Source organism: Cryptomeria japonica, chromosome 5, assembly GCF_030272615.1.
Source record: "Cryptomeria japonica chromosome 5, Sugi_1.0, whole genome shotgun sequence".
NCBI lineage: Eukaryota > Viridiplantae > Streptophyta > Pinopsida > Cupressales > Cupressaceae > Cryptomeria > Cryptomeria japonica.
In genome coordinates, this window is record NC_081409.1 from 927,975,414 (window position 1) to 928,047,502 (window position 72,089).

Genomic DNA, 72,089 nt, shown 5'->3' on the forward strand with positions numbered 1-72,089 from the left:
CAGTAAAAATCTGAAGATTTTGGTTAGGAGGAGCTACAGATGTATTGCCTTTATCATTCACTCCAGAAACAGAGATAGTATTATTATCAATCAAATCTTGAATTTTACCCTTTAAAGCAAAACATTTTTCAGTATCATGCCCAGGTTGATGATGAAATTGACAAAAAGATTTGTTATCAAAATAGGGTGAATTAATCTTTGCAGGATCTATTTGCCTTATAGGAGGAAGAGTAAGCACATTTTGTTCCAATAACTTATTCATAATACTATGCAATGATTCATTCAAAGGAGTAAACTTTCTTTCCTTCTTAAAAAACTTAGAAATAGGAGGCACACCTGATGCTGCATTCACATTGTTGTTGATGATGTTTTCATTGAATTTAATGGACTCTCTGTTCGGTTTAAACTTCCCAAATGGTTGTTGACTACTATCACCCTTATCACTCGGAGCCATAGGATGTGATTGTTCCATTTGACTCACAGTCAGTTGATAATTGTGAAGAGTTGCACACAACTGTTGGAAAGAAGTAAACTCAGAAAACAAAAGTTTATCTCGAATATCTTTTTGTAAATTAGAAATAAAGATTCTTTGAATATCATTGTCAGGCACTGGAAAAGAAATTTGAGCATACAAATGCTTATATCTACCAATGAAATCAGTCACTTTTTCTTTAACACCTTGTTTACAATGCATTAAATCAATCAAAGTAACCTTAGGACTTATATTGTTTTGAAATTGTTGAATAAAAGCATTTGCAAGTTGTTCGAAAGAAGTAATAGAATAGGAAGGCAACGAGCAATACCATTGTAGGGCTTTATCTCTTAATGTTCTAGTAAACAATTTTGCAAGCAACCTTTGGTCATAAGCAAAATCGGTACATATTGTTTGAAAGGTCTTAACATGTGTTAGAGGATCACCCTTACCATTATAAAGCTCCAAATGCGGAATTTCAACATGTTTAGGGGGAATAGCTCGAACAATGTCAAGAGAAAGTGGGCTCGCAACATCAAATGTGGGCACACTAAACTTAGATTGATTCATAGAGGCAATTTGTTGCTGTAAAGAAGAGACAGTTTGTGCAAGATTGTTAATGGTCGCTTCAGTTGAAGAGTTCATATTAGACGTGTTAGATTGTGATGGAGGTGTTATGTTATTGAAAGAAGGTAGAGAGTAAGGTGGTGGGACACTATAATAGTTAGTCATAGGAGATGATTGGACAGGAGGAACACTACAAGGAGGAATGGAAAACGAATTGCCCCCTTGTGTCATGTTCATTTGTGGTGATATAATAGGAACACTTATTGAAGGAATGAATGAAGAAGTCGGATTGAATGAAGGAAGAGGGTTGATTGAAGAAGAGGGATTGCCCCCATGACTAGTGATCATAGGAGGAATGTCTTGTATTGAAGTAGTCATTATGTTTGATGTAAAAGTAGGTATACTAGCAATAGAAGTCGTCAAAGGAATATAATGATTAACTTGAGTAGGAGGTTGTGTATAACCCAAAGTTTCAGCGCAACTCTTCATAGGCATCACATTTGAATCCACAATGTGTGCAATACCACGCAAAATATCAATTCCATTCTTATCACTTTGAAGCATACGTTTTAGACCCTCAATTAAAGGAAGAGCTTGACTATCAGGGTATTCTTGAGACATCCATTGTCGAAAATCATCAAATTGGTTATCCAATTTTGAAAGTTGTTCTACAGAAACCTCATGGAGAGCTTCTTCATCATTAAGAGGATTAGAGGAATTACCCATGTCCTCATTAAAAAGGTCATTCAAATTAGGTTCCATCTCCTCGGTAATTACACCTTGGAAGGACTTAATTCTAAGGCTTCGTCTAATGGGAATAGTGTAAGTAGGGCTTATTGTTGTAAAACTCATGCACTAAAGAAAGAGAGAAGATTTTGAATTTTAGAGGTAGCAAATTTCAGTAAAATCAGCCAATCTTCTAGATTTAAGCTGTTAAATACAATCAGGACAATCTCCCGAAATTTCGGAAAAAATGTCCGGGACCGTGGGGCTCAGGGTGCACACGGTCCTCACAACTTTTTTCGAAATTTGCAGGGATGAAAGTTATGATGATTTTACAGCTAACCTAAAAAAATTGAGTGATTTTACGATCTGTAGATAGGCCAAATTAAAGTTGCAATCTCAAAATTGAACCCTACCTAGATTGTCGAAAAATGCAAAATTTGAATTTTGAAAAAGAGAGGGAAACTGAAACTTTGAATTTTATGATTTTAGAGGGAATGCTGAAAGCAATGCAAGTTTTGAAAATTAACAATTGACTCAATTTCACGCAAAATTCAATTTTGAAAGCGGAAATCAAAGTTCTTGTAATTAAGCACTTAATTTCAAAAGTCACAAATTGCAAAAATTTGAATAAATCACTGAAATTTCGAATGAATGATAACACACTTTTCAGATTTAGGACTGTAAGAAACACAATTTTGACACAAATTTCAATTTCAACAATTTTTGAATGATTAGAAGCCTCAATCCAAGCAATCGCTAGACCAACTTTGACTGTAATTTGGAAGGTGTTAAAATTGATAAAATTAGCCAAAATTCTGGATTTTAGCAGAAAAATATAGTAAGATCTAGCTCCCGAAATTTCGGAAAAAATGTCGGGGACGATGGCGCTCGGGGTGCACACGGTCCTCGCAACTTTTTTCCAAATTTTCAGGGATGAAAGATATTGTGATTTTATTGCGGAATCCAAAGTTACAGCCAATTTGGAGGTGTTTTGATTAGTGAAATTATCAGTCAAAGGTTGAATCAAGAAGGTCTTAAAAATTAGGGTTTTGACATTTAACCACTTAATTTTAAGAATTAAAGCACAAATATGAATTGATAATTTATAATAGAAGGGCAGATCTGAAACAAGCATTAACAATTAAACATTTCACAAGCTCAATTACTAAAAAGAAAATTTAGGGTTTTTATGCAATTAACCTCTAAAATTTTGCAAAAGGTCAAACATGGAAATGTAATCAAGGCATCCAATTTTCAGATCTAACCATGAATAATCAGAAAGGATGTTCACATCGGGTTCACCAAAATGTAAAGCGGAAAAAATCGAACCCTAGTTGTTCTCCCCTCCCCAACTCCAAGGAGAGAGAAGGGAGAGTCACTCGGGTTGATGGTTTTCACTTAGGAGGGACTTTACATTCAAAAGAGGGGTTGAAACCCATAAGATCCAATCCCACGCAATGCAAGATTGGATTCTATATGAGTTTCAAGGGTTGTGATAGCAAGGATACCCTCTTTTGTAAAGAAATGTGGAAAGAATGATTGAACCAAGAATGCATGAAAAGTGAGAAAGATTCACTTATAAACAGAGATAGGAATATAGGATGAAGTTGCGGACCTGGAATTAGCAGTAAAATGTCGAGACGGTGTTGTTCTACAAATTTGAGCAAAAGTTGACGGGACGATGGCGCCCGGCGTGCACACGGTCCTCCGAAAAATCCGCGAAACGAAGGGGGATCTGTTCGTCTCTGCACAAGGATTCCAGATCTTCAATTTCAGCCGCGTACCTGCAACCTACACACAGAAAAGAGAGGACGATTGGGGGGTTAGGGATGAGGGGTGTAATGTAAAACAAGTACTAGTACCTTGTTGTAAGAATGTTTGTATTCTTACATGCAAAGGTGTAGATGTTGTTGTATGTTGTATGTTGTATGTTGTATGTTGTATGTGGTATGTGATCTCCTCTTCAATGGTTGAATCCTTGTCTTGAATGCAACACTTAGCCTTGAATGGAGACTTAGAATGATCAATTGCTTGAAGGAATGCTTGAATGCTTGAATGCTTGAATATCGTTTCCACGTCTTGTACACATATGTCCTTCCTCCTTTTTCATCTACCCCAAATGGGAGAGGAAAATGTAGTTTATATACTTGTCAATTAGGGCTGATAGACTGATTTTTCTGACCTTGGGCCGACCAGGAAGTGTTATTTTCCAATTTGCAAACTTAAAGACCCGAAGCCCCATAGGAGACCGGGCCCAAAATAGGGCCAGGGACCAGGGCGCTGGGCGCCATGGTCCCACCTCCAGGGACAGTAGGGTGCAAGGAGGATCAGGCCAGGGTGCTGAAAAATGCAGTTTTTGGTGTCATAAACAGGTTTCGGGGTCTCCATTCAGAATCCGTGTTGCATCGCCATCGTGAAGACCCAAATGCGATCGAAATTGCAAGTGTCGCAATTTTAGGACGCTACACTTAGACGTTGTTACACTGTCATTATGTTGTCCGCAATGCATCAGACATTTCTTGACCTTTCAACAATTATGACTTATCTTTCATTGTCTTATCCTTAGAAGACATAGCGTTGTTGTTATGTTGTCTGCGTTATCTTAGAAATCACTTAATCTACCAACATCAGGATCTATCTCTTTTATGATCTTGGTCTTCCAATATTGTTACATTGTCGTTATGTTGTCTGTATTGTGGTAAGAATCTTTGGATTATCAATAGTTGATATATTTATCTATGTGTTTCTCTGGTCCTAGATGTCCTTGGTCTAGGCGTTATGTTATCCACGAGTCTCTACATTCTAGTTCAATTAGTATCCTTTGGTTCTTGGCTTTGTGCAACGTTCAATCACGGTGTTCCTTTTGCGTCCAAATACTGTTGATTTTTTTGTTAGATCACTCTATGTCTCATATCTCCCAGCATCAGGATTATCGTCCATCATCATATCTTGTCTCCCAATTCGCATCATCATTTCCTTCTTCCTAGGTCATCAATCCGAATGTAAAACCTCCAGAATTGAACATCAAATTTCATCCTCTTTCCAACCTCTTCAAAGTCAATCCCCATCTCATCTCGGTCTTTGGTCTATCATCCATTATCACCTTTCATCTCTCCAACTCATCAACTAATCGTCATGTCGTAATTCTATTATGATGAGTTTGGTTGCCCTTCATTTTCGTCCACTTCACCCTATGTCGATGATGACGAGGGTATGGTTGATCAACCTAATGACACATATATCCAAGCCATCCCTCAATCCTACTATGATGAGTATTATCATTCCTCATTTTATTCCAGTTCACCCTATATCGATGATGATGAGGGTATGGTTGATCAACCCGATGAGACAGATTTCCAAGTCACTTTGCCATCTTATCTCACTTCTCCATCCAGTTCTAATCTTCCATCTTATCTTAATTCTCCATCCAATTCTAATCTCCCATCTTATCTCACTTTTTCCTTCCAGTACTAATCTTCCATCCTATTTAAATTCTCCATCCACTTCTAATCTTCCATCCTATCTGGTAAATCACCGGCAGACACCGGTACCGACACACACTTCACCGATAGTGACAATAATGTATACCAGCACCCCAACCAACAGGATTTTGTTTATTGTATTTAATTGTAAATACCTTTTGTAAAGTCGTCATGGCATATTGTAATAAGACTCATATATGTATGAGATCTTTTAAATCATTTTGATATAGGATGGACACATGGATAATGTATAAGTGATAAGTGAATATTAAGGCAGATTTTGTATAAGGGTTTATGGTTATAGTATGAGCTTAAACCGGTACTAAACCTGGCATAGCAGATGCTGAATTATAGCAGTACATTATATTGGATTCTCATAATCCATTTTGTAAGTCAGTGAGACTTCCATTTGTAATTGAGCAGTGAGCTCTAGGCAGTTGGCCTTCCAGAATGTGCAGGCCCCTCTTGTAAGTAATATCCATTCATTGGCCAGTGAGTGAATATTGTGGGTCACAAATCCCACCGAGGTTTTTCCCACGCTAGGTTTCCTCGTTAAAACATCTTGTGTTATGGTGTGTTTTCTATGCTGTCTTTATTGTTCCTATTTACTGCATTAATTCTCGTTTATCGGTACACTGTTTTGGAAAGCAAAATACTTAATAAGGTCAAATATTCTATAAACCGGTTAGATACTGATTCACCTTTTGGGACTATCATTAATCATAACACTAAATCCATTTTGGGTCCCTATATCCCAAAATCTACCCTCATATATACTCCACATGCTAAATCCATTTTGGGCCCTTATATCCCAAAATCTCATCCTCCATCTTTTCCTACTCATCCTTCCATACACAAATCCACTATCTCCATCACCCATCATGAACATCTTATTCCTTTCATTGCTATCCAGGATCGACAAAGGAACATGTCCTCACATTCCATCCAACATCATACCTCCATCACTTCACCAATATTCCCTCCATCTCCTCCTCGTTCACAAACTCCTTCCAATGCTACTCGCATAAATTTGGATGCCAAATAAAAAATGTATAAATCTAAACATCCACATCAATATAAAGGTGATCATGTCCACTCAAAAAGACATGTTTCAACAGTGCAATAGTTGATACAAAAATGCAATGAATGCCAATGGCCGCAAAGGCCCACCAAAGCAAAAGCAAAAGCAATGTGGATCCCAAAGCAAAAAGAAGCAATGCATCCAAAAGAAGAATCTCCAATGGCATCCAAAGTTGCTAGCTCACAAGCTAAAAATGCTTCCCCTCCATCTCCTAAATATATTTTGAGTCCTTATGTCCCAAAGCTACCTATCATAATTCTTCCATCATATCCACATGCTACATCCACCTCCCCTCCGCTCATCCTTTGCAACATGTGCCAATGTTGGTCCTAATAACATCTACCCATCATGCTTAGTTTCCCTCTTTCCATATGAACACTTGTCACCACCATCTCCTTTGCATTCCCCATCAAAATCATCTAATCCAAGCCTTGGCATAATCCACTCCTTCCTAATAAAGTTGTACCAACACCTAGTGATCACTCCAAATGTGCTCCTATTACCTTGATATGAAACTTTATGTTTGAGTCCTCCATCCATATATCCTCCAAGTCCACTTATCCTCATCTATCTCTATCCATCAATTTCCTCCAAAAAAAATTTAGAAAATTAAAAAAATCAAAACAAAAAAGAAAAAAGAAAACAAAAAAGTAAAGAGAAAAATCTGTCCACTGGTGAAAACTTGGCAAACAAGCGCCTTGGACAAGTAACATGATGAAAACCTGACAAACAAGGGTCATGCGTAACTCCCTTCATCCTTTTGCTCTCCATGCTTGGGGGCACGTTCTGCTAGACATCTAGCCATTTCATCCTCCATTCCCATCTGCCTACCATACCCATCATATCTTATTTAGTTCGCTTCCTCCATCCTCCTTGTATCTTGATGAAAAGAAATAAAAGGCCCCCATATATACATGCTCTAGACACCTCTTAGCCTCCATGTACCTATTACGTCAGTCATTCAGTTAGCCTTCCTATTCACTCATCCTTCCCGCCATCTGTATAATCCTTCCTCACACCTGCATGGTCCTTATCCATTCATCACCATATCTTCCATCCACATTCCTCAACTTCCTATCCTCCTATTAGTCATCTTATCATATCCTTTCATCCACCAATCCTTATCTCTTGGTTCCTCCATCCCTTCACTCATAACCTGATCCATCCACCAATCCTTATCTCCTAGTTCCTCCACATCTTATCTTGTTCATTCATCCACCCATCCTTGGACCTCCTAGTTCCTCCATCCCTTCATCTATAACATATTCCTCTCCCCATCATCCCTTCATCCCTCATCCTTTCATCTCCCAACCAATTCCATAGTGCTTTTGTCCCCATCTTTTTCATCCTATCCTTCATCCTTTCATCCCTCCTCTCATATCATTCCATCTACCTCTTTCATCCCTTGTCTTTGGTATCTAGCTCTCGACTACCTCTCATCTACATTTCCATCGCATCCACATCTTTTTAGTGCAGTATCTCATGGTACTTGCATTTTCCTTGATTCGTTTGCTCCTCGCAATCCGTCATCTCATACAAATCCTATCCATCTTCCTTCGGTTATCCAATACCATCCATCCTATCATCCAATCACATCTTTGGTCTTGTTCTCAAGCCTTGTTCGCAATCTCATCATCATCATCATCGAGTGTTGGCATATGTGCAAAATATGTTGACATGATGATATTGTGTTGTCATTGATGTCAATATGCTGAAAGAATGAACCGGTAATATGCTGAAAGAGTGAACCAGTAATATGCTGAAAGAGTGAACCGGTAATATGTTGAAGAGTGAACTGGTAATATGATGAAGAGTGAACAAGTTTATTGAAGTTAAGCAACTGGCAAAGTGAACTGGTATAATGATGAACCGGTATATTTGCAAAAGGTGAAATGGTATGTTTGTCCAAGTGAACCAGTATATGGAATGTTTTCTATCAAATTTTAATATGGTATGACTATCGGTTGGTAGTCTTAGCTTTAGGGTTTCCGGTTGAAGTGTTTCGAGCTTATGTGATTCAATCGATGGCATTGTCTAATGAGTTAGCACTGTAATGGAGATCAGATCATGTTGCCACATCAGCCTCGTGCAGGTGAAGGATCTTGCATGAAGGAGATTGATCCTATCTACCTCGGGAATGTGCGAAGTCTTTGCAATCGGTGGAAAACGCGTGATGGGTTATCGCCTCCAAGAAGCAGTGAAGAACGAACGATGGAGAATGTCTTGAGATCTGTTCAAGACCATTATATTCAAATGCAAAGTGTTCAATGGTCAGGATTGAACCGACTGAATTGCTCAACCTAAATGTTTAAGGTTTAGGTTTTATGTTGCCGACCTATCTGTTTCCTATAAGGTCGATGTTGTGTTTCATGTTGAAGTTGTTGGCAAATGTTGTGTGTGTATCTAAGTACAAAGATACGTGATTCTTGCCAGACCAGATAAGAGGGTTGATACCTACAGAGTGTGTATGCAGAAGAAAGGAACCAAAGCGGGTCTGCATTGACATTGAGTGCTATTACCAGATCATTGTAATACCTGTTGATCTCTAATCACTTCAATAGTTGGAAAATCCCTTAACAGGGTAGCTTTAACCAACTTGCTGTAAATCCTTTAACAGGGTGACTCAAAGCCATTGAGTTCATAAAATCCTCTAACAAGGTAACCCTTAACAGGGTTCAACCCTTAACCAGGTATTCTAGCCATCCCTTAACTGGGTGATCCCTAGAAGGATCGGTTCCTAACAGAACCTGTTGTAACAGTCTTTAACCGGACTAGGCTCCTAACATAGCGGACTTCTAAAGAGTTCAAAAATAGCTTGTGGGTATTCATCCCCACCGTGGTTTTTCCCAGTTGGGTTTCCACATGAAAAATATGCGTGTCATATGTGATATCTTTTTCATGTGATTCTTTGTTGTTTTCTGTCAAGCGGTGAATCATGTTGATCTAGCAAGTTATTATATTTATGATGATAGATTACTTGTCTATGCACAAGGATAATATGGAAATGAGGGTGTAGGTTGTGTGGTAAGATAAGTGTTTCCAGTTTATATCTTTCATAGTCTCATTGTGCTTAACCGGTAGTAATTTGGTTTATGACCGATGTTAGTGATTGCCAGTCAAGTTCATTGTTTGCAGTCAAACCGATTCAGGAAAAGTTTTTATACCTGTAATGATTCACCCCCCCCTCTCAGTACCGATTTGGTACTCACTGTTCATCATTGTGTTGTCATCGAGATGCATCCTTCCCAATCATCATCATCAGTCTCTCGTTGCTTTTCCTCTTTACTGGGACAACATCATGCATGTCCTTGGGTCTATCATCTCTCTCTTTCCCCGTGCGGTATCTCATGTTACCTGCATCCCATTTCATTGCATCCTCTCCATCTCCTTTAGGCGTAGTATCCCATGATACCTGCGTCTTCACTTGGCTCCACCTTCATCCCTTGTACCTAATCCTTGTAAGCATCCTATTTATGCTTGGTTCTTTGTGCATAATTGGTCTTTCATTGTTCATAGGTTGTCTTGTATATAGGTGTCGCTTTACATAGTCATCCATTGGTCCTGTCCTTCGAGATCATATCCTATCAGCTAGTCCTTCAATAATCATCTTAGAGCATCTTTGTCATCATGATCGTATCAGATACCTTTTGTCATGCCATCATAAATCTTTTATCTTGGTGTTGTTCTGAGATGTATCCTTCTCATTGACACCCATCATTTGTCTTATACAGAATGTATCCATCCTGAAACTAGACAACATTAAATCCTCATCAAATCCTTTGACAAAAGATATTTGATGCCCTCATGTTGGCTTTGATTCTTTTTGATATTTGTTTATCTTTTTAAGCTCCTGAGGTCTCTGTTTCCTCTTGGTTGCCACGATATTTTATATCATGGTGCGCTAGGAATAACAAGGTTCAGGATGTGATCTTGTTGCTTTTGGTATTTGTCAACGTATCTTTTGGATGCGTCCCTTGTTGTACCCTCACGAGGTCTCTATTATCTCATGTTACATTGGGGCATATCTTCTGCTTGGGGTTCTTCTAGCACTATTGCCTGCAGGGTCTATGTAACTTTGTGTGGTGCTAGATTAGCTTGTGTTTGTTTATACATGTCAGTCCATGCATTGGCTGTGAAATTCCACCCTGGTTCTTCATACATTGGTGACTCACAAACATTGCTAAATCAAAATAAGTGCTCACTACATAGCGTCCAGTTTTACGGGTGCTCACACTCCATGATCATTTCATCCATATCATCCATTGCATTTGCATTTTTATCCTCTTCCTGTTCCACCTCTTCCCTTCTATAATGTCCATTGGGGCAATGTTTATTTTGAGACGTCGTTCGATTCCTTTTTTCCCCATGCACCCTCTCGAGGGGGCATCCCTAACTATTCCTTTGTTCTCCTGGGGCATTTTTCGCTTCCTCGCTATCAAGTGTTTTATTTTTCTTTGCATCGACGCTATTTTAGCACCACCACGAAGAGGGGCAAAATGTAGACACCTAAATTTGGTTAATTAATTTAATCAAATTTAAATCCTATTCTTTCAATTAATTAATTCTTAATTAATTATTACCCCAATCCTATTCTTTTAATTAATTAATCTCCAATTTCTTTTCTTCTAATTAATTAACCTAGTTAATTAATCCCCTTTCTTCCAATTAATTAATTCTTAATTAATTAATCCCCCAATCCTATTCCTTTGATTAATTAATCTAATTAAGTATATCCCTTTTCCCCCTTTTGATTAATTACCTTTAATTAATTAAATGCCCCTTTCTTTCCCAATCCCATGAGTTAATTAAATCAATTAATTTAATTAATTCTCTATCCCATTTGAGCACATGGCTCGTAACCTTAACCCCCCCATCTAACCTAACCCTTGTCCTAACCAACCCTATCTATCCTAACCTTCCCCAACATAGTCACCCTCCAAACCTCCCAACAACCTAACCCTTGTCCTAACCAACCCTATCTATCCTAACCTCCCCCAACCTAGTCACTCTTGAAACCTCCCAACCAACCCTATCTTATTTTTCCTAACCTCCATATGTGCACATCCTAACCTCTTTTCCCCTTTTTTGGGGAAAATATCCTATTTTGGGTGGCCTTTTACAAAATGGACACGCGTCCTTAGGGACACATGTCACTCTTCCTATGTTTGGGTGGCTTTGCCCAAAATAGACATGTGTCCATGTCATTCCTTTTCTTTCTAGTTGAGCCACTTGTCCTTTTTGGAGGACAAGTGTCTCCTCTTCACACCCCCTCTCCTTCCCTTCATCTTCTATATAATCCCTCCATTTTTAGACCAAATCCTATTGAATCCACTATTCATTCAACGCATCGTTACTCTGCCAAAATTACTACTCACAGTCACACATCCATTTTCATTTTCATTATTATCATCATCAAATTATAGAGCACAATCGAGCATACGAATCGATGTCATGAGCACACATCCAATCACAAAATAATCAAATCAAAGCAAGGATTTGGGGTTTGCATAGTTTTTCTTTGTGTTTTTGCTTTGATTTTACCATTTCGATCTTGAAGTGTTGAGTTTAATGGCTTGTTATGGTTAATTAGTTTATCTGTTATCCTTTGTATTCGCACACACATTTTCCCTCACACAATCATAATTTAACTTCTAAAGGTCATCTTCTTGAAGTGGTCAAATATTTTATTAAATTTATCTCTATTCCCAAGAAATATTATAACAAGTGGTATTAAAATAGTGATTTGGGCCGAGATGTTTTTTCGCAATAACTTACAAACTAGTACCAATTTGACCATGATTGTTTTGGGTTTTGAGTACTATATTTGAGGAAACTACAATATTGTTTTTACCTAATTTTTATGATTAATTGTGCCATATAGGTAGGTAGAACCCTAACTTACAAAATCAAGGTACATTATAACCTTTTCAAGGTCCAAAATTAAACGTATTTGATATAGACATTTGTAAGTTTGATGGTTTGGATGTAACTACATGATTAAGTGTAATCAACAATATTTTAAGCTTCATAATATACCAAACAATGCAATGGTTTAAATAGCCTCATTACATTTAGAATTTAAACATTATCAATTGTACTAGTGAACGGTGAGGTGCAAACAAGGGCATGTACTAGTCCTTTAGGATGGAAAGAGAAAAATATGCCTAATCTTGTTGATAGAAATGGGGCCATTCTCTTTAACCCAGAGTCTATGTCCTTAATAGAAGACATATAAAAGAGAGAAAGGTATATGTTGACATTGTTAAAGAAAATGGTTTAGAGATCATAAGTGTGCTTATAATGAAGACTAGCAATTATTGAGAATAAATTTGAAGAAGAGGAAGAAGTGGCTACAAAAGAACCAAACATGGAACTTGAACATGAGAATTTAGAGGAGCAAAGTGTTTCTATCTATCTACATGCATTGAATGACACAAGAAAAACACAAGAACTCAAAGTGACTAGTTATATTAGAATGTGAAATGTGGCAATATTGGTTGATACAAGCAACATACAACTTTATTGATAGAAGATTGGCTAATGAGATCAATTGTTTTGTGTATCTAGTCTCTAATTTTTATTCTATGATAACTAATGAGGACCAAATATCTTGTAATGGTAAACACTATCATATAATTATTAGCTAGATTTGGAAATGTTTGCTTTCCAATTGGGGGTTAGATGTAGTCTTAGGCATGCAATGGTTTCAATAGTCTGGAACAATGTCTTTTAGTTTTCAAGGCTTACTCATGTTTTCCTATACAAATGAACAAATACTTAAAGGAAAAATCATGCTCACAAAAAGAGCCATTATCCTAAGTAAGAGAGATCCTTTTAAAGGCACATAAAAATATGTTAATACCATAATCAACATAAAGTTCATTCAAGAGACACTTGAGTTGTTCTGAAAAAAACAAACATAAAAAACTAATTTTAAGTTCCTATCTCATGTGGCATCCATTTAGTCAACAATTGGAGAGTGAAGTTGGTTAATTTGTTGTTTGTGAGGACCACTCATCAATTGAAATGCCATCATGGAGCATCAAAACCCATCCTATATCTATGCAACCTGTGTTAGAGTTGATGAGATTCTATGGAGTCAATTATCTCCTCATTTGCATCAGTGTTTGGATGACTTAAAACTTAGATCCTATAGTTGATTTATCATAAAAACACACATACATGCATGAAAACAAGAAAACATTTAAACATTCCAACAAATCTCTTCATGCAAGAATAAGCACTCCAAAACACATAATCTACTTATCCTTTCACTAGTTAAAAAGTTTAACAATGCATTAAATATACCATCATTTTGAAATGGGGAAAATGTAGTAACATTATACACGAATAAAATGGTATCAATATAGTTGATTAATTTGCCTAGTTGATAGCATTGCCCAAGGTTTAATTATGAAAGGCTTCATTATAGATTTGCAAAAGGTCTAGAATTGTGTAATACCGTGTAGCCTTGAAGAATTTATAGGAAAACCTACCCAAAATATGGGCCTTCTTATTTGACATCCACTTATGCACAAAATGAATCTCATTAAGCATGTTTAGAGCTTGTGAGAAGCTTAAGCAAATCAATCCAACTTGGAGGGAAGAACATCTAAACACTATTGCAAAGCTTAAACATGTTCCACAAAATCCTTTAAATGGTCTTGAAAGCCAACCTATATTGTCATAGAAAGGTTTTAGATATCTTTGGGAGGGACATGATTCATCTATGAGTGGATTTGAAGCCTTGGTTTGATCTCTAGTTTGCTCATGATGGATGAGATTTAAAGAACTACCAATTGATTTTGTCCCTAACTTTGAATAAACGAAGACAAGTTTGATATGACTGCCCTTTGCATTTTAGCATTGAATATGTTTAAGCTTGTGCTTGAATTGAGTAGTGAGAGTTTGAAGCTAGATATTAAAGGGGTTATTTTAAAGTTGAGCGGAAATCCTCCCAAACTCTTTGGTGGCAACAACTTAAGCTCATATATAGATTCTTGCCACTTATTTACCATTTAACACTACATAAAAAGTGACTGTGCAAGCTAGTGTGGCATTCCATAACACGATCCAACTCACAGTGAGTGATAAATATGGCTAAAGCTTCGACCCTTGTATAGTGAGCTAGATAGTCTCCTTATGTGAAAGAAACATGTTTAGGTAGAAAAATCCACTTGGGATTTTTTTAGGCCCATCATCCCATATAAACAAAGATACACTGATATTGATAAGAAAAACATAATGCAATCTAATCATTAAAAGATTCTATTTACAAGTACCAAAAAATTGGACCACATGAATCAAAAGTCGAACTTAACATGCCATTTCTAAAAATCTAAATCTAACAACTCTTGTCAATTTTTTAAATAGCACCGAACTTTACACTAGTGAACACAATAATATTAACAAAATCGTTTTCATATCCTCAAACAAGTCCTCAATATTAAAGTTGCCACAAATATTTCTTTTATATGTTTACTTGAAATCAATTTTTAAAAAATAAAACCAAATTTTACACTTAAACACAATCATATAAACAATATCCCTTCCATATCATCAAACAATTTTACAATAAGTGGCCACAAATATTCTCTTTACATATTTTACTATTCTCTTTACATATTTTACTTGAAATCGAAATCAAAATTTGAAGAAAAATTTATGTACCAACAAATTGTCTTTTCTTACCAATGCCATTAAAACTACCTTTATCCTCACCCTTTTAATTAAAAATCGAAATTAAATGGAAGTTTCTTGACGTTCTTGACAATACGGGGGTGAATTATAAGGGCAAACGTACAATGGAGCATACACAAGTGTTAAAAAAAAAACATTTTCCAAACGGGGCTAAAATAATAAATTAATGGCTACGCCGTAATTAACAAGAGAACAATTTACACTAATCATCAACAACAAACGATAAATTATTAGTAATAAAATAGAATAAACAAAGAGACCATGTATTTTGTTGAGAGTATTCAACGGCCATTTACCGTTACAAGTCAACAACGACAATATTATTTGTGAGGCGGTCATTTCTGTCTATTCATCGTCTGTTATGTGGGACCCACGTGGTTATTATATCACTTTGTCTCTTTGTGCATGCCAATTGTTCACCAGAGCAAAGGTCAGAAGTTCGAATCTCCTTACGGGAAAGCTGTCTGCTCCTATATAAATACTAGGTCCTGTGGTAGAACGAAAATTGTCATTTAAAAAAGCGAAAAGAAAAGTAAAACCTTTTCTCGTCCTAAAGACCAAAAGCTGACACTGTGCGTTGATCTCTAATCAGGTGTGCAGATTTGTTGTTTAGCTCTTGGATCTCGGTATATTTATTGCGTATACGTCGGGAAGTATATTTATTGTGTGTATTCGTAGTTCATAGATGTCGCTATGAATTGAAGTATATGTTGTAGATCTAGGGTTCGGAGAATGGGGCATTTGGCGATGTCGGAGCAGAAGTTTTCCGTGGAGATGGCGAAGGACGCCCATGGCCTCGACAAAGTTGTATTGAACGAGCCCCGTGGAGCTTCTGCGCAGGTTGAATAAGTTTTATCGTTCTTCAATTGTGTGTAATTTCCTGGAAGATTTTCAGAATCTTTAATTGTGCTTGGTATGAATCTTGAGGATTTGCTCTTCCGGTTGGTTTGGTAGGTAGAATCTATATTTAGGATTTTGTTATTTTGTTAGAATCTTAATTTGTTCTAATCATTTATGTAAAATTCTTCTTGATGCGTATTATTTTGGTAAAGAGTGTTTATTGTATTTGTAGGATCTATATTTGTGCTTATCATTTGGGTCAAATTATTCCCACTCGCATTACTTTATTGGAATCCTTTTTTGGGCATGTTTCTTTGGAAGAATCCTTATTCGTGCCAATTATTTGTAAAATCTTTAATTATGATTTTAAATTGCTAACATATTTGGTTGTGCTTTATATGTGTGTGGAAGATTTGCACTTCTGATTGGTTTGATAGGTAGAATGTTCTTCGTTTGCTCTGGATTCACAATGAGATACCACTTGTTTGTTTTAACATTTTAACATAAGTGTTTTCTCATATTTTGCCCACCGAGACTGTGTGTAAAGGATTTGTTCTGAAATTTAATCTGTGAAATCAATTTTTGTGCCAAAGATCTAGGTTTTGGTGTATTTTTTAGTCAAAATTTTACTTAGGTGGAAGTTCAGCAAGGCAAGAAATTCACAAAACAATTGACCTAACAAGCTTTTCGTTTGAGTGGATTCACAATGATAAACACTTTCTTTAACAGTTTAACATAATTCACGACCAAGTTCAGTGTTCTATTCTATTTGCTAGTGCCGAGACTTAGTTTGATATAATATATTCTTTCTTTCTCTTTGGAGCCGGCTGTTCCTTGCTAGCTCCAGGATAGAGTTTTTTTCAGTCAGTATTTTAATCGAAAGAAAAAGAGTATGGATAAAATTCACAAGATGATGTGGTGACTAGGTTTTGAAAGGAAACTCTGCTTGGTAGACTGATCGCTGTGGAACCATAATGAGAAGTATTTGTTTTTATAAATCAGCATTTTCATGGCCCAGCTTAATATTTTATTAGCTTTTGCGCTGAGGTTTAATTTGATAGAATCGAGTTTGAGATTTCAATTCTTGATTCTGTGTAAGAACTAGGCTAGTGTTTATTTACCTTGTAAATTTTCAAGTAAATGGAAATTGATCGGGAAAGAAGTTTGTAAAATCATTGAAGTGCAGTCTTTGAAGGAAGTTCTCGTTTGCAGAACAAATCAAAGGATCCTACCATTAGACATTTTGGTGTAGACTATGTCTAGGTAGGATTTGTACTTTTGACAATAATTGTGAAACAAGGAAAGCTAATGAGGCATTGAGCACAATGAAAGCGTAGTGAATGTGATATCAGAAGTGGGGGTGCAAGTTCCGTGAGACCTGTGGAATAATGTTGTAACAGCTTAGCAAGTTTGAATAAGTCACGACTTAGCCCAGTTGCAGATTATATCTAGGAGATTTGTATTTTTGACAATAATTGTGAGACAAGGGAAGCTAATAAGTCACTAAGAACAATAAAAGCATGAGTTGGGATGCAGCTGTGGAATAATTTTGCAACGACTTAACAAGCTTGAATAGATTTACAATCTAGCCAGAGATTTATTATCTTTGCTAGTTGTGAGTCTTTAATTTGGTATAATGTGGTAGTGAGATTTCTACACTCCATTAACTTTGCCATGCAAGATCTATGTCAGGGTTTGTTTTCTTGGTCAAATTTTCAACAGTACGAAAAATGTAGGGAAAAGAGATTTTGTTGAACGACTGAGCTACCAGGTTTTGCCCATCATCTTTTGAATGTTTTAAAACTGAAGACTAGAAGAGTAAATTGAGAAACTAATTAGTTAATTGAAATTTAAAAAATAATATTGTTAGTGATCTACACCATGGTTAGTTGGCACTTATTGTCAAATGTTTAGAAGTACTGGAATCAAACTACTAGATTTTTTTGCCATGCAAACGTTAAACAACAATAACAGATTCATCCTTTTCTTTGCCTTATCAACATAGACCATGGTATACTCTGTCTGCTGCTTCTTATTCTGTTTGTTTTCCTTCATATTTTCTCTGAAGATCCTGCACCCACTATTTACGTTTTCTTTTGAAGTGCCATTGTTTTCTACAATGCTAACAATATGCATTAGTAAAGATTTCATATTTTGATTTTCACAGTCAGACATAATATCATGTATTTGGTCACCTCTGTGTGATCCATAAACTAGAGATGGCTATGCCATACAACAACCATCACATACAGATTTTAAAGAAGAATTATGAATTGTTCTCTCTAGGCAAATAATAACTATGAACTTGAGAGGAAATTTAGAGCAAGCAACGGCCACAGAAATTAGACACAGATTTATTTAGGAGAATCTGAATTTCGAGATGACACTCTACCAAAAGTGAGGTGAAACATCCACTTATCCACCATCTTCAATAGTAAATACAATCTTATGGGCTTCTTGTGCACACAACTACCTCAAAACCAATCTAAATTTAGTCCCTAAGGTCAAATTTACAACTCCCTTACACACTCTTCGGCTCTTGTTTTGCCTAACACAATCTACATGTAATTTTCAAACTAATCTTGGAATTCACTTCAATCCTTACATTGACATACATATCTTGGATGTTTACAATAGCTTATTAAGCTTATGCAGAAAAATTAAATTGAAATCAGTGAAAGAATTGGAAGTTGAATGGGTAAGAAATTCAGAGCATTCTTGGGCATCACAGACATTTATAGATACAGGACGAAACAATTGTTTCATGCATTGAAGAAACTGTTATCGTGATTATGTAATTGCCACCTAGTGAGATTGGCGGTTTTGCTCAGCAGTGTGGAATACATTATTTTTCTTTTAATGCCTGCAGCCTGCATCATGTGCCTTCTGAACTGTGTTAAATTTCACCTATGAAGTCATCAGTCATGCGATTCTTTTATAGATCAGAGTGTAATGGTTTCGCTTTTAACATGTTTTAGGCTTCTTCAAGACTCCACTCTGGGGAAACTACAAGATCAAGAAAAATGTTATTAGCTTGATAAAAATGTACACTGAATCTGTAACTTTGCCGTTGTCTTACTCCACCTTTAACTTTGCTGTAAAATAATCTTCTGAAATATTTCATTGCCAAATTGTATCCATCAATTGGGGCAGCTATGCTGCACTTCAGTACATCAGTATATGGATTAAATTATTTAGTAGTCGACTAGCTCTTGGATAAACAAAAGCATGCACATGTATATTCAACTTACGGAAAGCACGTGGATACTAAAAATATGGAATAAACATAATCATGCACATGCACAATTGCAACACTGAAATACCTCTATAGAAAACCTCTAATGGAAATAAAACTCTAGGAAGACTGAGCTTCTGGTTAGTGTATGTTTTATTTTCTATAGTTGGATGTTATGTATTTTTGTTGTAAAAATAGAACACAGGATTTTTCTTTTAGGTAGTGAAGTGACTATTACAATGAGATATGTAGAGTTTGGGAGATGTAACCAACAAACATAAACGTGACATGTCTCCTAGATTCTAAATGCTAAAAATAGCAATACTAACAAACCATTTAAGTCATTATGATGACTTTATTATAAAGGTAAGCCTTATAGTCTAACACTTCCTCTTAAGGCTTACTGTAATAAAAAGTTTAAAACAAAACATGCTAACACAATGACTAAATACTAAAAAGGACTAAGAACCATATATTCTTTAGCAGCTTTTCTTTGAAAATAGTTCTTGGACCAAGTAGAATTCCATCAAGTTGCCTTGTAACTTTTGTAAAGGTGTAGCTTTTGAGTTGAATCCCAAGTTCTCGAATTACCACCTTAAAACTCTTGAATCATAGATCTCTTGAATTATTGAAAAACAATCCACACTTAGCTACATCCATATTGCTTTATCAAGTTGTCTCATGACCCTTGTAAGGGTATAATTCCCAAGATCCACGAACTCCCAAACCATCTGGGCAACTGTCCACATTGAGTTATCTACACTAGATCTCTTCCCATCTTCAAAAAAAAATAGGCTTCTTAAAAATGTATTATTTGTCAGTAAATTTTTCTTTTTGCTAGCATCTAGAGGACCTTCAACAATGGCTACATTAGCTTCATTTAGTTTTTCTGTGATCTTTCCCTTGATTGGCTCAAATTCTATAGTTTTAAGTTGTGTGACCTATTTACTTGTAATGATAACATTTAGTCGCTTTGTTGTCTTTATTTGATCATCTACGATTATTATTTGTGTATAATGCTATCTTAGTTTGAGAATCATCTTTAGTATTGTCTTTAATTGTTATCTTTTCTTTAGCTAGAAGAGCTAAAATCACATCTTCTAGAGTTTGAGAAGATAGTTGACTAAGATTTAAGATGGCATTGTTGAATATAGGAGGCAAATTGATTAACAAAACGACTTTGGCATCCTCATCATCCATTTTAGTATTTACTTCTGCTAGCTGTCAAGGAGAGATCTTTGATTGCTTATGTGGCTAGACATAGTGAGTTTGTCAGCCATCTTGAATCTGAAAATGTAAAGCTTTAGAGAAATTTTTTCATTAATCATTTTTACTTCAAACAATTTATTCAAATTATCCCAGAATTTCTTAGGCGATTTTGCCAAATCTATATGATACAATTAGAGAGAGTAAAACTAATAAAGGCTTTGGCTTTATCATCTCTGGTTTGCCAATCCAGTAATTTTTTGGCTTCTATAGGTGGTTACTCATTTCCATTTGCTATTCCACACAAGTTCTTATTCATCAATTACATTTTGATTTTTAAGTGTGATTAAAGATGGAAAAGAAGAAGAAACGTATGAAGTTTTTCTTGGGAAAGTCTTCTATAGGAATTTCAGTTCTTGTAAGAAGAGAAAGAGTATTCATGGCTGTGAAAAATAGTATGAAGAGTATGTTGGAGGATATGAGGATGATAAGGATAGCAATAGACCAACAAAAAGAAGGGAAGAAAATGGCTGAGGTTGAGTCCCATTGTTTTTCTAATGATGATTTATTTGTAGATGAATCTATGTGTGGTGGAAAAGACGAAGAAAATCTTTTTTTTTGATCAGTTAATGGGTCTCTTCTCGCTTTTGACTGGAGCTACTAACCAGTGGGGTCAGAGTGGGGGACCCCATCCTCGTGGTTACATCTTGTTTGACCTGCCGAGGCATTAACACCTCCCTAATATGTCAGGGCTGATTTCGGTCTCTACTCACCTTATCACTCCGTTCTTTTTCTTTCTTCTCCTTATCTCTCCATGGTTCTCCTCATTCCTCCAATCCTTATCACTCCACTTGGCTTGTCCGTGATGCCCTCTCCCGCTGCATGCCTCAGCGTCAAGCCCGTCGACCACCTTTGCTTTTTGTACTCCTTGTGCCTCAGTCTGTTCTCGCTGGTCTGCAAGTGCTATCATGAAGCTCCCACGTAGAACACAAGTGTTGAACCATGTGTGCTGCACCGTCCACACACGCCAACTCCTCCTTCGACTCCCGTCAAGCACTTGGGCGGAAGACCTGCAAACGATTCGAAAGTGGGACACCGCACGAATGTGGTTTTGCAACTTGCCGTTGCACTGTGGGATTAACCCCAAGACAAAGAAAATCTTGTGCAAGAGGACGAAGAAGAAAATAATGATATTGCAACAACATGACTTATTAAAGCCATGGAGGAAGTGGTGAAAGAAATTGTAGCTGAGAATGAAGAGTATAAATAAGATGTTGCAGAGATTTGTGAAGAAGTTGCAACAATAGTAGAAGAAAATGTGCAAACATAGGTAATGAATAATATTTTTCATTTTGATGAAGTTGATGATGTGTATGTGGATGAAGTGGTGAAAGTGGAAAAAGAGAAGTCCATAAAAGGTAAAATAGTTGATTGTGGATTTGTTCCATTTTGGTGGTGGTCAGATTATGATGGGTTGAACCATAAGAAAAACAGTAAAAAAGTAAAGATAAAGGGAGGAGGAGATGAAGTTCAATGTGGGGCAAGAAGAAGAGATCAATTGGACGAGGAAGATGGGTGGATCAAAAACAAGCATAGAGTTTTCAAATGTTCGTGAGTCTCCAACTCATGGAACATATCACTTACCTCGGGCGTCTGATGCAAGAGCATTTGGGGTGTAGGGGTGATCCTGCATCACCCAAAAGTATTTTTAATGTTTTTGTTAGTTCTGTTTATTTTTGGTGTTTGCAAGTGTAATGAACAAATTTTATAGTTAATGAGGAATCAAGAGTTACTGTTGCAATTACTGCTTGGGTAAATAAGATAATTTTTATTATTTTATTTTCCAACTCAAGTGGGGGTGTTAAAATAAGCGGAGCACCTTGGATTAATGTAGAGAATCTTGCATGTCTCCATTTATGGGGGTTGTGTAAGAGGATTCAACACATGGGTAGTGCATGTTGATTGCTATGACATTTCAGCTCATGGTTACATATTCCATCCATGCATGCAGGGAATAAAAATATTTTAAATATATTTTGACCAAAATAATAGGATATTCCAGAGCATTAGGTTGGACGCCTTGATGGAGTTATTCTTCCATTCACTTGCTAAAAATTATATAATTCCATCAATTGTTAAAGAAATTTGATTTGGGCAAGCTTGGAAGCTTGCAGGTAGGAGTGAAGATGTAGAAAAACACAGAAAGGAGTGATCAACAAGAAGAGGCATGTGGAACAACAATATTTGCAGATATGCAATGTGTTTGCAAGTTTATGAAGGTTCATGGTGAAGAAAATCAGATTCTACATGATCTTAAGAATTCAAGAATCATGGTTGTAGATTGCAGTGTTGCTGCATGGTTAGGTGATTGTTGTCCCAATCCAGATTTATATTATTGTAAGAGTGATATATGACAGCCTATGCTGCTGTAGATGAGTTCTTGAGACCCTTGTTTGACTGTAATTTCAGATTTGAAGTTGTTTGTTTAATAAAAGTTGAAGCAAAGTTTTTTGCATTTATTTTGCGTAGTTGTTAAGAATGCAGTTTTTGAGGGGGAGTTGAGTGCTATTGATTGCTGATTTGAATGATGTTTTGCAGCCTTTGCTACTGTAGTAGAAGTAGTAATCGGATATTGAAGAAATAATGAAAAAGTTTCATTCCAGTTTATGTGAAATTTGCATTTGTTGAGCATGTATGCTTTTCACTTTTTGAGGGGGAGTACCCTTGCATCATTTATATTAGAATAGTTAATTATATTTTAATCAGTTATATTCAGTTATTTATTAATGGTCATTTAGCTTCTTAGTTCTTTTAGACTTTTAAGTGCAACTATTGCTTTTATAAGAACACATAGTTTGCTTTTTAGTTTTTCGCGTTTTTTGCATTTTAAGCTTTTTAGCTTCTTGTTGAAGTTTTAGTTTTATGGTTCTTTCTTTTTAGAACACTGTTTTGTAATTCCTTTATATACGGTTGTATATTTGTAATTAATTTACTCAATTATTTTTCATGGTAATAGAGTATGGAATTCAAAAAATTTCGGAAGTTTTTTTTAAGTGAAAAAATTTCGAAGTTTTTTTGAAGAGATTTTTTAAAAATCTGTTTTGTTTTGAAAGAAAAATAGCAGTTTTTTTTTTCTCTTCTTTGGTTCTTTTTGCAGGTCTGGTTCAAGAGTTTTTTTTCAGGTCTGCAGATTTTCGTGGAATCTGGCTGAAATTTGCGTCTCTGTTTTGATTGTTTTTTTTAAAAAATAATGGCAGGAGGGTTTCTGGGTTGTGACTTGCAGGACGTGATTTTTGCATTCTTGCTACTCACTCGTGATTGTCACGTTTCTCTCACGAATTTTTGATGCTATTTTTTTCGGTGGATTTTCTAGTGTTTTCTGCGCTTTTTTCATGGCGTTCGTGATTGTTATTTCCACGATTTTTTCTTAGCGACAACACTGTTATTTTTCCACACGATATTTTTACCTTTTGACGCAGATTTTACGTTCTTCCGTGTTTTTTTCGGGTTGTTCAGTCGTTTGTGATTTTTTTGGGGTTGTTCAGTCGTTTGTGATTTTTTTGGGGTGGTTCAGTCATTTGTGATTTTTTTGGGGTTGTTCTATGTGACGCAATGTTTTTGCGATTTTCTTGTGTGATTTTTTGACTACTGGCTAGGGTTTGTTGGAACTTGTTTTTTTTTTTTAAGTTGTCTGGTTATTTCTGCAGACTTTTTGAGGATGCCGCTAGGGTTTTTGCGCCTACAGTAGGTTGTGGGCCAGTTCTGCTGACTTTGCCCTAATTATTTTTGACATTATTTTCTGCAGATTATTTTTTTTATTTTTTTCTAGTAAAAATCACGTTTTTTCTTGTAGAAATATACCTCAAAATCTGTGTTTTTTTGCTGATTTTTTTTTTGCGACCTAGAGTTTGTAGAATTTTTTTTGGGTTTTAATTTGTGCATTGGGATTCGTGCCTCAAATTCGGTTCCAGGGTTTCTCAGCATTCATATTCTTTGTGTAGCTGTTTCTATTATGATTTTTGATCAGATTCTTTTGTGTCGTTTACTGTGCCTTAACCAAGTTGACTTGTTCAACCTTGGTTTCTGTGATGGCATCTTTGACCAACATCATGTTGGAACATAGTTAGAAGTTCAATGGTTGCAACTATAACACCTGAAAAACAACGCATGTTGAGCTTATTTGAATATCGTTGCCTTGATCAAATTCTTCTAGGCAAGCTCACTCGTCCTACAACAACAGGTAAAGATCAGGACAAATTTGATGAGCAAAATCGAGAGGCTGCCATGCTTATCAAACTCTCAGTCATAGATGATTAGCTCCCTCAGGTGCCTTAAGGTAAAACATCTGCTAAAGAGATTTGGGATCTCTTGAAGGATCTTCATGAAACGTCCGACAAGAGCCGAGCTTTCTTTCTGAAGAATATTTTGTTTTCTATCATGATGGATGAGAAGACAACTATCCAGGCACATCTTACATAGATCAAGGACATTCGTGACCAGTTGGAGGCTATTGGTCGAACCATGGAGGAAGAGGATATGGTAGTGATCACGCTGAAGAGCCTTCCCAAATCCTACGAGCAGTTCATTGATACGCTCAATATCTCTTCTACTAGTGTTGATCTGAAGTTTCTTGATCTCTACAACAAGCTTCTACAATAGGATTGATGGAAGCAGCAGTTTGGAAGCAACACTAATTCGTCCACTGAACAAGCCTTCATAGCTAAAGCTTCAGATAAGATTAAGGGTAAAGCTCAGTCCTTCCAACAGAAAGGACAAGGTCAATCTCAACAGTCTTTGAAGAAGAAGAGTGTACAGCATAACTATTGTCATCAGTTTGGCCATTTGGTGAAAGATTGCAGGAAGTTGATAGCATCCCAATAGTCTAAACAGGGTCTAAGCAAAAGGCCAATTTTGCCGCGCATCCTGATCAGAAGGAATCTGCTCTATGCGTTCATGGCCCAACGCCCATCTGATGATATGAAATCATCAACCTAGTACATTGTCTCTGGTGCCTCTCGGCATTTCACACATCGTTGGGATTTTTTTTACAAAGTACGCGCCTTTCACTGATTCAGTGACTTTTGGAGGAGGCGAAGAGTATACTGTTGTCGGCAAGTGCAATGTTCAGATTTCATCTGGTGGAAGGGATTTGATCTTTCTCGTTGTATGCTTTGTACCAGGTATGGAGCTGAATCTACAGTTAGTCAGTTAGATTATGCATCATTCTCCACAACTGGATGTCGTCTTTGGTTTGCACAAGTGCAACATTGTTGACAGGGAGACTTGCACTGCAGTTGCTATTGGCGTTGAGGATCATGGTCTTTATAGACTTGTTGATTTTCAGGAGCATGCCTTGGCTGCCAAGAGTACTTCCATCAACAATCTCTGGCATCAGCAATATGGGCACCTGAATATTCATTATCTCTCTCAGTTGGTTTGGGAGGATTTAGTTGTAGGATTACCCTAGACTCACACTCAAAATCATGGAGTTTGCGGAGCTTGTCAGGCTGGAAAGCAACATAGGACCCTATTTTTAGATGGAGACGCTTGGAGAGCATCCAAGGTATTGCAACTAGTTCATGTGGATATTTGTGGTTCCATGAACACTCCATCAGTCATTGGATGTAGGTGTTTTCTACTGTTTGTTGATGATTTCAAAGACACATGTGGGTGTATTTTCTTAAGCAGAAATCGAAGGTGTTTAGCATGTTTCAGAATTTTAAGGCCTTAGTGGAAAAAGAGTCTGGCTGTCAGATAGTCACTCTTCAGTCCGACAATGGAGGGGACTTTTGTTAGTCTGGCTATGCACTGAGAATATGGTAGATTACAACACACAGCTAGGTACTGTATTTCAAGTACGAAACCGGAAAGCACTAGGGAGATGCACTCCAAAGCCTCAAAGTTCTGACACCAATCCGGCAGCATAACAATGCAAATTTTCAAGATAGCAAGAATGGGAGCCCAAGGCTCTTATTTATAACCTCACATCACCAAATTCAAATGCAAATGCTTCAAATTCTTCCCCATTTGCATTTCATTACATCTCACGTGGACCCCAAGGATGGCGCCATTCCACCAGTCAAACCTCACGCCAAATAGCATGGACCACGATTTTCACTTAGCAACCACTTGAGATGAAATAAAATAATATCTCCATTAATAATTTGACGTCCCCTTCTAGACATAAAATTCGCCTAGCACTTAGGAGATATTAGGCACTATTTCCAAAGTCAATAAATCAGTAGTAACTAATCAAATTAATTAAATATTAAATCTTAGGATAAGGAAATAATATTTAATTATGTCACTTATGACTCCAATACTGATTATTGTCGAAACCAGGATGAAGCTGAGCCAGGAAGACCATTGAATTGCTGCAGGATCAGGACCCTGTCCACTGCCCGAAATAGAAATATGCCATACTGCCACTTACTAAAAATAGTAAGTCATGAACTACTGCTCCGAAAAGCATGATCTTCGCGCCCAGTGACAGAGCATGGAGAGCTTAGTAGGACAGTATCACCAAAATGGCCAACCCCTGACTTACTAAAAATAGTAAGTTCTCGCCTCATCAATGCTGGACTCTCATTCTTCATTCCACCTAGCCTATGGGTCTCAGGGATAGGCTAATGGACCACTGGAAGGTCATCAACGAGAAGGGGACATTACAAAGAACACATAGTGAGGATGAACAAAGCAAGGGTGTAAACCTAAATTATTAGAACGCTAAGTCATAAGACATAGTACAAGCAGGCTAGTACAGATTTTTCAAAAAAGATAAGTCTTTCCTATTCAATCCTTCACACATTATGCAAAATTAACACATTATTATCTAAGAAATGAACATAGTGCCCTCTTTTTATTGTTCTCAATCCTTTTGTATATTTTGTCCTTTTTAACTTTTGATATTATAATATCCAACTGTATCATGTATGTGATAATGGCTGACTTTTTGTGCTTGTTTTCCCTTGCTTCTATTTTCAGTTCAATGTACCCCTCTTAACAAACAGATTAGATCTTCAACCATCTTGAGAGTTCAAGAATTTAAACTTCATCACATGTTTATTGCTGAAAGTATTCACAGTTGGTTATGAGGCTACAAGACCGTGATTGATCTTTATATAATTGCAGTTTTTTATTTCTATCAAGAATTTAAGATTATAAGGGGACACAATTAAAATAATAACTACTACTTATATGAGGCAAGCAATTTATGGTCATGAAAAATTTAAAAATCATTCAATATGTTCTGCAACACAAAGGTCCAATCAGTATCAGTAAAACACAAGATCCCTGGTAAGAACAATTAATATAAAGCACTGAATATCCATTTAAGCCCAAATTCTGTCTTCGCAATATTATGTAGATCACCTTGCTTGCATTTCAATTAAACTACAGGTATGAAAAACCCAATGTTCTATGTATACATGTCTCTAGGGGTCTTGGTGATTTATTCGATGTGGGACTCGGAGGGTATGTTCCTTCCTTTTTTGAAAGATTTGGTGATGTCTTCTCAAAGGGTAAATGTTCTGGGGAAGTTCCTTTTTTTTTGGTCTTTTTGTGGATTCCCTGGTGTATACCAAATCAAATACAGAAAATGGCCTATGATGTTTTGAATTCTGCACTTTTTGACTTCCTATTGGCCTTTCATCTTATGTTCTGGCTTGTAAAACCCTAAATACACATTGCAATGCATTTATAACATTATTTGGAGTGACAAGTGAATTCCAAGAAGATTAATGTGTTTGAGGTTAACAAGGAGACTATATTTTGACTGACAGAATTGAGAGAGAGTGTTAGAGAGCTGTTGTCAGTGATCTTAGGGACTGAACATTTTTTATATGATTTTTGATGAACAAGCTAAAGAGCTTGCAATTGATGGTTTGTAAGGCACAATCCTTGCTGAAGGTTTTGCAAATGGGGTAGCAAGCTAGGTAGGCTTGATCTCAGGGGAAGCTTCATGGTTGAGTGCACTTCAGTTGGAGTAGTACTGCGATGTGTGATCTGCTGGGAAGTCTTGATCAACCCTGTGACCATCACTTAGATGCAATGAGTGATAATTGGATCATTTATGCTCATGAGAGATGGGTTCTTGTGAATCTATACCCATGAAATATGGGTATTGACTCATAAACTACACATTGAATCCTGATAAAACATTACATAATGATTTTAAATGGTTATTTAAAAGATTTTTATGATAAATACACTTCTTAAGGTCACTGGCAGCAGCTTACATCTTAATAGTGAGACATGTTGTAACATGACTGTAGGTTTCCAAATTCAGGCACAAGATAATTACTGGGATCTCCAGAAAATTGAGAACTGTAGTTACCCATGGCCCATGTCCGTGCAAAATTTATCCCACAGAAGAAATGACACTAATGTTCCTGAGAGAATATTAGAAGCTGTGTGTTCTTAATTCATTGACCAGAAAAGTTGTACAATGTTAGAGCAGAATATTAAAACCCAAGCTAACTAATTTTGTTGCACCTATAATTGAGAGATATTGTATGTTTGAGTACACAACTCAATGTGCAAACATCCTAGCTTACATTTGATGGTAATATTTTGCATAAAACGATAAATACAAATTGAGGATTACTATTACTCTATCGGTGGCCATTTTCTAAATTTTAGTTATTATAATTTATTTGTCTTCCTTGCTTGCCCTTCTATGGCTCCTCAGATTTAAATAGATTTTGTAAATTTTGTTTTTTGGAGATATTGTGTAGAAGTAATAGCTTAGTTTTCTTGCGGGTGAGAAGTTCTCTTGAAGTCCTCGTAGGCTTGCAGGTACATCTTTTTGGAGGCCAAGTGACATCTTGGAAGAATGAAAGGAAAGAGGAACTGTTGTTCATGAGTAGTAAGGTATGCAATCTGTCCATGGAAGAAGTTCTTTGTTTTATCTAAGTGTTTTATTGGATGTCTCTGTGTATTGAAGTAGCCCATAAGTACTTATCATGACTAGTCAAAAGAGTTTTTTGGAATTGTGTTAGCTCATGCTTTCGTCAACAAGTCAAGTCTTGAAAATTTTATACTTTGTTTAGAACAATCTTGATTGTTTTGTGCTCTTCCTTATCATTTTCTTCATAGTCCAGAATACCAAGATTAATAAATCCTTTAGACATTGGAAATTTTGATGTCTTCCCAAGACTTCAGAGAAATATCAAATATGACTTGCAATCAGGTCTGTTTGTGCTCTTATGCTCTTTGTTTTTTTCAACCAGGCGAGTCCTGAAAGTTTTTACTTTATTAGGAACAATCTTGATGCTATTTTATGTTGTTTTATGCTCTTCTTTATCAGTCTATTCACAGTCCGGTCTATGAAGAATCATTGTACATTTTAATTTTGATGTCTTCTTAAGGCTTTAGAAAAATATACCTTATCATCAGGTCTGTTTCATCAATCACATGCCATGTCTTAGGCGCTTTTTCTGACAGGACACAAATTTATCTCAATTGATTGGTGCTAATACACACTCTTGCTCCAGGGCATGAACTTTAAAGAAATAAGCCTTACCATTGGGGCTGTTTCATGAATCATGTGCCGATCTTGTGCTTTATTCTTCAGAGGAACAAATCTATGTTGTGTTACAGGTTTTGATAGACATTATCTTTTAGGGGTGAATTTGCCACCACCATCATGCTTGTCTGGCGAAATTCAGTTCTGATCCTAATGATTCTTGCAATATTAGTTTGTTTTATTGGAAGCCTGGTTTACTGATTGCAGATTTTTTGATGACTATGTCCCAGATGTTTCCCTTCTATTCTGCATATTCTCTGCAGTAGGTCATAGCAGATGCCAATACGCACTTTTGATTGGAGTCACCCATGTTAGATAAACCTTAGCACTGGAGCTGCTTCAGCAATTGTGTGCCAGTCATGTGCTTTTTTCTTGACAGGACACATCTTAGTTGAATGATTGGTTTCGATATAAACTTTTTTTGGGTTGACTTTTGGCACCTTTGTTATACTTGTGTGGTAAAATTGTTTTCTGGTCCTAATAATTCTTGTTATTGCTTCATTTTCTTAGAACCTTGGCTTGCTGCATGCAGACTTTTTTTGATGATCCTCTACCTTGTTAGAGATTTGTCCTTTATTTTGCATTTTCTTAGCAATAGTTCATAGCAGAAGTGAGGTGAACCTTATCATTAATAATGCCTATTACATGTGGTTTACACAGGCCATATTCAAACCACCCAAAGCTATAAGAGGAGGGATTCCAATTTGCTTTCCCCAGGTACACCATTCTAAATATCTTGTTTATTGTTAGTTTGCAACTTTGTACATCCTGTAAGTATGTATCTCCTTAGTTTGTACATCTTGTGTGTAACAGTTTGGCAGCTGTGGGTCACTGGAGCAACATGGTTTTGCAAGGAATAGGGTCTGGAGTATTGACAACAACCCTCCACCTTTACCTGGAAGTTCTGTTGAGAACCGTGCTGTACTTGATCTAATTTTAAAGCCTACAGAGGAGGATTTGAAGATATGGCCGCACAGGTATCAGTCAGAATCTTTGATTATCACAGGTTTTTAAAGGATTAATCTGGTTTTGTAAATTATAAAGTGCAAATTTATTAATAAACGTTCATTAATCATTAATTGTTCAGTTTAAATATACTGCAGATTTTGTTTAATAAAGTCAGAATTAGTAAAAATTAAAATTATATGTTATTTGAAAACTTATTTACTTTTCTTGTCAAATCAATCAATATCCATATGCAGTTTCGAGTTCAGACTTCGTGTGACTTTGGCTCCTGGTGGAGACCTTACATTGATTTCTCGCATAAGGAATACTGACACCAAGCCTTTCACTTTCACATTTGCTTATCATACATACTTTTCTGTTTCTGACATAAGGTATGATTCATTTACTTCTGTTTTCTGATCTTAATTTTGCTATTTTGGATAGACTTGCATAAATTTAGATCTAATTTTGATAGGCAGTTTGTGTCAAATCTGAACTTGAACATATAATTGTCTTTACACATCGGTTATAAATTTGTACTCATTTATTGCCTCACTTTTGATGAAAACAAAGTCCATAAACTTTTAAGCTATCAAAGTTATCCTGAGGAATTATTATATTAAAATTATGTAGTTCAACTGTTCAAGCAACTAGTGTCCAGTGAGGCATGTTGTGTGCATGTTTTCTCTAGATAATATGAGGTAGAAAATTATGGAGTCTGAGATGCCATTTTTCAAGTCTGTTTACGAAGTGGAGGAAATGGATGCCTCGTCTTTTATACGATTACTTGGCAATATTTGATAAGATAATCTGTGACTAAGAAAAAAATGGAAGAATCCGTTAAGTATGTTTTTGGTACCAGAGATTTAAACATGGGTGTATAAGTACAATATAAAATCATTTTAATCTTGTCAATGCATATGTAACTTTTGAGTCTTTTATGGGCCTAGCTGCGCAACAATGTTTTACTGCCTCATTGATATGTATATTCTTTAGCTTTTGGGGAATTGTGTCTTATTTGAATGCAGAACCAAAGGGGACCTGAACATGAATACTGAATTTGGAAATGTAGGTTTCTAGACGAGGCAGCTAACAAAACACAAAGAGCATGATGATGGATCATGGAGCATGATCCAAAACGTTGAAAAAACTGACCACAGTCAAACCCAAAAACCATCAAGCTAATTTATCATGGACTGTGGAAATTTCATGCATTTAAAACACAAAGAGTTATAGCCTGTAAGCTTGTGATTCTTGCTTAACGTGTTTCTGTACGATGCTTCTGATGAAAGGGCTTTATTTATCAGTCACCTGTGGAAGTGTTGAATTCAGATGATTCATGACATTCATCTTGTCAATTAAGTTTGATGGCACTTGGTAGGGTGTAAATAACTATGAAAGTATTAATCCTAGATATAACTGGAATTACATAGTCAGCATTTTTCAATCATACTTTTGTCATATGTGTTACTCTCAATTATTTAATTCTTTCAACTATAATAAAAATATTAAGGTTCTTTTCTCTTATCCTATCTTGTTTCTTGGTCATCTTTCCTTGTTCTCCCCTTCTATTTAAAGAACTAAGTCTGCAATCCTTTCTCAAAGATTTTCCTCGTTCCTGATGTTGGATCATGGAGTGTAATCTGAAATGCTGATTCCAAAACTTTAGCATAGTTATTACCACATTTTCTTTTGTTCATTGTTATGTTTTGTGGAAATATCACGTCTTTAATAGAATTATAAAGTTTTTTACATGTGATCCAGATTTATTTTTCCATGGATAAAAAGGGGGCTCAGCATTAACCCCCTATGGCCTAAATAAAGACACCAACTTAAAGCTTGCCTTGGAAAATTAACCTTTTATTAAGTATATTTTTACATTTCAATTTTGTGCATTTATTCCCTATGTCAGCATACTTTTAATAATATAATCATTGACTTACATTTATAACCATTATATTAAACATTTTATCATTAAAATTATGGATAAACAAAATCACCATATGCATCAAAGTAAAATCGTCAAAGTCTTAAAGCCTAAGGCTCAAGGAGTCAAAGTCTTTTACAACATAAGAACTTAGTTTTGTATAGGGAAACTGAATCATTTGTGAACATAAATCAAGGTATTCAAATGTTGTTGTGAGAAATTTAGTTGCACAGTTTAGTTTGTTGACTTGGTGGTCAGCACCTCCTTGGGGACTTGTGTCATGGATTAATTGCCTCTCGTGGGTCGGGTTAAATTTCGTGTTTATATCGGGCGTTGATAGTTCGAGCTTTTGACGCAACAGCAAATGATTCCAACAATTGGTATCAGAGCCTTGGGTCATGGGTTTGAGTCTCCCTTTAGTGGGTGCTGAGGGGGAGATTGTTGACTTGGTGGTCAGCAGCTCCTTGGGGACTCAGGACATGGCTTAACCACCTCTCGTGGGTCGGCTTAAATCTGGTGTTTATATCAGGGGTTGATGGTTCAAGCTTTTGACGCAATGGCAAATGATTCCAACATAGTTGCCCTACAGATGTGACCTTATGCCATCAGGGGATGTCCTATTGTTTCGATTCCAGCTTCTACTCGGACAGGGGTTGCATCTCTTTGTCCAATGTTGTTGCATATAGAACCTTCATGAGCTCTACTTCTGTTTTGGTTGGACACTGATTTGTGTGGCTGTAAAGCTGCTCATCTGTCACTGTAGGGTAGAAGAGGACCTTGTCATTTCTTATGTAGGGGCAGAAAACGCTTGTCATTTTGGAGCAAAGTTTCAGAGGCCTGTTATGATGACCTACCAAGCAGCAAAATCATTTTTTATGCTTCCCGGTTTAGACCTCAATTTGTCTTCTTCTGTTTCAACCCTACTTCCAGATACAGATGCGTTTTTAGTTCCTGCTAGGAAAAGTATATACTGCAAAATTTCCTCAGCATCCCTCTCTCTAACCTTCATTCCGAGTTGTCACTAAAAATATTCACTAGTAGTCCATTTTATGTTTGATTCACAATCAGTACCATGGGATGTCTAGACTAAGTGTGAATTGTACACACTTTAGTGCTTTTAGAATTGGCAATGTTGAAAGCCATCTTCAATAAGCAATATGAAACAGCTCTCCCTTTGCCTAAGTCCTCCATGCCAGCCTTTTGGGAGGAGCTTGGAGCCATTGTTATCCGCTTTCAAATGAGTGTTCCAAGCAGTGCAATAAAGATCGCCAGTAAATTATAAATCAGGAAGAAGATAAATATAAATGCTTGACATCTTACCTTTGGTTCTCCCACCCTAGAAAATGATTACACCTAAGGTGTATGAGATCTAAATGCCATATGAAGTCATTTTCATATGACACACTTTATTGTTAAAATAAGACAAGTTATTTCATGGAAGTTAGGCTGTAGTGTGGCTGATAAGGGCAAAGTAAAAATTTTTACAGTGCCTTTGGTCTCATTAATGAGGTTCTCCAAACCACCTCAAGAACTAGGAGACATGCTAGACATGAAGCTTGCTTACCATGATTAGTGAGGCCCTAAACCATAAAACCTAAGCCTGAAACAATGTATTTGGGATATCTCTTGAAAGAGTTGTAGACTGCTTCTTTCACCAAGGATGTTGTCAGTTTTCCAATATGACTTTGTTTACTCTGACAATGATTCACAAGTCCGCATCAAACCATGAGCATACAAATACAAAAGAACATTGCTAGGTGAACACTTTGATCATGTTTAGTTTGTAAGACTCCACAAGTAGCCTTAATGAATCAGCTTTTCAAGAACTCCCAAACCACCTTAAGAACTAGGAGACATGCTAGATATGAACCTTGGTTACCTTGATGAGTGAGGCCCTAAGCCATAAAACCTAAAACTAAAACAATGTATCTGGGAGATCTCTTCAAAGTGTTGTGGATTGCTTCTTTCACCAAGGATGTTGTCAGTTTTCCAATTTGACCTTGTATAGCCCTGACAATTTTTTGCAAGTCTATCAAAACCATGAGCCTACAAATGCAGAGGAACATTGCTAGGTGCACACTTTGATCATGTTTAGTTGGTAAGACTCCACAAGTAGCATTATGAATCAACTTTTCAAGAAGGCAACAATATTGCCTTTGGATAAGGGTGGGCATTGAGAATATGTGGTCTCAGTCAAGTTTAGAGTAAGAACACATTGTTTGAGTTCAACAAAAATAATTGAAGTTCTAAATGCAAAACTTCACCAATGTATGTAGCATTAGTGGAGATTTAAAACATATAAACTCTTTAGGCAATTGTTCTATATTGTCGGGCAAAATAATATAATTGGTAAATCTAAAAACAACTTAGTACCAGTCAAAGATGCATTACATGCAAATCATGAATGAATTTGATCTAATAATGAGCTATATTACTTTGAGTTTTCGGGTTGGGACAGGAGGGAACGGGGGACACATTTGGAGGATGGGGATGGGAGGGAGCCATCTTTTGGGACATCTAGGGGATGTCTATTAAAAAAATAGGGAAAATTTAAAAACTATAGAAAATTCCACATCTGTTAAAATAATAGGGAAAATTTAAAAATTGTAGAAAATTCCAAATATTCATATTGATAGAATTGAGAAGGCAATCATCATATACATCATGGAAACTTAACACAACATTATAGTTCAATTGATATTTTTATTTCATAGAAAGTGACAGATGTGCATATATATTATATAAAAATTACAACAAAATGCCCCAAAGCTGCAAGTTTCAACCACAAAATGACAAAAATATAGAAATATGCACTACGCAGCTGTCCCCAATAAGCATTTCCTAACATTGCATCAAAATTGGAGTTAGAGTCATTGCTTCTATGAGAGGTTTTCTTATCATGATTCAATGGAATTCCATACAACACATCTTTTCCCTCTTCATCTTCTACATGTGTAGTGTTGTCGTGATCAACATCCTAATGTGTAGTAGGAGTTTGACAATACTTAGTAGTCTGTCGGTCTTGGAGTCGCAAGGCACTATGCACAACCACCTTTCTCCAATCATCTAGAGGTAAGCCTATTCCTCTTGACTGATTCGATGAAGCTTTATGAAGACCAATACCTCTCTGTAGTAGAGGAACTAGCAATGTGTGAAAGGAGTCGATGGCAAGTAGCCTCAACTCTGGTGCATCCTTACCATGCCATGTCCACCATCCGATGGGATCATTTTGAGCTAATGTAGTGCTTTCCATCCTTGCGTCTCATCTACTAAATATTGGGCCACAAAGATTCACAAAAGTTAGCCACTATGCTCTAAGTTTGCTAGGTTCCTCAATAGACATTTTCGCAAGGGCTTTCATGAAGCTTTCTATCATCCAATGGAGGCATTTGGTTGGTGGACACATGAATTCTACAAAATTGGAAGGAAAGGAGATGGAATATAGTTTTGACTGTCTTCAAGCTAGAACCTACCCTTGCCTAACAACCTACCCTTGCCCCTCTCCACTTTGCATGCAAGGCAAGCCCTATTGTGTTCTTACTTGGGACGAAGACTAGTTGGATATTTAGGAACACTAGTTGGCTACTTGGGTAGTGGGTTCCTCCTCTCGGGCTCCGGCCCAAAGAACCAACTTGGAAGGAGATGGAATACAGTTTTGACTGAAAGCTGGAAACAAACCAAAGGGATTAGTTTGCATACCATTTGGGATTTAGAGTGTAGGTTGTCATATGAAGTGGGGTGTTCATAGTGTTCCACTGTTCTGTCATAATAGGCCTAATTTGCTCCTTGTAAAATCCCAAATTGGTGTCTCCACTATGAACTGCATGCTTAATCTGTCCAAGCATGCTATCAAATGTCCCATAAATCTCTTTAAGGCTAGGAGAGTTAGTATCAACATATCTTATGATGCGCACAACAAGTGAGATGATGGAGCAAATATGATCTGCAAAGAATGAAAATACGTTAGTAAATTTACTAGTTCGAAACTTAGAAATTTTGAAACAACAAAAATTATAAAATCAGCAATGTACTAGCTAATAATAAAATCAGAAATTTAATACTAAAATCATGAATGCATTAAAATTTTAAAAAGAACAATTTCTTACTTCATCGTGAACCACCATTCATAGGTACCCATGTACAAATGCAATGCAATCTTTCACAAACAGAGAGGGAGAAAACCTAGTGGGAAAAAGAGATGAACACAAAAGAACTCTCAAAAAAGAATGAGGAGGACAAAACCTCAAGTGAGGAAAAAGTCCCCCCCATAAGAGAGAATAAGAGAGATGAAGTAGCCCCCCCTCGATGTAGAATGTGCACCAATGGTAGAAGCTTGAAACTGAATGAAGAAGCTACTCCACGATTGTTGAACAACGTTCCTCCCCTTAGGAAGAAACAAAACCAAAGGTGTATCCATGAAGTCTCCTTAATCCTGAAAGGAATATGTAGGAATAAAACTCAAGATGTATGGAGTCTCCGAAAGTTGCTTAAGTGTCCCCATGTCAATGCTGAAAGTTGCCCCTTCCTAATCAGGTGTACTAGTCCACACTGCTGAAAAAGACAATCCAAGATCTAGTGAAGATGAATGTAGAACATGAAGATGAATGTAGAACATGATCCAAAGACTCAAGTGTCTCCTCTAAAGATAAAGAGACCTCCTCCAAATGTTGTGCATAAGTATCCACAATCACATCAAACTCGAAAGAATGATCATGTAGAGAATGAACAAGAGGGTCAGAGTGCTCCCTCACAACAACTGAAGAAGGATCATCTCCATCAAAGAGAAGATGAATATCATCAATCATGTCTCCCAAATCTGCAATGTAGGCACTCCACAAACAAAGCTGCAATGTCCATCAAGTAGTCATCCCAAGGAACTGTATCTGGAAGACAAGGTATATCTTGCAGCACTGAATCACAAGGAGCCAAAATTGTAGCAACATAAGCATCATCAAGTGCAATAGTAGATGTGATATCAATAGGAGGAGATGAAATGCAAGGCTGACTGGATCACATGTGAGAACACCCAAGTTCAAGTAACCAAAGTTCTCCTCGATATCAGAATCCACACAATAAGTGTGATCATCATTTGAAGAATCAAACTCATCAATAGGAACAAAATCTGAAAAGGAGCACAACTGAGATGCATGATCCACCACACCAATAGCAATGATAGCTCTAGTTTCCAAGTCTCTAATGATAACTAAATCAGGTGTGAACTCCACAGTCTTCCTTGCTGCACCATGAGTGATTTGATAGATGGAAAGAAGATTATTTGTCAAGTGAGGTACATACAACACATCATTGAAGGTGCCATCCCCAATAGCAATAGATTATTTCCCAATCACATTCATATATGTATGATTGCCCATCAAAATCGGTGGCATGTTGCAAGGCTCAAATGAAGAGAACATAGATTGCGAAGATGCTATATGATGAGAAGAGCCTAAATCAAGAAGCCATCTCCCTGAATCATGACTTGCAGTAGCACAAAGAGCTTGTCCTTTACTTGTCACACAAGTGTGACGCTTTCCCTTATCGAATTCTATTTGTTTGGAAGAAGCAGCTGAAGTAGACATTCTAGAAGGCAATCTGATTCTATTCTTCTCAAGAAGATGCTTCAATTCATCGATATCCTTCTTGTAACAATGGTGTTCATCATGTCCTAACTTCTTGCAATAAGCACAAGAAGGCTTCTCTTTCTTATATGAATTTTCCTTCTTGGAATAAGGTGAAGAATTGCCTTGTTGTGGAGAGGATGATTGTGTTTTATCCTTTTGTGTCTTTGGCTTGGACTGATTCTGCTTCTTGCCTTTTCCTTGATTCCTTTGATTAGCCACCAAAGCTTTGGACTTTGAAGAATTGAGAATCCCCATGCTTATCAACTTCAATTGCTCTAATATCAACATTTCTATTAATGCATCAAATGATGGTATAGTGAAAGAACTACCCACTGTCAAGTGATGGGTTTGGAAGCTAGAAACAAATGTTGCATATTCTGATGGAAGCTTTTCCAACATTATTGTAGACCAACTGTGCATCCTTCTTGTCAATGCCATAATTCTTGAGTTGTGCTCTTAGCTTATTTGCTTTAGTGACATAGTCTTGGATTGTGCCAAAATTCTTGGGATCCAACATTGTGAGATCATTGTCAAGCTAATAGGCTCTAATCTCATCAACTTGGCCATATAATTTACCAAGGATGTCCCAAACATCAATATAATGAGTTAATTCATTTTCCATTAACTTACTCCAAGCATCAATTTTCCAAGAAGCATAGTTATGTGGAGTTAAAAGAAGAAACTTAGGAGAACCCATAACAAAAAAGAAGAAGATGATTTGGCACGTTATATTTAGTGCGTGTACAATGGGCCACTTGCAAACAAGGCAAAGTGGGCTTTTGATTTCAATGTTTACAATTTCTCAAAATAGGCTATATAAGACTCAAAATACTAATGCAAAAGACCAAATTGAGATCTAAGCATTACAATTGCCAAAATAGGCAAAAAAAAAAGGGCTGAAAGTGAATTTTTTTGTCACAGTTACTACAAATTGACCGCACCACTGTAAAATACAGAAAAAATCATGCACTTTCAAAAAAAATTGCACATGAAAAGGGATCCATATGAGTCCGAAGGATGCCTCAAAAGTTGTAAAAACAGGGTTTTCAAAATGTTTGAAAGATCCGTTTAGGAAAATCAGAAAACTCCTACACCATTGTGAAGAGCATGAAATTCTACCCTAAATAAAAGAAAATTGCTCAAAAAAAAGGAGTTCGGATGATTGAGATATCGCTGTTTGAAAATCGTCTGCGTAATTAAAATGCTTCAAATGGCTCTAAATTTGGCCTTTGAAGTTGGATTTGGATGAAACAAAAGGCAAATTTGACTTTATCAAACCTTGCGAATCCAATGGTAGCCTCAGATCTAACCCAACAAGCTCCAATTTTAACCCGCAACAAAAAGGCCACGAATACAAAACTCCAATTGCACCAAAATTCTCTCAAATGGCAAACCAATAGCACTCAAATGGCTCTGATACCATTTTAGAATTTGTCTATAACAACCCAAGATCTGGAGGCTATGGAAAGCACAAGAATAAGAGAGATATAGTATTTGACAAGAACAAACTGTATTCTCATCAAGATGCAAATAGTTGGATTAACATACAATGTACATAAGCCTGCTTATAAAGGCAAGGCAAAAAGAGAATAGAGCACACAAGGATGACATGTGGCTCAATGAGATGCAAGGGTAGGTAGGAGAAAATAATAGATAATTCCACTAAAGGTGGATCACCCACCAAAGGTGGAATTATCATCGCACTATAAGTGGATATGAAATTGTGATAACAAGATAACACCACCAAAGGTGGAATTTCTCTTACTACCATATTCCCTAGATATGCAATTCCGTAAGTGCCTCTTATGCAAAATAGGATGATATGCATTATCCTAAGTCAACTTAAGTAAAGTGTAATTACACGAGACATGAATTACACCAATGAAAGGTAAGTCAAGGGACACATAAGCACAAAAAAATGATCTTATTTCTAAGAACCTCACAATTTTTAGAAAAGTCCAATCAGACCAGACTAATAGCAAAAGTAGGAAATAATGGTTTTACCTTATCAAATAGCAGCCAGGTCGATACACAAACATAAGACGCTTATGCATGTATTCTGGCTGAGGAACGAATCCATGATGGCAGCGATTTGCTTGTTTATTAATTAGGATTAAGGAGGACTTCCTTAATGCAGCAGTTGCACATGATTACAACAGCGATTAGTTAAGTTGGACGAAAGTAGTTGATGGGACACCACCCTTAGTGTGGTTATAACCCGTTGGAAAGACATAACCTTACATCCCGTTGAGAAGATAAATATATATAGCACATCATCCATTCAAAGAGAGGATGGAAGAAAAGAGATAAGCATTGGATCAAGCAAAACCTGGCAGTCTCACCATTATTAAATTAAACAGCAGTCTATATACTGGTCAAAGCATGTTGGTATGCTGTATAATGCATGACATTCTGATTAGGCTGAACTGTTATTTGTCTTTCTTTTGATATAAAATAGGAATACTATATAGATAACACATATTGCTACTGTTATGTATATATTTATCTACATTGTTATTCTTGCTACTATGTTGTCCATGCATAATAGAATAGATATAACGATTCCTTTAAAGCTCTCATCCAATCTGCCATCCCATTATGGAGGGGATATGGTGCATACGAGGAACGCAAGTAGCTGGGAAGCCATTCCGGTAGAGACACCCAAGTGGGGCTGGGAGGCCAAATGATGGATTTCATTCTGTGCTCTTGGGCTGGATGTAACAGCTTGAGACACTTTGTATGATCTCCCAATTGGTGCTCCATAATGACCATGGGTTGTTAGGTAGAACCTGAAGGGAATCCCACATGCATATTATGTAATTTACAATAATGATTAAGATAATGTCCCTAACCCTAGTAGGAATGATTGATTTTATATCTAACATGATTGAGGGGTCTCAATCAAGATCTAATTGGTAAATGATATCTCTATTTCATTCCTTAGGATTGTGATTTTAGGGCAAAACTAGGGCATTGGAAAAGGGGACATTACAAGTAATGAATAAGACAAAAAAGAATACGAGAAAAGTGAATAAAACAAAAAAATAAATAAAGACAAAAAAGAGAGGAAGACAGTAATTCACACATTATAAAGCAGTACTTGTAATTAATATAAACAAACATTAGAAGGCAGTGATTATCATAAAGGGAAAAGATGTGATTTGTTTTTAATGGAGAGTTATGTTTATGAATGGAGAATGTCCCTAAAGGAATTGTCCTTCCTGGAAAAGATATATGATGTTCATTGTATGAGAGTTGAAATTGAGTGTACAAGTGTTGAGCGGAAAAGGTAAATAAAATACACCAGCAGATATATGAGCACGAACATATAGATTTAAAAAGGTTATATGCAGATCTGAAAGGGAAAAAAAATGAAGATATAAAGGACATTTGAAGAAGCGAAGTGTGGTGTGAAGATAAAAGAGAAATATCTACAGATCGTCAATGCAAATATGAGAAGAAGATCGTTGTAAAAGATATATGCAGATTTGAAGAAAATATATAAAAGAAGGATAATAAATATATGAAGACATATGAGTATGGAGAAAGTGTATGTGTGGAATAAAAAAGATTTTATGTACACCAACAGCCTTGTATGAGGAGAAGAATTAATATATGAACAAGGCAGATTTGTGAGTAAGATATATATACATTCAAGGTAGAATCGATAAAGAAATTATAGAAGAATTATTATCATTTGATAGAAGGCGGATTTGAAGAGAGGAGTACATGCTGATTTAAAGAAGGAAAGTAAATGAAAGAGATTGCATCAAATTTGGGAGAAAGGTATATATAATCATCATCCATTGAAAGAGAGATACAAGGGAGAGAAGAATATTATAAGCAAATTTATGAAAAAGTATGAGTTGAAAAGATTGAATTGTCCATCATCCGTTGAAGAAGCAACATTCAAGGTGGAACATTGCTTTGCAAGTTGGTGCTTCATAAAGGAGATATCGGTGTCTCTCTAGCAGGTTGGTGCCTTGAATTTGGTTGTGGAAGTTGGTGTTTCTTGTGGGTTGGTGCCTACAAACTGAATGGAGGGGATTGGTGTCTCTTACTGAGTTGGTGCTCAATAGTCGGAATTGGTGCTTCCAGTGGGTTGGTGTCTACGAGTCTTTGTTAAGGGGATCGAGGTCTCCTTATGATTCTGACCCATCCCTGCATTCCCTGGACGTTTCCGATAGGGGACAGCCCCATTTTGGCTGGTGACACGTCTCCGGGTACGGGTACCAGAACCTAGTAAGACAGTATAGATTTATTTTTCCTACATAATGTTTGCATATGTATATAATATATGTAGTAAAATATTTAAAACTATAAATATAAATCAATGATACTCATACTTGTCAATAAAAAAATATAAAGATTTTGTGGCAGTACATATAATCAAATCTAAATAGAGTATTTTGATTGCTTCATGAATAACCCAAATTTTGATAAAAAGAAAAATAAGCCCCCCATTCGAAGATATTTTCCTGATCTTCTTTAGTGTTTATTGGCAAAGACAACTATGATATCCTCTTTGGAGCACTTACATCTATGGTTGCTGTATATTTTCGAGTTATTTTTTTCATTCTCATTCATACAAATCTTTCCCTAAGAGTTGCATGCCAAAAAATCAACAGACCAACCCAATCAGGGCCAATCTGTGGAAATATCCTTTTAGCCCCACATCTTCAATTCCAAATTGAGCTATCTTACTTGCATCCGGACACATTCCTAAGTTTTTGAACCAGCACCACTTTTGCTTTCCTATTGCTCCTATTGCTGCTTTTGTCTCCTCTGCCAATCTTGAATTCCGTTCTGTTATTGCCTTCCAGAAAGAATATTCTATTGTTGAGGCTCAACTATTGATCTAGAATGTGATTGCTGAGTAGAAACAATACTTTTTTGTGTCTCTACAATGAGTGCCATAGGTATCTCAACTTTTTACGTTGCATGTTGCTGCACTGTTTAAATTTGATTTCTGCTAGTTCATTTTTAGAGGTTAAACTGCAGTAGCCAAGTTTCATTCACATTTCAGTGGTACATTCAGATGATCAATTTTTAAATATATCACTAGCAATGAAGATTTACGATTCCCAACATTTTTGTGTACTGAGCCTTGGCTTTTGCATAGTATGCTCTAGCATTTGTGGTGTGTGGCTCTTAATTTAAGCTTGAACATGTGTGTGATGATAAGATTTTTAAACAATTTCTCTGTTTGCGCAAGTTTCACAGTTAGTTTTCATACTAGCAAGAGAAGCTTGTGTGCTCAATGCTTTGTACTAAGCAGAGCTATCATCTCGTTTCCCTACAGTTGTTGGGGGAGCATATCTTTATTCATATTCTGCCTTCAGTGAGCTGACTACATTTCTTGTTTGTTCAATTGATGCTTGATTATCACATCGGGTTTGCCTTAGTATGCCTGTGGTACTGCTTGGGTGCTTAGGTTCGGTATGGGTCCTTGCTAGAAGGATCCACAACAAATGTGGACTCCCAAGCAATACCCTGGATTCACCCAGAAGTAAACCAGGACTGAATTGGTACTCATACTGAACCACTATGAGTACCCAGCCCATACATGCAGTACCCGGTAACATAGCTTTTGAAGAGTATTTTCATCGCTTTTGAAGAGTATTTTCATTCATGTATCAGCTGTAATTCATGTTCGCTGCTGTTTTCAGAAACATCTGACATGCAAATACAAAGTCAAAAGTAGCCTTTTGAAATGAAAAATCAATCTTATCGTAAACAGTAAAATAGATGCCCTTTTTGTTTTTGGTGAGAACATAAATGAGATATTAGTGGTGTCTAAATCTCTGAAAATGCTTTTTTTAATAAGGTTTCCATTATGTTGGCAATTGTGTTTTTCAAAATTAATAACTCTTAAGTTTATAAAGTTGTTTATGTATCACACATTTTTCAATTTTGTATGGTTAAGGTTACTCTTTTCTTTTTTCTTACAGTGAAGTGCGAGTAGAGGGAGTGGAAACATTAGATTATCTGGACAATTTACATGATAAACAACGCTTTACTGAGCAAGGTGATGCAATCACCTTTGAATCTGAGGTAAGCTTGAGCACAAGTCAAGAGCCGGGGCAGTGATTGTTGAGGTTGCATTGTTCGCTAGTGTCTGAAATAAGTTAATAACTGAAACCTGATGAAATGAATTTTATATGGATGAAGGTGGATAAAATCTATCTTAGCACCCCAACAAAAATTGCAATTCTTGACCATGAAAAGAAGAGGACATATGTGCTGAGGAAGGATGGCCTTCCTGATGCAGGTAAGATAAATTTTCTTCACTCAAGCTTATTATATGGGATTGGTAAAGCTAACCATCATGATCAAGTTGGCTTACCGTCAAATATATACATTTTTAAAATCTTGATTTGATAGTAATGCTACTAAAGTGTTAACTCTATTTCTCTTAACTGGACATGGAATATCTTCTTTCAGTTGTGTGGAATCCTTGGGAGAGGAAAGCTAAATCTATGACAGATTTTGGGGATGATGAATACAAACATATGCTATGTGTTGAAGCTGCAGCTGTAGAAAAGCCTATTACCCTCAAACCAGGTGAAGAGTGGAAAGGTCGTCAGGAGTTGTCTACTGTACCATCAAGTTACTGCAGTGGTCAATTAGATCCCTCAAGAGTTTTACAGGGTTGAAGAAAAGTATGGGCATGTCACAACATACTCAAAGCTATCACCTGTTGTATTTGTACTTAATGAAGACAGCTGAAGGTATTCCATCTTAATTGTACTAAATAATGATAATTGTGTCACAAAATAGCTGAAGGCTTGCTTTATACACTGTACTGAATAATTTTATTCAATTGGGTTTCACAATGTAATATGTAGTTGCATATTCAATGAACATGGATAGTGGATGGTAAGAATGTCGTACGTGATTGGTTCTAATTTTTTAATTAAAATTTAATATTATTTTAGTACATGGATTATGTTGTCATAGAACTGTATAATGACAAGCATGAGCTGGACTTGTTTTGGTAAGATCTGATGTGTGAGGTCAATCTTCTTTCAAAGTATATCATATCATGAACTAAATAACTATTGCATTTGGTTGACTACACTTTGGGTATCACCCATTCCTAACAATAATATTCCAAGGTAGAAAATGAATCATATGATTTACTAAATAACTATTTCATTTGATTCGCAGACTTTGGATATCACCAATTCTTAACAATAATCCTCTAAGGTAGAAAAATTTCAGGAGGGAGATTACTAGTTCTGTAGGCTGGCCTCTGACTTAAGGAATTGTCATTAGTGTAAGGAAGCTGTTACGTACTAGCTGTGATTGCATTCAATTTTTAAATGATTTTGAGTTTGTGTTAAATTAACCCTAGTTGGACATTTCAATGCAAAAAGATAAAAATTAACTTTAGATAGACAACATGTTTTGTAGGAAACACATTCTCATTCTTATTATCCAATGAATTTGGGACCACTCCATGATTTGCGTATTTTCGATATGGAGGGATTGATAATAGCTTGAAATGGTCAGCATTACCTATATTGGCATCTGGCCTGTTCTTTGATTTTCCTGCAGACTGGAACACTTAATTTTCCATATTGATGAAATCCGTTACTTTTTCTCCTATTGCTACTGCAACTCTATTTGAACTTATCTTACATAAAAATGTTATTTCATTGAAAGTATATCTTGTCTAGTTGGCACTTAAATACCCTATACTCTTGAACTTATCTTACTACAAAGTTCTTGAACTTATGCCAAAGTTGTTGAACATCTCTTACACCAAAGATCTTGCTATGAATGTAATGTCCCCAATTCTCTAGGCGGATCCAGATGCTTAGTTTCACCTGTAATCCATCTCCATAGGTGGAATTCCGTGTTGGGAGATGATTGGTTAGCCAAAGGGGACATTTACTTAGACATAATTGCTTTAGTGAGACATTTATAATAAAACTTTATAATTTTATGTTATAAAGTTACTTTTTCTAAAATTAGAAAAAGTTAATAAAGTAACTTGTAAGTTATTATTTAATATAATAAATGACCTTTTTGACTTTTCCCATGGCACGACCCCCTAGGTGAAAAAGTAAATTGTTAAAAGGTGGACAATGTTAATGAATTAAAGACCCTTGAGCAGATCGAACTTTTGAGGAGAGGGAAGATTCCATTGGAATCTTAATTTGATGCCATTAGGGGTTCGATTTGGGAGAGGATGGCATAAGTGTGGTTTGGGTTCATTATTGGGCATTCTTGTGATTTATTTTATTGATTTTGCTTTGCAACATTCTGCCATAGCAGACTCAGCAGCTTGGAGGCCCAAATTGAGGACGAAAACCCTTGGTTCAGGTAGGTTGGATGATACCCCAACCAATTGTCTCACTTCAACACTCGAAAGGAATTGTTCCAGACCAAATTGAGGGTCAGATTATTCAGAATTTTGGATCAGAATTGCAAACTAGATAGCAAAGGACAGATCTGAGCATTTGGATCAGAGATTGCAGCAAGAAATAAGCCACAAATGCCAGCCGTACAGCTCCCTTGGCCAGCCATACCATTCTCTTGCTTGGGAATCCATTAATAAATTAACTAAAGGGTTTTGGCACCACTATTGGTGTGTGAATTCATTGTTGGGATATTAATAACTGATCACAGTTGGTTTGGTGTGAAGAAAATATCAGATTTGGGCAGCAGTAGCAATTCTTTGAGGAAAAGAGACATAATTTGGGAATCTTGCCTGGCAAGAATTTGGAATTCCAACTGGGTCTGAATAATTCTTCAATATTAGTTTTTGGTAATTATCCTAGAGTTAAATAAGTCATTTGCAGCCATTAGTAGCAGCTGGAGGTGCTTGGTTCAGTCACTGCTTCATTCTGGGCTCAAATTCCACCCTCAAACCCCAACATTGGACTCCTGGTAAGCCTTGAACGGCTTAATTCTATCAAGAATCCTTTTTATTGTTTATTTGTACTTGCTGCAATTAATAATCAGAAGTCTAGAAACTATTATCAGTTCTATATTTGTTGTATTGCATTAAAAAAAAAAAAAAACTACAAAAAAATTGAAAATACAATAAACTTCCAAAAACTTTTTTTGCTGGTCAAAGAATTTGAATTTGTAAACAATCAGCAGTTTGGATAAGAATTCTAGTCAGGGATCTTTCAATGAAGATTTATACAAATTGATGAAAATCATAATATTAAGGCAATTGTTTATTTAGTTTATACAACCGATTATGGGCATGAAGACAAATTGTCATTTTTTGAGAATAGCATGGTACGGGAAGACCTTCAAACTTATCAAATGTGGCTTATAAATAAAATACAAATATGTTTTAGCTTGACCTTAAGGTCTGTTCGATTACACGGACAATATTTGCAAGCCAGGTCACTGTAATTATATTTGGAGTTGCATCTAGAGAAATTGAAATCAGTATTTGGAAACTTGATCTGTTATTTCAATGTACAGCTTGTTTAAAACTGGCCATAAAATGCAGAAACTAGCGAAGGCTGGGTTTTTGACCTTAAAATAAGGAAGTAGTTAGGTTTATGGAGAGTTTGTTGTAAAGCTATAATTCATTAACTCTTTGATAACACAGACCCTTTTTCTACTAAAAAGTTATTGAAGATGCAACATTGCAAATGGAATAATAATGACAAGAACCTTTTCTTAGCTCATTAACCACCGAGCAAATCCCATTCTACAAGAAGCTGCTGCACACTCATGAAAGATGCTAATGCCATACCTTTTTTATTTATTTATTGATGAAGCCAAAAGAAAATTAATACAACGAAAAAGAATAAGCAGTTCAACTATAGGACTGCATTGAATGAAATACAAACTATGCACCACCTTGACAACAGCTGAAACAGTCAGCCATGAACAACAAAACTTTACATCACAACTATAAACAACAAACCTTTACAACAGCTGAATCAGTCAGCTAATAAACAGTGAACATGATTGTTTTTATACCAAACATTTACAGTCAGCTAATGTCATACCCACTTGCCCACTTGCTTCATTATGGTGTGGTGTCCCAGGGAAAGAGATTCACCTTGAACCAAAATACCATTTTTTTGGTGTAAGAATGATCATCTATAAAAAATCAGTTTCAAAAACCATATAGAGGACACAAAACATTTACTTTTTCCTCTTGCGTCCTACTTAAAGAAGATGAATTTTTATTTCTGGATTAATTTGAATCGATCACCTCAAAGGGTGAAATATAGTTTGTTATTTGTAATACGTATTGTTAACTAGGATTTGGTGCACTAACGTGCTATGCATATAGTTGCAATTAAATTAGGAATATTTTGAAAGTTCCATTAATTTAAGGTTGTATAGTCCAACCAATAATATTGTGCATAATTATGAAATTTTTTGGAGTAACTCTATAAAGTGCATTGGGGAAATGAAAAACCTAGATTAGAAAGATATATGAAATTTACCACTTTCAAGGGTGGATGTTGAAAATGAGTAGAGATGCACAATATATACTCTACACTAGCTTGTAAAAATTAAATTGATTATATAATTAGAAATAAATAAACAAAAAAATATACCATAGCACAATGGCTTATGTGAGAAGTTCTTTCAAGAGAAAAATATTCTAGACTTCAAAACAATTCAATGTGTTATTTAGTAATCAATGGTTATAATACACTTAAAAGAGTTCATGCCTTTACAAGAGTATCAACAAGAAGAAATGTGGAGCAATTTTGGCAACAAAATAATAGACTACAAAAATTCACTATCAAACATACATCTCAAGCACCCCATAAATAGGAAAAATAATACATGAAAGTATCAAATGGTAATTAAGAAACCACAAGCTAAAGCAACCCAAAATGTGGCACACAAATTCCCTAGTTCAAATTCCAATATAAATAACATATTCTTTCCACCTTTCATAAGCTCATTATAACACATTCACTAACACAGGGTCTCCATTTTGGCTCCATATCTCCATTCAAAGATGTCTTATAACATGTCATAACATGCCTTATAAGTTAGTCAACAAGTGTAAATTTGTCTTGCAACTCTTTTATGCATCATAAATACTTTTTACTTTTAGAGTACTTTTGATTTAGAAAGTTAATTGAGCATTTTTAAAATTGTAGACCTTAAATATGTTATGTCATTGTAATTTGCTTGCCCTAGTTAAGTCTTATTTTAACACCTTTTTAGAGATAAAATTGGCTTCTAGAGCTATGAAAATTGTATATGTGTTCTACAACCCAAACTTTGTATTTTTTCGTTCTTAACACGAGGATGTGAGGGTGAGACAAAAGTCCCAACAGTCTCCCATTTGTCCAAAATCTTGTAGAAGTAGAGTGAATACTAACACTGTCAACTATTTGCTAGAGGCCAAGATGCCCATAAACTAACTACACCATTTGAACTTATAAAAATTTAGACATTTTTTTTTAATCAACTCAATTATTGCTCGGAGAATGCGATTTTGACAAGAAAGGAAGTAATGCAAATTACCGAGAAATATCCATAAACTATAAGAAAAATTTCTCAAGATTATATGAAATTTTTTTCTCAAGATTATATGAAAAATTTCATGAAATTTTTTTCACACATTTTTTATTAGAAAAAGTAGTACAAATCATATTATTGGGATGATCCGATCCAATCCAAACCAATCCAAATCCAATCCATCAATTCTTATAAAAAAATAGACAAAAAATTATAACTTACTACATTGAAAAATGACGAACCTCATCCCAAAGGGTGCAAGGGTTCATTGCTCCCTTTTTGGAATCACCACTTATCACTTATCGACTTGATATTGTATCCATTGTATAGTCTAGACATGCTTCATACGAAGGTTGTGTCTAGCATGGTTCTTGTTGCTCCTTCTACTTTTTATGATCTCTTCATCCTAGCTTTTCTGGGGTCCGTCAACTTGCCACAGTTGATGTGGAGATTTTGCATCAATCATCTAAGCGCAAGTTGGACCGGGTCCTTATTCTTGAATTCTATGACAAGAAAGCTTCCTTGCCGTCTTTTCCACCCACTTGCTTATCTTCTTTTGTTTTGGTAGTAGAGGAGGCTCGTCCTTTGGAGTTTGTGACTGCCCCTCTTTGGGAGGTTGGCAGTGACCCTCGTGTTCTTTCACAACATCTAGTTGAGTCACCACACTCCTCTCTTGAGAAGTGTATGTTGAACTCTCTAGAGGACATTTTGGTATTGTCAATCATCTTCACAAAATTCTTGACACTTTTTTTGCAAGAACTATTAGATGAAGATGTCGAGGTAGCTTCATCCTTGGTTCTTATTCTAGGCAAGATGTCTGGTACCACCTTAGCCATTGTCCCTCTACGATCTCGACCTCCTTCCCCCTATGATAAATATTGAAAGGAGGATGACTTTTTAGAGGTAATTGACTAGTGTTATACTTCATGTCCTTAGATTAAAGTTTGTATAATTGTTTTTGTTCCCCTACACTTGTATTCATTTGTGTTTTCTCTTGGAGGATCCAAGATGCCCTTGTAGGTACATGGATACAAGGGAGAAAATCTATTGTCAATTCTTCTATTTGTCTCGTCTTTCTTTTCTTTGTTGTATATGGATTTGTTTTTGCTTTCAAATTGACGCAAACTGTCGAGGCATTTAGGCTTCTTCCATGTTAACCTAAATTTTTATTTTGTCTTCATGTACTTCTTCCTTTGTTCTTGTAGTTTCAACGCATTTGGGGATATGATGACGATTCATACATACCTTATATAGATACATGTTATGAATGGTACTAACCTTGAATACTTGGATTCCTTAGTGTTGTACTTTATGTTTTTGTTAATGTTGTGGATTTTATGTGTTATCTTTTACAAGATAACATTCAATGAATACATCTCACTATGTATTTTATAACACAACATCTCTTCTCTTTAAAATGACTTGTGCTCCTTAGTGTAGGGCATCTCATTTTGAGGGGGTCTATCATTATCACATCACTATTATACATCTAAAAATCATTTTGTCTAAGAATCAACCATCTTATTGCATATACATTGTCTATCATGGGGGCACCTTGATAGACTTCGTCTTCATATGTCTTTGTCTCTTTTTTGTGATTGTCCTGCAACACAGTTTGCAATAGTCATAGGTCGATTGGATTGTTGTATGGTCTCTGACATAACACAACTTTCTAGCGATACTTATCGACATCATACATGTCTAAGCAATTTTGGTGTCAATTTTTAACTTTTTCACCTATCATGTTTGTCTACAACTAACATGTTTTTGATGAATCTACAACTTAACATCAAACTGTTTATGTGGGATTGACATGGGTCTCTCCCTTGGAGACAATTTTGGATGGATAGAAGACTCTGCATCCCCTTTGCATCTTAGGTAAAATCCTCTCTAACCTTTCTATCTACTTTAGCTTGCACATTTGTTAGAACACATATGCTCACTAATGTGGGAGCAAAATGTAATGTCATAAATTGCATACCATATAATCACATCACATACTCCTTTCATTTAGATCAATTAAAGACAATTATGTAATATTATTTTTTAATTTGGTTAAAAATGCTTATTTGATAAATACGTTTAACTTCCTGACCGTTGAGTCTGATTTCTCTTAAATGAATGTGCTACACACAGATGTTTGCATGACGCACTAGCATTCTATATAATTCTACAAATGCACTAATCGTTGGAGTGTTTCACTTGTCACATTTTAGTAGTGTAATACCTTTGTCAATCTGCAAAGAGGTTGCGAACAAATCTGGGCTTCCTATTTTGGTTTCAACTTCTATTTTGCTTCCAATCCATTCAATCAATCTCTCATATTTTTAGAAGCGCTCTCATTCTCACATCACCGCTTTGCAAATTTTTTGCTTTTATCACACACACAATGGCATATCAAAGTTTAGTAAATTCAGATCATTGCTTGTCCTTCCTCACGACATTCGTTTGAAGACAACCCTGTCTCTCTAGAGAATTTGTCTTCCTTTTGCTAAAGGATTGGTAATTGGTTTTTTGATGCTTTATTTGACAATATTGCATCATATTTTATTTAGTGGCATACTATTCTTTCACTTGTCTCTTTGCATGCTTTTTGTCTCTCAATCTGTCTCTCAATCTGTCTTAGCTATTTATGGAGCTGGAAACACCAAAACGAGGGTTTTACTATGACAGGCCCCTATACAACCACCCCAAAATTTGCTCTTTGGCCTTATGTGTGTGGGTTTCAAAGGGAAGTTGGTGAAAGCTCTTACAACTTTCAAGCTTCTTGGGTGATTCATTGCCTTCTCACAATTTAATATAGTATTGCCATTATCTGTTGCTTTGTTGCATTCTAGTATTTATGACGTCATAATTTATGTTGGTCATACTTTTGTCCTACCATCGACAATTCTATTTTCTATTTGTATAGGAGCAACACACAAAGATCTTGGATAGAGAGCTAATCAAACTATCCAAAAGACCTCTGTCACCTGCACTTTCCATGTCTGTTTTCCCCACAATTCAATTTTGTTCCATGTTCACGATATAAACAAAAACACGTAATATTTCTTTAATAAATATTTTTCATTATTAATAGGATAAACCTGAAGGTAGGGATTGCCTTTGGTTTATTTGAGTGTATTGTAGGTAGTTTAGCTCTCAAAAGGATTGTTTTATATAATTGTGGTACACCTTTTAGATGTGGATTCCACATGGGTTAGGCATTCTTGGGGATACTTTATTTTTTATATATCGTTTAGATACATATTTAAAGTGGGTGTCACATTGAGAAAATATTTAACATCAAGAAAACTTTGTACCAAATATTTAATTTATGGTCATAGTTTAGTAAGCTCATAGTTTTGAGGTTCAAGATCTATGTAATGCCACTTATTAATGGTTTTGCACAAGATTATTTCCATAAAAGCAAGACATGACGGCGGCTTGTGTAACCTTTGGCTTATTGGCTAAGGTTGGATTGAATGTCTCTTATAGGTTGTGTATGTGAGGAGAGGAAGAATGCATTGGGATGTGTGCTACAAGGTTCTTATCTTCTTTTTCACATGGAGGAATATAATTAGGGGTATTGATGCTTCAAAAGCTCACACAAAGACTCTACACATATATTGTAATACTATTTCTTGAGATAATAAATTGAGTGGCTAATTTTAGAGGTTTGATTTTTCATATGATAGGGTTTTTCCAAGGTAAATCTAGTGTTTTTGATTAAAAAAGCAGCGTTAACTTGGGCGTTGACCCTTAACATAGAGACCTCAACCCCTCTACAATTAGCGTTAACTAATGCTAATTGTTTTTTGAAAAACAACAACGTTAAGAAGGGCACTGACCCTTTACAAAGCCAAAGGCTATCAAATTTAAAAGACCAAGTAGGGGTGCAAACCCCAATAGGACAAAGTCAGACCGGCCAAACCAACCATTCAAACCATCAGCAACCCAACCCAAATCAAGAGGGGGGAGAAAACCCCGAATCTTGAGAAAGGAGGGCTTGGGAAAGGTGGTTAGATTTTCCTTTCCGCCTACGACAAACAACCGTCTAGGCAACACTATTAGTAGGAACTTTCGAAGAAGAACAGAGTCACTTCCAGACTGCTATTGCAGAGCGACAACAGGCTGTTGCAGTGGAGCAACAGCAAGAGAAGAATCGCCAGGAGCAGAGTGAAGGTGAGAAGCAGGAGCAACAGGAGGAAGAACCAAGGGGGTGGAAGGGATCACAACAACAGTAACATCAACCAGGGCTTCATCAGCAGTAAGGGGCACCTCATCTTGAGATGAATCAACCGAAGCATAATCTGAAGCATTAATCGTCAAGTGGTCTTCCGTAGCATCCTTCCACCAAGTAGCAGCACCTTTGCGGCAAGAGAGAGAACAATCAGAAGCAAGGTGACCCGTTGAGAAACACCTTCGACAACAAAACAGGAGGCCCTCATAATCCAACAATTGAGTCCAAGGCCTGCCCCCAACCATAAGAACCACATCCCTAGGGAGGGCCAACGATATGTCAACATCAATTAATAGGCGAGCAAAGGTAGAATGACCCATGGAGAACGTGGCATCATCAACCTTCAAGAAGCTGCCAATGGAGTTACCGATGGCCTCAAAACAAGAAGGTTCCTAGAAATGAAGGGGGAGATTGGGGAGGCGGACCCAAACCAAACGAACAAAGAGGGATTCCGTAAGGGGGTTGAAGGAAGGAGTCCAGGGCTTAAGGGAGAGAGAGTGATCCTCCCAAGACCATAGCTTACACAAAATCAAATCTCGATCATGAGTAGAGACAAAGGAGGCAACAAAAAATCCCTTAGCACAAGGGAAAAACTCAATGCCATAAGAAATATGGGGCTTCCAGGAATCACTCACCCAACGATCAAGGTTCGGGAGGAAAGGCCAAAACCCAGTATATTTGCAGACTAGAGCGTTGCGTTGATAGAAGTCAACATTCTCCATAACCTCACGGCCACAGACCACAACAGGAGAGGTCTTGGCACAAGGAAGAGGACGAACCCCCTTAGAAGGCTGGGCAACAAATTTAGCCACACTTGCAAAGCTACGCATCCCACCAAAGGGTCTGGGCATAACATTATCACCCGCAGGAAGGTCGTCACTAGCACCAACAACAGTTGCTAAGGTATCCAAATCTAGAACTGGATCAGAGACACCAGGTTTGGGAGTAACAAAACCACCAACGGGGATCTTGGCAGCCAAACCCTCGACATTGGTACCCAAAATCGTAGGAGGACCTTCTGCAACAACAAAATCACCCAATGTAGCAGCCAGAGTCGCCACAACACCGGCACCCGAAGTAGCAGCCACAAATGGGGGAAACACACCATCATTGTGGGAACCTCCAGTGACCCAGCCAACAGTAGGCCGAGGCACCAGCTCTGAAGAGGAGCAAAGAGCAACAACCACAACCCCAGCCCGGGCAGAAGGGATCGAAGATCCATTGTCGGTCAAGGCAACGCGAGGAGAAACTCCCGCAGCAGCAGGCACATTCAAACTGCAGGAGGCAGGAGAGCCATTGGGGTGCATGAGCGACATTTTAACATGCAATAAATCTAGTGTTATCTTATGGTATTTTTGTTATTCTTTTGCACTGTGGATTTTGAATACAAATTCTATCATGAGGGTTTTGTTGAAATAGTTTATATTGTTGCAAAATTTCTTTTAGGACCATTTCTCATGAAAGAGGTTCCTTTAATCTAGGACTATTTGGATCGCAAAAACATACTTCAAATCTCAAGTGTTGCATGATAGCTTAATAGTTTTGTTAGTAGGATTCTCATTCTGGTTAACATTTAATATCCAAACTACAAGTCATAAATCTAGGCTAGCGTCGCCACATGGATTGAATTATCATCAATAGTTATGAGTGGTTGTGATAGTTGCATGTGAATATGAACCTTCATTTCCTAACTTAGGACTCATATTCATGTCTTTGCATAAATATGTACATAACCATTCTTTGTAGTATTATGGTTGATAAAACACCTGCTCTCTTAGATCATATCCATGGGTAAGCATTATACAAAACTTGTTACAATTTTAATTATTTATTCTATGTGATTGTTGTCTACTTATTATTTTCATTTATTCTTGAATCCATATCAAAACTCAAATATCCCATACATATAATCTAATTGAATTGATTTGATTTGATTGGATTGTTCACTAGGGTTTACATTTCGATCTCTAATCATCTTATTTAATATTGGTTGCAAATATCACAAAACTTAGTGTGTGTGAGATACTGAGCAACTTGGTAGCACAAATTGAATTTAATGTTATAGCGCCTAAATTTTGTAGGAAGGACACAAAAAAAATGTTATAATCAGAAATAAACACAAATCTAGATCAAATGTTCTTCATTATTCTTCTGCAACTCCAACCATTCTGCCATTACAATGAAAAAGTCCCTATTTTAAACAATCACCAAAAATTTCCTTTTTGGGCAGATTTTTACAAAATCCAAAAATTGCCATTTAAGGAAATTTTCAAATCTATCCCAAAAATCACAAAATCTTATAGAAATCTAAAAAAAATTCCTATGACACAAAAAAACAACTCTCTAATCTCAAAAATATTACAAGCTCAAAATTAACTAAAAAACCAACTTTCTAAAAAACCGAAAAAGAAAGTAAAAGCCAATTTTGAGGCCTTAGATGAAGGAATCCAGCCCTGAAAATTTGAATTTTTGGAGGCCCTACCCAACTAGGTTCGGTCGGAAATCCAATCAACTCCTCATGATCTACGTCCATGTAAAATTTCAGCCCAATCGGACAACCGAGTCAAAAGTTATGACCCCGCGAAGTCCCTGCATCATTCTTTTTAGAATACTAGGGAGAAAATAAATTTATCTCTTTATACATTTAGTTTTATCATATCTTATATTTCTTATAGAATGTGTCATAGTTTTTCTATGAAATTTTTTTGGAACATTAATTTGAAAATAGTTTTTAAAGTAGTTTGTAGCATATGTAGCCCATGGATTGAACTCTAGAAATGTTACGACTATTAATGCTTTATATACAGGATCAAGCTTCATGCTTCAAGTTAATGAGTCATATAACTATGTGTGTGGACTAAGAATACTCTTAATACAAGGATAAAAATTTAACATACTTATATATTCAATATAGGGAAATCATAGAACATAACAAATATGTGCTCGAGATGAATGAAACCAATTTGTAACTCAAATTGGAAAATGAGCAATAATATAGCAATAGAATGATATTTGCACATTTTAGTTCAATGGTGTATCTTTTAGATGTGCTTAGATCAAAAGGGAAGCAAACAATGCAATCTCACATTTGTAGTTAATCCAATATGGAATTAACAAATAATATATTAGTGAATTGTACCACATATTAATGCCATTATAGCTTGGTATAAGCCTATTCAATATTGCTAGAGACCTAGGTGCATAAAATTTAATTTTCTTGCAAATGGGCTTATAAGCTCCTAATGAGAGGTATGCTTGTCTATATATTTTATGATAGCACAACCATGTGAGTTATTGGTGCATGTAAAAACATGTTTACAATGAGCTATATAAATGTAAGTAGCGATCCAACATAGCTATATAGAATGGAAATAAGCTCATAAAAGTATGACATGTGGTAAGAAGTCCATCACATAATTAGGACATTTGCACAATAGAACTTGGCTCTACATTTAACCTCAAGCTAACATATGTAGTTAATACCTTCTTATAGCATGCAATTGTATAGTGCAATGCAATGTGGCATAAATGGTGTACGAAACACAAATATAAATGTTGCAAAATCTAATGAAGATATGGACATTATGTCATGATGAAGTTCATAGTGTATCCCAAATAAACATTGCACAACAACAATAGTATCATAGTGCATCATATGAATGAGTCACAATGTGCCAAAGGTTGAAGTTGGCCACTACCTAAGAAAGTCTAGTGTTCATACATGCCAAAAAATAAATTATAAAAGAGCATAACACATCATATGAGTCACATGGTGCTAGAGATCGAAGTTGGGCATTTGTTGAGCATGTCTAAGAATCTTCATGGGTATATTTGGCAAAAGGTTTTAGATTGTGTTAAAGAAACTTTAATGGCTAAGTACTCTGATGATGCAATTCTACCTACTTTTTAAAGCTAATATTAAAGAAGTTAGATTTTGGGCATTTGATTGGTTTAACTAATCCTAGTTCTAAGATTAAATATTTCAATAAGATGATTAGAGCAGGGATTGGTGGAGTATGAAGAGATAGAGTTGGTTTTGTTTACTTCTTTTTTTATTTTACTATGGGGATTGGTACTTGTATGCAGGGAATGAGGGCGACAAAAACGTAAAAGTATGTTTCAAAAGGCCCACACACCAATGAGACTCTTGGTGCAAGTTATAGGAACTATATTGAAATAGCTCAACTTCCCGAGGGGTGTCCCATTGTTCTCTATCTCACAAGATCCCTAAAGCCAATGTCCTTGCTCTCAGATCACTGAGCAAAGTGACTTAGGAATGACAACTCCAAGAACGAGTGATGTTTGATTATTATGTATGAATGCATTCCTAAGATGTTTGATATTGAATCTACGATGATTAAGCTAGCATAAAAGATGATGATAAGATTAGCTAATTATCCTAGCAATGATATACTAGTCTAGCATGGATGTTCTTATGATATTAGAATTCTTCTAAATGCTATTATGATTTAACAAATAGAGGATAAAATGCTGAGTAATTAGACTATAAGTTTGATGCATAAAGACTTTGATCTCTTAAAATGAGAGAATGAGAGCTCTATTTATTGAGAAAATAGGGCAATGGATGATCAAGATTGAATAATCTTAACAAGGGCCAGGATTGAAAGTTAATCAATCCATGTTCACAATTCTCACCAATGAAATGGTGACAATTGTCAACAAGAGGTTGCTTGAGAGGAGATGAAAGAAGCATTAAAAGCCTGAGAAGACATGAAGGCTACCTTAGGAGGTAAGGGTTAAGGTTAGGTTAGGGTTATCCATTGGATAAAGCTTTTACCCAAGGGGTAAACTCTTGTGCAAGGGTTAAAGGGATAACCAAGGTTAAAGCCATGAATGCTTGATGAGACCCTTGAGTTAGATGAGGGTTGAGTTAGAGAGAAAGTCTCCAATCACACAAGAAGGTTGAGTTAACCATTAATGGTTATGTAAGAGCCTTAAATGGTTTGGAAGACTTTGGAGGCTTAACTTGTTGAGGACATAAAGCCTTTAATGGTTATTGAAGACTTTGGAAGTTTTGAGAAGTGACTTCCCTTTGCTTAGGATTGTGACAAAAATTAGGAGATGGATTAGGCTAAATTGGAAGTGATTAGAAGAATCTAGAAGGGGTTTAGGAGGCAAGTGGGAGATGTAGGAAAATGCAAGTGGAAGGAAAGAGAATTATAATTAAAATAAAATAACTTTATTTCAACTAAAATAGATGCAACTTGCATAAATAAAAGTGGGAGATTTAAATAAATAAATAAGATTTATTTATCTGCAAAGATCAATTTAATTAAATGTAAATTTAATTAAAAAGGGAGAAAGGGAAATTAATTAAATAAAGTGATTTAATTAATCAAAGGCTAGAAAACGCTTAGGTGAACTTAATTAAATAAATTGAGTAATTCATTTAATCAAATAGAATTTAATTAATAAGGGGAATGGGGTTAAAATAAATATTAAATATTCACTTAGGAAAGTGGTCAAATTTATACGTCTACAGTACTAAAAATTCTTTTATTCATATTGCTAGTGAGTGGAATCTTGTTGCCAATGTTTGGCTAAATGTGCATCCAATGTTGATTGTAATTAGAATGTTATGGATTGGGAATCCATATTTGTAGCTTGTGCTTTACAATTTATAAAACTCTTTCATAATGATTTGGGATGACAATTATTCTTTGCATTTTGGATGTATGCGTCTTTATGATTTTGTGGCTTCCCTTGATTTCTAAAGATAGTAGGTTGTAAAAAATTAATGATTTTTTATTCTATAAACTAAAATAACAACTATTGAGATGCAAAAATCTTTAAATAGTTTTCTAATTCTAAAGTTAATATTTTTATTTTTGCCAAAAATATGTTCATAGAATAACAAGAAGAACAATAAAGAACCTTACGAATTTAAGAACTTATTTAAAAGAAATTAACATCAATTTATAGATGATACAACCATAACATAAAATAATTCCACTATAACTAATAGATATTAAAACTTGATACAACAAATAAAAGTGCAAGCCGTAGGTAAGCCCACACATACAAAAGTGCTAACCAACAAATATTGATGAGGGGATAGCAAAATGAGGAGGGTGTAGAGAATTAAAACCCTATACAATTATTATGTGAGGAAATAATGTTAGAAAGCTATAAATACCATTAAATATCAACTCAATCTAGGAGAAGAGCATCTGCTATAGTTCCAATAATTGGATGCTCCTTGCATGCCCAACCCCCCAATTACTAACTTCAAAGAAACAAACAAAAAAACAAAACTAAAAGTCTATTAATGAATTTTACTTGTACCAATAGCCTCCCATTTTTCTGCATTTTAGGATCATAATTGGCACTAATGGGGTATTTCCCATTTTTCTGCATTTTAGGACCATAATTGACACTAATGGGGTATTTGTGCATAAGTATTGCCAATTACTGAGGCATCTTTAAGCAAGTATCATATGACACTTGGAATTGTGTACTTTTTGACTCTTGCGCACATAATGGATCCTACAATGTGCATCTTTACTACCCAAAAGTCAAAACAATAGCTACAAGCATTCAAGTCGCATGTGAAAAACAAAAAAAATCATCAAATCTAATGCACCCTTTAGAATCTGCGGGTGCTCCAATTAAAAATGGAGGGCCCTGCAAGTGGGCCCAGTTAAGATTTAAATAGTCATTTTTTTTTTCCAGCCTACCTCATATAATTTTAATATTTAAAATTGAGGGCAACTAATTCAAGTAAAGTGGCACATTAATAAAGTGAAAAATTCACTATGTTGCGGATGGTTAAAGTGGGTTGTAGGCCCAACAAGTGGAACCCACGTACTATAAGATGTCATTGTTTTATAAGGGAAAGGTGAAATTATATCAAATATGACCGTGAATGGTTTTATAAAGGTAAAGCTAAAATCACTTTATAAAAAAAAAACCATGAGAAGACATTAAAGTGAAGCCTAGTGATAAAGTAAAACATAAATGAACTCCGTTTTCCTTGCCGTGGCCTAATCTCATAAACAGAAAAGTTCACAAGAAAGATACAATAAAGAGGAAATCATGAGTGAGAAAATGACCATGGTGGCCAAACAAGGAACACAACTGTAGGGGATTGAGGAAAGCATGTAGAAGATGACTTGGACTAGGTTTTCAACATTTGCTCTCCACTCTAAGCAAAAAGGTGATGACCAACCATAACATTTATTTAGAGTTTAAGTTTTGTGTAGGGGTGGCATTATTTTTTTGATTTTGGTTAAAATATTCAGTTGAGAGTTAGGGAATGGTAATGGAAATTATTTATATTTTTCTTTCTAATTTTTTTCCCCTTTTTATTATAGTGGATTTTGTCAAAAAGGGTTTACAGGAGAAAGATTAATCATGGTGCATTCATAATTACTCTTAGGTGAAGTTAAAGAAATGATGTAGCAATTGATTGCATTCTTATAAAAGCATATGTAATAATACAAAAGACTATACATAAATATTAGTTTTAACATACAAAGTTTTATAAGCTCCTATTGAAAAATATAACCACATATCTTTTATTATAACAAAATTATATGAGTGAAATAGTACAAGTGAACATAAATGTGATGAAGAGCTATGTAAAGGTAGGTAATAATCTATTGTAACCTGTACAAAATAAAATTAGGCTCATACATGTATAGCATGTGGTAAGAAGTTTAGTGCAAATGATTATAATTTTTGTACAATCAAACTTAGTGTGTCATTTAACAAGATTTTAGCATATATAATCAAATGTCTTCTTGGAGAATATAGTTATAGAGTGCAACATAGTGTGGCATAAGTGGCGAACCAAACAAAAAGAGATGGTGCAATGATCTAAAAGTCCAATATAGGTAAGTTGATTATGATGATGTGGAGTTTAAAGTATAGTCTAGGCAGACGTCAAACATATGTGTGATATGACGCAACAATTAAAATTTAGGCACTAGCCAACCAAGTCTAGGGCCACATAGGAAAAAAATTATCATTGTGCATGCATTAAAAGTTTACAGAAATGACATTGAGAATAATAGACGACCATGTGAATTTAGGAACCCACTTGGAATCAAGGTCAAAAATATTTTGTAGATGGTGTAGCCATGATAGCAAATTTCTCTAGCGAAGACAATAAATGTTAAAGCTTGGTGTGACAAATGAAAATGGTTCAATACATAAGCAAGATTCTGTACATACACAAAATCTAATTGAGAAGTAATGATAAAGAGGGGACAAAAAAAATAATCTGACACATATTTATGCAAGGATATAACATAGAAATATGGAGAGATATAGATAGAGAGAGGTGAAGTGATATAGGTATAGAGGGCTATGAAAAGGGAGGGGGAGAGAGATGAATGGAAAGAGAGAGGGAGACATATCTCAAGATAGAAGGGAAGAGAGAAAGATACAAAGGGAAAGATAGAAAGGAAGAGAGAGATATATAGAGGAAGAGGGTTAGGGAGAGATAGAGATAGAGAGATATAGATGGTGAGATAGAGTGATGAAGACGTAACTATATAAGGAGATATAGAAAGAAGGAGAGGGAGAGAGATATACAAAAATAGATAAGTAGAGATAGACAAATAGAGATGTAGAGAGAAATCAAGTGAGATAAAGAGGGGAAGATAAATCAAGGGAGATAGAGAGATAAAGATATATGGGAAGAGAAAGAGAGAGATATACATAGAAATAGAAAGTGAGAGATGTAGAGACAAAGAGATAGATAGGGGTATAGGGAGGGGCAAGTAAGGGAGAAATGGGGACAAATAGGGAGAGGGAGGGAGAGAAAGGGGGAAAGATGGGTAGAGGAGGGAGAGAGGGAGAGATATAAATAGTGGGTAATATAGAGATATAGACAAAGATAAGGAAAGAGATAGAGAGATAGTGAGATAGAGGTAGAGAAAAATATGGATAGAAAGAGATAGAGGGGGGAGGCCAAAAGAGAGGGGGTAAATAAATAGAGATAGAGAGGATGATAAAGATAGAGATGGAGATGGAGGAGAGTGGTATTGAGAGGATAGGGAGAGATAAAGAGAGAGATGAGAGAGGGATTGATAGAGATGGAAGAGAAATATATAGAGAGGGAGAGAATGAGAGACAGAAAGATAATAATAGAGATAGGAAGTGATAAATAAAGAGAGGTTAGAGGGATATATATAGGGGTAGAGAAATGGAGAGATAACAAGATAGAGATATGGGAGAGATGGAAGAAAAAATATGGGGAGGCAGAGATATAGAGGCAAAGAAAAATACATATAGAGGTCTAGAGAGAGAGGGAGGAGTTAAAGAGAAGGAGAGAAAAATAGGGATGTGTGTGTGTGTGTGTGTGTGTGAAGAGAAAGATAGAGATTGAGATACATGGAAAGAGAATGGGAGAGATAGAGAGGAGGGATAGAGAGAGGGAGGGAGAGACAGGAAGAAATAGAGAGGGGGGGGGGGGTAGATAGAGGGAGGGAGAGAAAAGAAGGGGAGAGAGTGAGGAAGGTAGAGAGGGATAGAGGGAGAGATGGCTCAATATATAGAGTGGGAGAGGGAGATGGGGATATATAGATAGAGAGTGAGATAGAGATATAGAGGAATAGTGAAAGATGTAAAGATATGAAGATAAACATAGATAAGGGATAGAGGTTGTACTTGTTTCTCACCTATGTAAGTCTTCAATTATGCTATGCTATTGTTTTCTCTTTACCCATACTTGATATGCTTTCATTTCACATACAACCATATGATTGTGTAGATACTATTTTGATTACATGTTCTTGAATTTTGGTACCTTTTGAGGTTAATTCTTGCAAACATCCATACAACTAAACACCCTTCTAATGACTTTTGTGTGTACCACATATTGAAATGAATGAATATTATATTTGATTTTTTATTTAATTGAAAGAGGAAAACATGCCATATAGATATTAGTCACATTAATTGGTTGAAAAATAAAGATAGAGATATGAATTGATATATAAAGATAGGTAGAGAAAGGGAGAGATATAAGGTTAGAGAGAGATGGAGAGATAATGAGATAACTAAATAGAGGGAGATATGGAAGAAGAAATAGGTACAAAAAAATGGAGATGGAGAGAGATGTATGGATAGAGAGAGGGAGACATGTCTAGAGATAGAGGGGGAGAGAGGAAAATAGACGTAGAGATAAAGATAGAGGAACAGATGAAGATGGAGACAAATAGATAGAGAGATAGAGGTAGAGGGATAGATAAATACAAAGAGAGATGTAGATAAAGAGCTTGAGGGATATAGAGGAAGAGGGAGAGGGAAACATATATAAAGATATATATGGTGAGATAGAGTGATAAAGAGATATAAATATAAGGATATATAGAGAGAAGGGGAGGGGGAGATAAAGATAGGGAGATATATAAATAAAGAGAAGTAGAGATAGACAAATAGAGACGAATATAGGGAGAGATAAAAGGGAGATATATAAATAAATGGGAAGAGAAAAATAGAGAGATTGAGATAAATGGGAAGAGAAAGGGAGAGGTAGAGATAGATAGATAGGGGATAAAGAGGCATTGAGGTAGGGAGAGATGGGGAGAACGAAGGGGAATATATAGAGAGAAAGAGCGGGGGGAGAAAAGGAGAGATATAGCTAGAGGATGGGGATAGAGAAGAGGGGAAGAAGAGATAGATAGGTAAAGGGGGAAGAGAGAGGAGAGAGGGAGAGAGATAGGTAGAGAGGGAGGGAGAGGCATAGATAGAGGGCAATATAGAGAGATAGATATAGATAGGGAAAGAGACAAAGAGATCAATAAATAGAGAGGGAGAGAGGGAGTAATATAGATAGATTGAGATACATAGATAGAGAGGGTTAGGGAGATAAATTCCAAGTCTAATACTGTTGTAATGCCCACACTTTTGTATTGCCTTGACTCATCTTTTATCGACATTATATTTTTTATTATGTATTATGGAGTACATTAGTCATGCTTATGTATGTTGCATTGAATGTTTATAAATGTTTTAGCTTCATCATTTTCATTAATATCTATTTTAATAATTATGGATTATGTTTACTTTTCCTTGGATCCAATTTTGGGATTGGTATTATGTTGATCTATTAGCTTGTTTGAGATATTATATGCCTTCTATGATGTGGGTTTTGACCACTCAAATATATAGAGATGGTGTTCCTTGGCATTTTTGTTTTTTGTTTTTCTCATTTTGTGATGCATGTATGTGTTGTGACAAGTTATATTTGAGAACTTGATACATTTTATTGTATTGTTTATTTGTGTTGGAAATGTTGTTGTCATTGGTGTCAAAGATAGGACATGATCACTACCATCGTATTGCTGTTGAAAGAAGGATTGTTATAGTTGATAGTTTGCCTTGATTATAAGATAATTTATGTGCAACCTTGGCCGACCTTGATGCTTGTTCAATGTTATTTTTTTGTACCCATATTGTTGATCGCCCCTCATGGTTATTGGTGCTCAAATCCTATGAGAGTTAAAAATAAAACTATGATTTTTGAGGGCCCTTTTGGTTGGTTGACCATCCTTGTGTAATCACCCCTCTTAAGGGAATTAAAATTAAGTTTATTTCTTTAGTCGCCTCTTTTGGGAGAAGAGGTATATTGGTGAGGTATAAAACAAGGTGAGAGTGAAAAGTAAAAGACAAGAAGTTAATGCAATATCGTTCCATATACTAGTAGATTTTTAGAGTGGAGAACATATTTAATAAGTAGATTTATAGAGAATATTTGAAGAAGATTGTAATTCGATTTATGGAGCAGATTTGAAGAAGTTTTAATCAGAATTATGGAGAAGATTTGAAGAAGTTATAATTAATTTTTTGGAGCAAACTTGAAGCAGATTTCATGAATATCACTCATTGAAGAAGCTATATTATAGAAGGTGAAGTTTTGGAGGTTAATGCCTCTCAATAGAAGAGATTAGTGTTTCTTGCTAAATTGGTGCTTAGTGGTGGGGATTGGTGTCTCCAGTGGGTTGGTGCCTACGAAGATTTGTAAAGAGAAATTTATTGTTGGTTGGGTTTGGATAGTAGATCCAAGCAATTGTTTCTCTGTAGTTTTCTCTTGAAAGGGTTTCCACATAAATATTGTGTCTCTTAGTTGGTAAATCTTTTGTGATTGCTTTTTCATGGTTATTGGATTTTAAAATAAGTAAAAGTTCATCTTATACTGATTCAACCACCTTCCCCCTTTCAATATAAGTGTGTGCACTCACCAATCTACAATTTTTTTAACCATGCTTGAGCTATTATCTTGTCACTCCCATTAAAAGTGTTGCTAAGGGTTTTTTAGTTTATCCTTCAAGTCATTCTCACTATTATTCTAGTTAGTTCCATTCACTTTCTTGTGTGAGTCCTTTCTTATTATTTCTACATTTTTTTCAAATGGTACGACTATCCTAAATCCTTCAAATTGATTGATATATTATTCATACCATTTACAATTTTTTTTCTACTTTCAACTCTTCAATGGAAGTAGCAGATGCAGCTGCAATATTGTCTTCATTTGGTAAGTATTGGTTTTAAGGAATGAAGTATAGAGTTACCTATTGTTATATTGCTTCTTGTTGGGCTTTCTCACCCTCTAATGTTTTCAATGCTTAGTTGTTCTACCAATCTCCTTATCAATCTATTTGACTCTCTTTGGATTTTAGATACTTCTCTCTAGCTTAGATTGAGATTCAGTAGTGATCTCTACTAGAACTCTTCATTTTCTTCACTAGTCATTTTCTTTTTCCCTTTGTCACTTTCAACCATTACTTTTTCCCTATCTTCAACTTATATTTTTCATTATTCCTACCTAAAATACCTAATCTCACTATCATTGGGAATAATTAATCATTAATCATTAATCATTAAATTCGTCAAAATATTATATTGAAATCCAACAATAACATAACCAACAATAGCTACAACAATAATAATAATAGACTAAAAATATTATATTGAAATCCACTACAAAAATGCATAAACTTATTATAGTTTGAAATTACAAAATTATGAAGCACATTCACAACATCAAAACTCGATTGCTATATAGAACCAAATGAGTTTTGTCATCCGATTCTTTGGAACCAAAAGTTGGTCTTTAGATCTAGTTGTTTGAACACAAGGCTCAAAAAAAGTAAATAAAGGTTTTTGGATGTAGAATGCATGATAATCCCTACAAGAATCTATCCACCCTTGAAATAGTTGAGATCAACGATTGGAGATAAATCTTGTACAAATCACAAACTTTGTGACATTCAAAACTTCATCCCCTTTCTTGCCTCTATTTTCCTTCTCTTCACTTCTTTCTTCACCTTCTTGTAAATTTTGTCTTTTTGTGAACCTTATGAACATTTTGCACAGTTCACAAACTTGCAAACTTTGCAACAATATGAACTAGGTGTCTTCTTCTCTTTGTCACATTTGTTGCTAACTTGGGAATGTTGTGGCAAATTGAATGTCACATTGTTGCATTTTTTGCTTAACTTGTGAACTTTGCGGTAATCATAACCCTGTCACTTTTTCACATGGTTTGCAAACCCATGAAATTTGTGACAAGTAAAGCCTTGTCACTTTTTTGCACATTTTGCTGACTCACAAACTTTGTGAAAATTGTAATTTGTTGAACTTAGCTTCTTTCCTTTCATTAGCTCCTAGATTTAGAATTTTTTAGGGTGTTGGGCAACTTCATATATAAACATCAAGTCAACTATTTCTTAATTTTCCATACCATAGCCCACCAAAAATAAAGAGTGATAAAAAGGGGGAGTTTACAAGCATGCATCTAGTTCAAATATAGTGCCTATCTAAACACCTTTACAAGACCATAGCTCCTCTAACCATCTTGAACCCTTCACTCCAAAAAACAACCCAAACACCTTAATCTTCAATTTACTTATGGAAGGTAGGTATCATGTCAAACCAAGGATATGCAATACAACATTGATCTCTTCCAATTGTTCATCAAAGAATCAATTTTGGACTCTTACATGAAAAATAATCTTTAGATTGGATTCATCTCCAAGGTACAACTTCCCACCATCCTCAATTTGGCTTGCTCAAAATTGTGGGATAACCCCTACAATTTTTGTCCAATTTGTTACCCATGTGTTCTAAGCACATTGATCGAGGTACAATTTCGTTGTCTCCGTTCGTGACTTGGCCCTCAAGAAATCATCTCGATTTGAATTCTCATATTGTCAATTTGAAAGATTGAGAAAAATGCCTTTTAGGAGTAGTTTTATTTCACCTTTGTTGATTTTGGTGTCAAATCGAGTCTTAAACCCAATTTTGCACTTGTGCACTTGTCTTGGTGTAGTTCGGATCCATAGACCCGAATTGCGCGTGAATTGGTGTTGTTCAGATCCATAGACCCGAACTGCACCTAACTTGCACTTCCACTCTCTTGGTGTTGGTCAGGTCTGTAGGTCCGACCTACACCATGATCTTACTATTTGGTGTATGGTGGACCTATAGGCCGGACTTACATCATGGATCCATCTTTTGGTGTATGACAAGCCTGCAAGTCCGACCTACACCATATTATCTTTCCCTCAAGTGTAGATTAGACCAATGGGTCCACCCTACACTTTTTTTAAGTCATCCATCCTTTGGTGTATGTTGGACCTATATATCTGATCTACACTAGTTTTACCCTATGCACTTTCCAAGTGTAGTTCGGACCTATAGATCCGACCTACACTAATCACAAGCTTTTCCCAAGGTGCAGTTTGGGTCCATAAGTCTGAACTACACCTGGCCTTTTCACCAAGTGTAGTTTGAGTCTATGAACCCGAACTGCACCTTTAAACCACACTTGGCCTTGAGTGTAATGTGGGGCTATGAACTCGAATTACACCAAATGCACACACGTAAGTTGAGGTCGTAGACCCAATTTACACTTATTCTACCATGATACAATGAGGGTTTTTGTAATCCTGATGACACCAAATTTAACACATATATGATCCTGTTCAATTCAAATGATCAAGATGGTTGGTGATTGTTCTTTTCAAGTATGGATGATTTCCCCATGCTACAGTGTTGTTCTTGTATAGATGTCAAAACCATCTCCATGGAAAAGACAATGAAGTTCAAGAAGCAAGACTCCTATCCTCTCTTCCTCTCATCCTCAGTGGCATCAAACATTGCAAACATTAGATGAATCTGAAATACAAGCTACCTGGTGACAATACGAAGATTTTTTGAAGAAAGATGATCATAATAAAGATGTGTCTTTGGATACTTGGTCATTTTTATGCATCTCTAGTGCAGTAGCATTTTTAAATGTCAATCGACACTAAGTGTCATTTTGTATATCCTCGAGTACACATGGAGGACTACATTTGTCTTAAGTCAAATAGGTCTCTAATATTGACTTAGTCATAATTAGTTGTAGTATTTCCTAGTTTTATGCATCACCCCTCTTCTATATATGTGAGGGTTTAATTTGTAATAAGGATCTTTTTCTATCATTATTTTATGCAACAAAACTCTGCCGAAGTGAAAAGCAAAGTGAGACTTTGTGTTCATATTGTGAATTTGCAAACTTAGTCAAATAGAAGACAATTTTGGCTTTCAAACTTTGTGTTGGAATCAATATTGAGTATGATATAAATGTTCTTAAATGTCATTTGTGTTATATGCTCTTGAAAGATCTAAGTTGTACATTGTTATTACTGCAAAATATTGAAGAGTAATTTGAGTTTATACAAGTAGACTTTATGTTACTTTGAAAATTCAAGAATAGGAAATTGGTGTGGATAATAGTGTGAAGTCTTTGACCTTTTACTTATTATCTATAAAAGTTTGTATTAAGTGGATGATAAAATAAAGTATTTGTGCTTTATTGAGTTATCTTGTTAGAGTAGAAAATCCTTCGATATATTTGAAAGTCTTTGAGCTAGAAATATATCGATATTTGAGTTACAGTGGTTGATAAGACATAAGTATTCAAAAGAAACTTTGAGTTCTTTTGCGTACAAAAGACCCATCCTTGGTGCAAGGGCACCATGTCAAGTCATGTAAATATGGTCAAAAGTCTAGTTTCAAGTGTTTTGAGTCTAAATGTAATGTAATAAGGTCATAATAGACCATTTGTAATGATCCAAAGTCATATGGGGTCAAAATTGCAAGTTTTTGTCAAAATTGCTAAGTTGCACAAATAGTTGTCAAGCAACTTTTAGTAAAAAGGTGTTATGTTGCATAAAATTAATTTCCAGTTAGTTGGAGATTTAAAATATGGTTGTTAATTGTTGGAAAGGTTCCAAAACCATTCATATACTTTGTTTTCATTGACCAAGGGTTGGTTAGTGTGGTGTTGGAAGTGAAAAGCAACAAAACATACACTTTTCCTATGTTTTAACAGTTTTTGCCTTCAGTGCAGCAGTTGGTACGACTTTGTATGAACAAGTTATGCCCTAAGGGTATTGTGAATTTTAGAAGCATTTTTCTGAAAACTGTCTAGAAACCCTTGTTTTGGGGGTTCAGAGTGTAAAAATAATGGAATAATGTCATTCCACCAGTGCAAAAATCTACAAATCAATGGAATGGAGTGCTTTGGGGTGCATTTGATGTTCATAAATTTGCAAGAGAAGGGGAAGGTGTTTGAGGCTATTTTGGTGATGCTCTAGCCTAATATTCCCTTATGTATTAGGCAAAATAAACTACCTAGAGTGAGGGTTTTGATTAATGGTGATGTAATGTCCATTCCAGTTGATTGGATTGAGTTATTTAGGCCCCATGTGACACATTTAAGACTTGACAAAGGAGTTTGGAAGGTTGGAGTGGAAAAACCCAATAGATGCTTTGTAAAATAGGCCTACTTGCAGAATTACTAGTCCTTTTTAGAGGCGTTTGTTACAAAATAACCCTATCCATGTGATGTCCCCTTCTTGTTGACATCAGTTATTCAACGGTATTAGCCTATTACCGACCCTCATAGGCTAATAAGGTTGCATAGAGGGTCCCTTGAGGGATGCAACTTCTCCAGTGGTCAGAGTTTTGTAGGTTTGGCTTTCGTTCGACTTCATTTGGACTTTGTATGCATTACTTACTATTAATAGTAAGTCAGAGATTTTAGAGATGGACCCTTGCTATTTTTAGTAAAGGGGTATGGTCGTATGCAACTTCAGCATGTTAGCTCCCAGTTCAGACGACGTTCAAAAAGGATGAGTAATAGTGGAGATATTAATGTTTTAATGACCCATATTATAATTAAATAATTAAAAGTGTTATAATAAAGTTATAACTTAACTTTATTATTGAGGGTCATGGCATCATTAAAAGGGGGCCATTAATTAATCAATTGTTGCACACTTACCAAGGTGAAACATTTAATGTTATATTAAAGGTGTTACATCATTAAAAGTATTAAATGCTATTAAATGTAATAATGGAGGAAAATCACACCCTTGTGGAAAATATATATAAGCCTTGGAGAGAATTCGAACTATTATGATTATGCAATTGAAATTTGATAAATTTGTTTGGAGAGGAAGAAGCCAAGGGTTTTAGACTTTCAACCATTGGAGAACGTGCAAATCTTCAGTGTGCAGCTGCTTTGAAGTAGTGAAATACCTACCGAACTGTGTCTTTTGGGAGAGCTTCATTCAAAAGTCCTAATTGTGCAAACTGTGGAGAATTTGAAGAAGTTAATGCTAGAGAAAGAATCATATCTGCAGATTGGATAGGATAAGTTTGTGCATCCCCACCTATCCCACATTTGGCATCAATTCCAAGGAAGACATGCTGCTGCCAAAAAAACCCCTTTGCTGTGAGGTATCGCTACTCCCAAGGAGCCACAACTTTGGCATTTGAGGCTTCAAAAAAATTAGAAATAGACCATAAAAGGAGTGCAGGGGTTTATGGTGCAGGAGCACCCTTCCTAACTCTTTCTCTTTCTTGTTTTGTTGGTGTTATGCTTCTTATGAAGCCATTGTACATAAAATAATGAGCCATGTGCTCATAGGTCCTAGTTAGGGTCCTAGAGGAGATCTTAGGGGTCATAAGTCAAGATTGTGATTTTCTTGAAAATGAAGGGTATGTGTGTCCTGGAGGTGTTTAGGGGTCTTTCATATCATGGTGG

At 35.9% G+C, this 72,089-nt stretch overlaps 1 protein-coding gene across 7 annotated transcripts; it reads left to right on the forward strand.

Moving 5' to 3' along the window:
* The first annotated feature begins 15,447 nt into the window (after positions 1 to 15,447).
* Positions 15,448 to 45,270, forward strand: LOC131037413 (putative glucose-6-phosphate 1-epimerase). 7 transcript variants are annotated; one of them, XM_057969557.2, is made up of 9 exons: positions 15,448 to 15,620; positions 15,751 to 15,868; positions 29,106 to 29,180; positions 30,496 to 30,552; positions 30,649 to 30,812; positions 31,038 to 31,172; positions 44,280 to 44,382; positions 44,500 to 44,599; positions 44,773 to 45,270. In XM_057969557.2, the coding sequence occupies exons 2-9, from the start codon at positions 15,761 to 15,763 to the stop codon at positions 44,982 to 44,984; spliced, it is 954 nt and encodes a 317-aa protein (XP_057825540.2). In that variant the 5' UTR covers positions 15,448 to 15,620; positions 15,751 to 15,760; the 3' UTR covers positions 44,985 to 45,270. The 7 variants fall into 7 exon arrangements, with proteins under 7 accessions (XP_057825540.2, XP_057825538.2, XP_057825541.2 ...); XM_057969555.2 differs by having other exon boundaries at positions 15,449 to 15,620; positions 15,707 to 15,868; XM_057969558.2 differs by having other exon boundaries at positions 15,449 to 15,620; positions 15,714 to 15,868.
* The last annotated feature ends 26,819 nt before the right edge of the window (positions 45,271 to 72,089 follow it).

Excerpts from the sequence above, each read along its gene's own strand:
- LOC131037413 (XM_057969557.2), top strand. The coding sequence starts at position 15,761 with ATGGGGCATTTGGCGATGTCGGAGCAGAAGTTTTCCGTGGAGATGGCG. Across the intron at positions 30,813-31,037 it reads TTGAAGATATGGCCGCACAG|TTTCGAGTTCAGACTTCGTG; the intron begins GTATCAGTCAGA and ends ATCCATATGCAG. Across the intron at positions 44,600-44,772 it reads GGATGGCCTTCCTGATGCAG|TTGTGTGGAATCCTTGGGAG; the intron begins GTAAGATAAATT and ends ATCTTCTTTCAG.